Source organism: Zingiber officinale, chromosome 6B (assembly GCF_018446385.1).
Source record: "Zingiber officinale cultivar Zhangliang chromosome 6B, Zo_v1.1, whole genome shotgun sequence".
In the NCBI taxonomy this organism is placed as follows: Eukaryota; Viridiplantae; Streptophyta; class Magnoliopsida; order Zingiberales; family Zingiberaceae; genus Zingiber; species Zingiber officinale.
In genome coordinates this window covers 54,459,767-54,531,855 of record NC_055996.1, presented here as the reverse complement: position 1 = coordinate 54,531,855, position 72,089 = coordinate 54,459,767, and the positions used below count along the sequence as shown (strand labels likewise).

The 72,089-nt window shown below is 36.6% G+C and overlaps 2 protein-coding genes across 2 annotated transcripts; both read left to right on the top strand.

Moving 5' to 3' along the window:
* The first annotated feature begins 53,333 nt into the window (after positions 1-53,333).
* LOC121990186 (uncharacterized protein At1g66480-like) lies at positions 53,334-56,704 on the top strand. The gene is made up of 2 exons (XM_042544385.1): positions 53,334-53,858; positions 56,473-56,704. Exons 1-2 carry the CDS (start codon positions 53,364-53,366, stop codon positions 56,512-56,514), a joined length of 537 nt encoding a protein of 178 aa, XP_042400319.1. The 5' UTR covers positions 53,334-53,363; the 3' UTR covers positions 56,515-56,704.
* A 1,823-nt stretch (positions 56,705-58,527) lies between these two features.
* Positions 58,528-64,707, top strand: LOC121992453 (microtubule-associated protein 70-1-like). The gene is made up of 11 exons (XM_042546838.1): positions 58,528-59,045; positions 59,158-59,243; positions 59,866-59,931; positions 60,013-60,183; positions 60,769-60,939; positions 61,048-61,203; positions 61,292-61,438; positions 61,598-61,669; positions 61,793-62,314; positions 62,402-62,589; positions 64,331-64,707. Exons 1-11 carry the CDS (start codon positions 58,799-58,801, stop codon positions 64,365-64,367), a joined length of 1,863 nt encoding a protein of 620 aa, XP_042402772.1. The 5' UTR covers positions 58,528-58,798; the 3' UTR covers positions 64,368-64,707.
* Positions 64,708-72,089: the final 7,382 nt, after the last annotated feature.

The window sequence follows — 72,089 nt, the reverse complement described above, 5'->3', positions numbered from 1 at the left end:
AGTCTTCATTCTTATTTTTAAATCCTCGTATATATTCTTAATTAGTTTAATATATACTACGTTAACACATCTCTTTTCTAGAATTATCCATATAATTTCTCTTGGCACTCTATCATAAGATTTTTCGAGGTCAACAAATATCATGTGTAGATCTTGTTTTTGTTCCCAATACTTTTTAATTATTTGCATGAAAAGATGTATAATTCCATTATCGATCTTCTAGGAATAAATCTAAATTGATTTTCGATCACCATGGTCCCCTTTCTTAATCTTTTTTCTAGTACTCATTATCTAAAGTTTCATGATATGACTCATTAGTTTAATACCCCTATAGTTTGTACAATGTTATACGTTTCCTTTGTTTTTATATAAGGTAATTAGAGTACTTACCCTCCATTAATCATATTTTTTTTATTTTCAATATCAAGTTAAATAACTTTATATGTCATTCAATATTTTATCTCCATAGGTACTTCTATACCCTCTATTAGAATATCACTTAGTTCAACTATTTTTTTCATTTTATATCACATTTAATAATTGTTCTATGTCTGAAGTTTCTATGATAAAAATTTAAATTTCTATACTCATTTAACATATTTAAATTCCTTAAGTTAAGTTAGTCACTTAAACATTTATTAAAAAATTGATAAAAATATCTCTTCCACCGCTCTTTTATTTCATCATCATTTACTAGTATCTTATTACATTTATCTTTAATACATCTTATATGTATAAAATCTCTTGTCTTTTGTTGTCGAAACCGCAGGTGCACGGTCAAGTCGTGAAGTAATAAAAATATCGATCCACAGGGATTATTGATCAAATACTAGTTAAGTCTGTAAAATAAGTTATCTAAAAAATCGAAGTCTTATGAAAGCTCACAAAACTAGAGATTCAGAGAGAGAGAGAGAGAGAGAGAGATCCAATTAGAGCACATAATCGATGAGTGAGCGATTGATTCGGGGAAGTGATCTAAGGATTTCAGTTTCGTCATGATACTAGTTGATGTCTATTAATTATTTATCACCTTACCTTCATGTTTCTGCTCTTATAGTGATTCTAACCAAATTACCGGCACAAACCAATAAAGATTTCACCAGAGTGTTTACCCCGTTGACCCTATTGAGTTTTAATGCTATTAAGTAAAGAGCTAACATAGAAAGTCCAATTAAAAGGACACCCCCTGTCATTAAGGGCCTTCAATCATACAGTCTAGATTAAACAAGTTACTTCCTAACATTAATTTAGGAAAAACTCATTAAACTCTAATTAGCTAATCTCTTATAGAGAATTGACCTCTATTTTAAGGTGATACTCTAGAGAGTTCGGTTAAAAGGATTCCCTCTTTCATTAAAGGTCCCCTAGTCATATGATCTAAAGCATCTCCCTACATGATGACTAATTGATGTATGTAGATTATGTATGTTTATAAGCATTGATTGTCATATATTTACTTGCATTTAATGAGCATGATTTATATTATCATACCCTATTTCTATGTGATTTCGTTATTTTTACTCTTTTAGTTCGAAGAACTACTCTTTACTTATTTTTATTGATAGGATGTGAATTAGGAATTAAAATGGAGTATAGACCCCTTAGAATGTGTAGTTGGAGCAAGGCGTTAGAGTGTATACTAAAAGTCTAGCTTTTTGTAAATATTTATTTTGAAATAAAGAATCACATTGGTCAAATGTCTACATTTATATGCTAAGTGTAGTTGTTCAATTAATTTATATTGTAGATAACATGGTGTGTGGTGTCACACACAGAAGATCATGTTATCGGTTCCTTATAAATTATAAATAGTAGCTCACGACTAAGATGGATAGGAACAAACCATTGGAATAGTCGTAGTGTAATTTGGTATTAGTTTATCTTAACTATAAAGTTACACTAGTACACTCTGAGTGTATGGAGCAGGATCATTTGAGGTAGTATCTTTTTATACTGACTATATAAAAGAACAATACCTCTATTATTATGGAAGTGTGTACTCTTAATCATGATATAATAACAAGCACGTATACTTAATATTTATTTCTTTAATTTATCAAAGGGTGTGATTTAATTCGATAAATCAATAGGCCCGATAAGTTGGGAAATGATATTATTTATATGGTGTGTTGTTGATTATAGAATGAAACTGTGTTCTAGTAATCTAGGTTGATGATGTCCCCTTGAGGAGCTCATAAGGATTGTCATGTAAACCCTGCAGGTGGACTTAGTCCGACATGACGATAAGGTTGAGTGGTACTACTCTTGGAGCTAGATATTAATTAAGTGAGTTGTTAGTAACTCATTTAATTAGTGGCAATTCAATATCTTAAACACAGGGGGACTAACACACTCATGATAAGGAGCCCAAAATGTAATTTGGGATTGCTGTGGTAGTTCAATAATAGCTCTTTAGTGGTATAAGTTATTATTGATGAACTTTAGTTGGGTGTTCGGGGCGAACACGGGAAGCTCAAGTTCATTGGGATACCATAACCAATTCCTCCTCTCGGTCCCTATTGTAGCCTCTTATATATAGCCTTATATCCACCCAAAGCCTAGCCTCTTAGCCCATGCTAGGGGTCGGCCCCTATCCTTGCTTAGAGCCCAAGCAAGGGGTTGGTCAAGCCAAGCTTGGAGCTAAGGCTAGGGCCCAGCCAATCCTTGCTTGGTGCCCAAGCAAGGGGCCGACCAAGTATGAAAAGAGAAGAGGACTTTTATTAAAAATAAAATTTTGATAAAATATTTCCTTTTATGTTTTCATCCACATGGTTTTAAAAGAGAGTTTTAAATTTTAAAATCTTTCCTTTTATAGATTTTCTACAAAGGATTAAAAGAGAGATTAGATATCTTTCCTTATTTGTAATTATCTATAATGTGAAAGAAAGATTTTAATTTTTTTTGACAAAACTTTCCTTTTTGTAACCATGGTATAAAAGGAGTTTTATTTTTAAATCTTATCTTTTATAGATATTCATAAAAGGATTTAAAAGAGAGAAATTTTAAATTATAAAACATTCCTTTTATAGTCAACCACAAAAGGGATTTATAAAAGAGAGATTTTAATTTTTGTTTAAAATCTTTCCTTGTTTGATTAAACAAGGTGTGGCCGGCCATAGAGAGGAATAAAAGGAAGTTTTATTTTTGTTATAAAACTTTCCTTTTTTGGATTCACCAAGGAATATAAAACAGGGAGAGAGGGTGCCTTCATGAGACACACAACTTATTCTATTGTTCCTCTCCTCCATCCTTGGTGGTTGGCCCTACCTCTTCTCTTTCTCTTCTTCATTGTGGCCAGCGGCATCATCTCTTGTGGAGCTCTTGATGGCCGGTAGCTTGGAGTTGAAGAAGTAGAGAAAGGAGGCATTGTTTTCTAGCATCCCTTGGAGCATTGTGGTGGTGGCCGAAACTTAGAAGCAAGGAAGGCTTTGGTGGTTTTCTTCTTGGTAGATTGTCGCCCATATGACGTCCAAGAAAAAAAGAGAAATACAATAGAAGATCAAGAGGTTATTGCTTACAAAGAAAGGTATAACTAGTAGTTTTATTCCGCATCATACTAGTTTTCTTTGTATGGATTTTGAAATACCAAGCACAAGAGGCTAACAATTCTAGGTTTCGAATTAATGATTCGAGTTTGTGTTTCTTTTATTTTTCGATCTTGTGATTCGATTGTTCTTAATGGTTAAACCTAGTGTTACTATAAGGAGATTAAATATTGAATTTCGTTGAAAAGCTTTATCTAGGAAGTGGTGGATGATCCCATACCCAAGAAGGCCTAGTGCCTCGCCATGTTTAACCTGGAAGTCGATCTCTGAAATAAATATTTAAATAAATTTATAGCATAGGTTGATTTAGATTAATAATGTTAAGCATCGTTTGCGATCCAAGTCTAAATCTTGAGGAACATATAAGTTGAATTTGGAATCAATAATGTTAAGTTCTGTTTGCGATTCCAAATTTAATTTCTAAAGAACACAATAAGTTGTTAGGAAAGGTTCAGGACTTGTACAAAATTTTTGTACAGGGGAACTAGTACGATATTCCGAGTAGCAACTAACATAAGGAGCATGCTCTGGCCGTGTCCCATGACACATGCATGCTCCTATGGCCAAGAAAGATAAAGAATGGAGCTGGAAAAGGTCAACACAGGCTAGTCATGCCTCATCATCAAGCCTCATTATCGAGCCGAGCACATGAATCATACAAGAAGAAAAAGGCTTTCAAAAGACTTTTAAAATAAGTGTTAATCAAGGAACGCGCTCCAACCTTGTCCCATGACACCAGTGTATTCATATGGAAGAAATCGAGCACAAAACAGTGCTAAAATGGAGCCAACAGCTTCCACCACAACTCAGTTGTGCCGACGGGCATGACTATGTCAATTTTGGCCATTTTCCAGTGTTAATCACGATCGGCCGTGTGCTAGCAGCCATGGCTGTCTTGGCATCATGGACTACACTTCAGAAAAAATTTTGAACAGTCATAACTTTTAGTTTAGTTCGAACCACGGGTCATACGACCTATCAAAAGTTAGATAATTTCAAGATCTACAACTTTCATTCAAAGTTCAACACAAGAAAACCAAGTTTAAGGGTCGGAAAGCATGTTTTGGTGGAGTCCAACAAATCTACAGATTTGGATGGCTTAGGGGAGATATAAAAGGGTGAAGGAAACCCTTCTATAGATCATCTCCGACCAGGGGGCTCCACCCTTTTCCTTGGGAAAGGGTTTTTCCTCTTGGGAAAACTCTAGAGAAATCATCTTAATCCATATTGATGATCCGTCTATCTCTAGAGTAAGAATTTCATCTCAAAAGACCAGTAACACATTGATAAGCATTCTATTCCCTCTATCTTGTGTATTAAGTTATAGATTATTATTTTCTTTGTCTCTTAGTTGTATTTCCTTCTCCATGGAGTAGATCTCCATATTCTATGATTTGGGATTAGCCCTTTTTATATGTCAACACTATTTTATTAAATCTATTGAGTTTGCATATTTCTTATTCAATGACATGTGTGTTCGTGGTTCAGGCCTATTATGTACACACGACCTTGATGCCAAAAGCACAAGATTCGTATCCCATGAGGTGCAAGGATGAATCGAAAGAAGAACTCAATCATCTGACTCGTAGAAACTCAAGATGTGGAGAGTCGCCTGTGAAAGTAGATTGGTTGCCACGAGTAGCAATGATTATCATAGATCTTAATGGATCGGTTCAAATTCGTCATGATGCAGTAGGAGAAGGTAACTTGGGAATTGTGAGATCATATGACAGGGATCTCCTTAAGAAATCAATCCCTAAGCATTGTCACTATGAAAGTAGATGATAAATTAGAACAGATATGTCGGTGTAGTTCTAAAAGTTTACATCAGATACCATAGAATAGTTTACCTACATAAATAATCATTGAAGATAATAAACTAAATATACATTAGGTGTTTATAATCATTGTGGTGAAATCAAAATCTTAGAATCATTGCCGAATCCAAATTCTCCCTTTGATTGATTGTCTTCCCTTGACCTTCTCTGCTCTCAACCCTCTCTAAAACCTCTCTCTTACTTTCTTGACTCTCACTCTCTCCGTTTCTCTCTTGTTCCCGTGACCACATGCAAACTCAACATTTTAGATAACTTACTTTTTGAACTCAACTAGTACTTAATCAATAGTCCCTGTAGATTAATATTTTATTATTTTATTACATAACCATGCACTTGCAATTATAACACATCAAGTTTTTAGCGTTATTGTCAAGGACTGCTTCGATTAAAATTAGTTGATTGGAAATTTAATTAATCTAGATTTCTTTCTATATTTCTTTATTACGATATCTTTTATCTTTCTTCTAAAGTTTTGTTATCCTTTTTGACCTCTCTGTTTCAAGTAGACAGGTTTTCTTTATAAGCAAGATGGATGCTAAAACTCAAATGTTCGACCAATTAGATGTTATGGATCTTTCTGACTCTTACTGTGTGCTCTGTGGTACAATATGACATATGATTGATAATTGTCCACTATTAATTGACCCTATATATAGAGTAGGTGGACAAAAATAAGGTATCTTTCCTGACTATATTGATTGGCTAAGGATTGTCTTGGGTGGATAATGTCCCATTGAGGAGCTCATAAAGATTGTCATGTAAACCCTGCAGGTGGACTTAATCCGACATGACAATAAGGTTGAGTGGTACTACTCTTGTAGCTAGATATTAATTAAGTGAATTGTCAGTAACTCATTTAATTAGTGGGCATTCGATATCTTAAACACAGGGAGACTAACACACTCATGATAAGAAGGAGCCCATATTCTAATATGATATTGGTGCGGTAGTGCAATAATAACTCTTTAGGGGAATGAGATATTATTAATGAACTTGAGTTGGGTGTTCGGGGCGAACACGGGAAGCTCAAGCTCATCGAGAGACCAAAACCAATTCCTCCTCTCGGTCCCTGTTGTAGCCTCTTATTTATAAAGCCTTATATCCACTTAGAGCCAAGCTTCTTACCCATCTTGTTGTGGTCGGCCAAGCCATGCTTGGAGCCCAAGCTAGGGTCAGCCAAGCCAAAGGATGGAGCCATGTTTATGGCCGGCCAAGCTTGGAGCCCAAGCTAGGTGGCCGGCCACATTAAAATAAAAAGGGTGTTTTAATTTTAAAAATCTTTCTTTTTGTGGAAGTCATGGTTTTAAAAGAAAGTTTTTAAATTTTAAATCTTTCCTTTTATAGCTTTCTACAAAGGATTAAGAGAAAGGTTTGATATCTTTCCTTATTTATAGTTAAAAGAAAGATTTTAATTTTTGATAAAACTTTCCTTTTTGGTAACCATCCACATGTTTTAAAAGGGAGATTTTAATTTATAAAATTTCCATTTTATAACCAACAAGGGATTTAAAAGAGGAATTTTTCTATTAAAATTTCTTACCGGAAACAAATAAGGAAGTTTTAATTTTGTGTTTAAAACTTTCCTTGTTTGGAGCACAAGTAGGTGGCCGGCCATGACAAGCATTAAAGGAAGTTTTAATTTTTGTTTTTAAAACTTTCCTTTTTAGTCATTGGCAAGGAATATAAGGAAGTTTTAATTATGTTTAAAACTTTCTTTTTTTGCCAAGACTAAGGATTATAAAAGAGATGGAGGGGTGCCTCATGAAGAACACGTCTTCTATTCCTCTCTTCCAATCCTTGGTGGCCGGCCCTTGTCCTTCTCTCTTATCCTTTTGTTTTCTCTCTTGGTGGCCAGCAGCATCTTGTGTGGAGATCTATTGGTGGTCGGTTGCTTGAAGGAGAAGAAGAAGAGAAGGAAGCGCTCTTGTCTAGCATCCCTTGGAGGTTAGTTGGTGGTCGGATCTTGGAAGCCTTGGAAGAAGCTTGAGTGGATTTCATCTTGGAAGATTGTCATCCACACGACGTCCAAGAGAAGGAGGGGAATACAGCAGAAGATCAAGAGGTCTATAAGCTGCAAAAGGTATAACTAGTTATTAGTTTTCGCATCATAACTAGTTCATTTTTTGTATAGATCTTGAAAAACCAAACACAAGAGGTTATCGGTTTTAAGTTATCATTTTTGTTATTGATTTTATTGTTCGATTTCATGTTTCGATATTGTGTTTCTATTGAGGTCTCTATAGTTAAACCTAGTTTACTGTAAGAAGTTAAATATCTGATTTCTTTGTGAAGCTTTGTCTAGGAAGTGGTGGATGATCCCATACCCAAGAAGGCCTAGTGCCTCACCATGTTTAACCTGGAAGTCGATCTTTGAAATAGATATTTGATTAACTTTTGTAATATGGTTTAACTTAGGAAGATCACATCGGTTAAACTTGGAGTAAAAATGTTAAGTATTATTTCCAATCCAAGTTTAACTTCTGAAGGACAATTTAGATTAATAATGTTAAGCATCGTTTGCAATCCAAATTTAACTTCAATAGAGCACATGGGTAGCTAGGATAGTTTTATACTTGTACAAATTTTTATACAGGGGAACTAGGATGGTATTCCGAGTAGCAACCAATAATTGGTATCAGAGCTAGGTTTTAGCCTATATGTGTTTGGTTTTTAGTTTAATTATGCACATGTCATACATAATTTAGGCATGATAATAGTAGGATGTGCAAATAGATTAACTCTGTGGTTGTAGACATCCTAGATCCAACGATTATGGCCATGTTGTGATTGTGTGTGATTGGACCCTCAGACATGTCGAGGGCATTTTATGTGTGTGCATGATTGTAATATTAAATATAGCAGGAGCTATATTAGTTATTAGGATTTTACATTTTGCTCGATCTAGATTATATGTACATTCCTTCATGGAATATAGGTTCGGTAAATGTAAAATTTTATTTTTGTCGTAGATCGTATCCTTGCGAGGCGTGGGACTATTTGAGGACCAGAGGCGCAGCTGAAAAAGAAGCAAGATAGATGCAACGATTAGACCCGATGGCGGTGGCTAAAAATGGCAGCAGCTAGGGTTGATGGCACACGAAGGACAGCAATGGATAAAGGTCATAATAGTTGGAAAATTATTTTTTTATTTATTGTCTTTTATGCTGTGTGTGCTTGTGTGCATGTTAAAATTCCTCGTTCTAAATAACTAAGTGGAAGAGGAATTTAATTAAATTCCACGGTCTCCATTACTAGTTTGTAAGTGATGCATTCAAACTTGCGCGTTGGCTCTGAGTGCCTTCCTCCACATCGGATGAGTTTGTTTGCGGATCACTAGATCAAACTTCCTTAATGGATGATTATAGGAAATTATTTAGGATGTGTGTGATCTTCTCCATCTGAAGGGCACAATTCTATTCAGTGGACTTAGTATCAAGTAATGGTATACACTTATGCACATTTAATAGTATCCTCTCCATCGGAGTCACTCCTATTATTTGTGTGACCGAAGAAAAATCAACTATTAATTTGTCATAAAGCTAGGTAAAACCCCCTCTTACAAATTATTGAATTTGTATACGTCCACACTATCGTGGCATACAAAATTCATGGTGTTTAAGGTAATTTTATTTGTCATAAAGTTAGGTTGACAAAATAAAATTAATGGGTGAAACCTTCTCTTACAAATGATTGAATTTGTATACGTCACACTATCGTGGCATACAAAATTCAAGGTGTTTGAGGTAATTTTAGGTTGACAAGATAATTAATGGGTAAGACCCTCCTCTTACAAATGTTTGAATTTGTATACGTCCACACTATCATGGCATATAAAATTCACGATGTTTGAGGTGTTGGTGAATTTAAATGATATTGTTTTGAGGAATCAATATTATTTTAAATTCTAAAGTTTTGACCAAATATTTGATCGAAGACAGACCAACTATTAATTTTATTTGTCATAAAGTTAGATTGACAAGATAATAAAATTAATGGATAAAATCTCCTCTTACAAATGTCTAAATTTGTATACGTCTACACTAACGTGGCATACAAAATTCACAGGGATTTTAAGGTATTGGTCTTGACCAAATATTTTTTGATTCTTAGGATTTCAAATGGTTTTTAATTCCCTAGTTGAGAATACACTTACAAGTCCCAATTATAATGATTGGAAACAAAACTTGGACACTAAGGTGGACTGTCCTCTTAGAAATGAGAACAATAAAGGTGTATCTTATTCATTAGTTGTTGAAACATGTTTAATGGTGTTATCTACCGGTACTTGATGTGTAGATACGGAACCACTGATCATGTCTGCAATTCATTGTAGGGGTGACAGGAAACCCGACGACTACATGAAGGAGAAATCACCGTTTACATGGGCAATGCTACGAAAGTGGTGGTTGTTGTAGTGGGAGATGTTTATTTATCCTTTGATAGGAATAAAACATTGATTTTGAGAAATTACCTTTATGTACCAAGTTTTAGAAAGAATTTGATTTCAGTTTCTAAACTATTTGAGGATGGATATTCTGTTTCTTTTGATGACAAAGTGGTTGTCAAGAAAAATAGAGTGGTTATCTGTTCTGGTATATTAGTTGGCAATTTGTATCCAATAACTCCCACGATGCAACAAATGGAAATTAATAGCACATCTTCTAATTCTAATAAGAGAAAGCAACCTTCAGAAATGAACCAAACATATCTTTGGCATCTAAGGCTAGGTCATATTAACTTGAGTAGGATTCAAAGGTTAATAGCTGATGGACTTTTTGGTTCATTGGTGGTGGAAAACTTTCCAACCTGCGAGTCTTGCTTGGAAGAAAAAATAACCAAGAGACCTTTTAAGGCCAAGGGGTATAGAGCCAAAGATTTATTGGAATTGGTTCATTCTGATTTATGTGGACCTATGACTATCTGGGCAAGAGGTGGTTTCGAATATTTCGTCTCTTTTATAGATGACTATTTGAGATATTGATACATTTATTTGATACGCCGTAAGTCTGAGTGCTTTGATAAGTTCAAAGAGTACAAGGCTGATGTGGAGAAACGTCATAGTAAAAGTATCAAGACACTACGGGGTGATCGTAGTGGTGAGTACTGTAGGACCGTTAGATTCGATAGAGGGGGGGGTGAATATTGATTCGAAAAACAAGAGTTTAAACGCAGCGGAAAAGTAAAATAGACACAATGGTTTTACTTCGTTCGGAGCCTGTGACGACTCCTACTCGAAGGCCCGTGGTCCTTGACCACTTTCGTTGGGCAATCACTAACAAGTCGAAATATGATTACAGAATAAGTACAGGAAATGCTAGTGAAAATAACGCAATACCGACAAGGAAATTAAATAAAAACCGAAAGAGCACTTTGTCGGAGCGTTGTTGGCGTCGCACTGAACGTCGAGCAGCAAGACCAGCAGTAGACGAGTTCTCAGTTTGATTCCTTCTAAAGCTCCTGTCTGGGGCTTCTTTTATATGTTGTTCCGGGCGCCTGGATCCCTTCCGGGCGCCTGGAATGGGACGTAGCTGCTCAACCCGAGATGCTCCACGTGGCGATGCGCAATCAGGATAAAGTTTGCCTCCCGGACGCCCGGATCCCTTCCGGGCGCCCGGACCTCCGAGCGCCCGGACCTCCGGGCGCCTGGACCCCTCTTCTCTAGAAAGTCCTTCTCCTGCAAGAAAAGGTTAGTCCGAGGCAAATGTACCCTGCAGCAAAGATTGTTAGCACAGTTTTATAGATAAGCAAAGTATGACTTAGATTCCGTCTTTCCGAGACCGGAATCTAGTCACGATCTCGACTTAGACATCTGAAATGGATCTAAGTCGGATCGACGCCTAATGTTCCCTTCCCGGGAACGCGTCCTCACAGTCACTCCCTTTCAGTGACTTACCTTACTTACCTGCCAGACGTCCGGTCAGCCCGTCGACCCGTCTGGACTTCTCGCCAAGCGTCCGGTCAGCCCGTCGACCCGCTTGGACTTCTCGCCAGCTATCCGGTCAGCCCGTCGACCTAGCTGGACTTCTCGCCAAGCGTCCGGTCAGCCCGTCGACCCGCTTGGACTTCTCGCCAGCTATCCGGTCAGCCCGTCGACCTAGCTAGACTTCGTGCCAGACATCCAGTCAGCCCGTCGACCTGTCTGGACTTCTCCTGCACACTCGATCAAAGTGTCAGACAACAACAAAACTAACTTAACCTATTTGTCATTCATCAAAACCTGGGTTAAATCGTTAGTGCTAACCGCACCAACAAGTACCTCTTAGGAGAGTTTAGGAGTTACTTATCAGAGGTTGGGATTTAATCCCAACTGTATGCACTTGGTACACCCCAACAGAATGGTGTGGCAGAATGAAGGTATAGGACTCTTATGGAAATGGTTAGATCAATGATGAGTTATTCAAAATTACCAAATTTGTTTTGGGGATATACTCTAGAAACGGCAGTGAACATAGTACCTTCTAAGTCAGAACCCTCTACTCCCATTGAATTGCAGAATGAGCGTAAGCTTAGTCTGAAGCATATTTGGATTTGGGGTAGTCCAACACATGTGCTGAAGGGAGACACTGATAAGTTGGAATTACGATCAGGAGTTCACTTATTTATGGGTTATCCTAGAGAAACGAAAACAGGTTTATTTTATAGTCATAAAAATCAGAAGGTCATTGTTAGCACCAATGCCCGATTTTTAGAAGAGGACTATGTAATGAACTACAAGCTCATGAGTAAAATTATTTTTAAGGAAATTAGAGAAGACACGTTTAAACTAGTACCAACTGTACAAGATGAGATACCACTAGAAATTGCAACACGTGTCACAAATGATGCACAATTACAAGCAATGTCACGTCGTAGTGGGAGGGTTGTTCGGCAACCTGGTAGATTCATGTTTTGGGACAGTCTTGGACTTGATGCCTGGTGAACATGAACCTGATTCTTGCACATATGATGAAGCACTCCAAGATAAAGATGTAGCATCTTGGCAAAGTGCAATGAACTCTGAAATAGAATCTATGTAGGTCTTGAAGCTTGCAGAACTAACAAATGGTGTAAAACCCATTAGGTGTAAATGAGTCTACAAAAGAAAAAGAGGGGCAGACGGGAAGGTGGAAACTTTCAAAGCAAGGCTTGTTGCAAAAGGATATACTCAGAAAGAGAGAATCAATTATGAGGAAACCTTTTCACAGGTAGCTATGCTTAAGTCTATCCGTATACTTTTATCTATTGCTGCTCATATGGATTATGAGGTTTGGCAAATGGATGTCAAGATAGCTTTCCTTAATGGAAGTCTTGAAAAAAATATCCATATGAAGCAACCAGAGGGGTTTATTGTAAAGGGCAAAGAGCATCTTGTATGTAAGCTCAATCAGTCTATTTATGGACTGAAGCAAGCTTCAAGATCTTGGAATATCCGGTTTAATGAAGTAATCCAGTCTTATGGATTTATTCAGTGTCTAGATGAGTCTTGTGTATACAAGAAGTGTGATGGAAACGTGGTGGTATTTCTTGTACTATACGTAGATGACATTTTGTTAGTTGGCAACAATATCAAAGTATTATCAGAAGTAAGGGTATGGTTGTCCAAGCAATTCGATATGAAGGACTTGGGAGAATGCGCACATATTCTCGGGATCAAAGTGATAAGGGATCGCAAGAAAAGAATGTTGTGTTTATCCCAAGCTTCATATATCGATACTATCCTACCTCGTTTTAGCATACAAGACTCCAAGAAAGGTTTTCTACCTTTTCGGCATGGAGTATCTTTATATAAAGAGATGTCTCTGAAGACATCAAAAGAGATAGAAGAAATGAAGGCAGTTCCTTATGCTTCAGCTGTAGGAAGCCTTATGTATGCTATGTTATGCATGAGACCGGATATCTGTTTTACCATGGGCATGGTTAGAAGATATCAAAGTAATCCAGGACAGGGACATTGGACTGCCGTAAAGCATATATTAAAGTACCTGAGAAGGACTAGTGATTATATGCTGGTTTACCAAGCAGATGATTTACTCCCTATGGGTTACACGGATTCTGACTTTCAATCAGATAGGGACAATAGTAAGTCTACATCAGGCTATGTGTTTACTTTAGGAGGTGGAGCCATAGCATGGAGGAGTGTTAAGCATAAATGCATTTCAGACTCAACCATGGAAGCTGAGTATGTGGCAGCCTCTAAGGCAGCCAAAGAAGCTGTATGGCTCAAGAACTTTTTGATGGACTTAGATGTGATTCCTGGTTTGCCCAAAATCATCACAATTTATTGTGATAATAGCAGTGCAGTAGCAAACTCGAAGGAACCATGAGCCCATAAGGCGAGTAAACACATTGAGCGTAAGTACCACCTGATACGAGACATCGTAAAGCGAGGAGAAGTTATTGTTGCCAAGATTGCATCAGCAGATAACTTGGCAGATCCTTTCACTAAGGTCCTTCCGGTGAAAGCTCTTGATCGACATGTTAAGGGGATAGGGATCAGATGTATGGCAGCGTTTATGGCAGCATAGTCTTTTAATATAAGTGGGGGATTGTTAGAGTGTATACTAAAAGTCTAGCTTTTTATATAAACATTTATTTTAAAATAAAAATCACATTGGTGAAATGTCTATATTTATATGCTAAGTGTAGTTGTTCATTTAATTTATATTGAAGATAACATGGTGTGTAGTGTCACACAGAAGATCATGTTATCAGTTCCTTATAAATTATAAATAGTTGCTCACAACCAAAATGGAATGGGGCAAACCATTGGAATGGTTGTAGTATAATTTGGTATTTGTTTATCTTGACTATAAAATTACACTAGTATACTCTGAGTGTATTGAGCAGGACCATTTGAGGTTGTTCTTTTTATACTGACTGCTTAAAACAACAAGACCTCTGTTATTATGGAAGTGTGTACTGTTAATCATGATATAATAACAAGCATGTATACTTAATATTTATTTCTTTAATTTATCAAAGGGTGCGATTTAGTTCGTTAAATCAGTAGGTCCGATAAGTTGAGAAATGATATTATTTATAAGGTGTGTTGTTGATTATAGAATAAAACTGTGTCCTAGTAATCTAGGTTGATAATGTCCCCTTGAGGAGCTCATAAGTATTGTCATGTAAACTCTGCAGGTAGACTTAGTCTGACATGACAATAAGGTTGAGTGGTACTACTCTTGGAGCTAGATATTAATTAAGTGAGTTGTCAGTAACTCGTTTAATTAGTGGGCATTCAATATCTTAAACACAGGGAGACTAACACACTCATGATAAGAAAGAGCCTATATTGTAATATGGTATTGGTGCGGTAGTGGAATAATAACTCTTTATTGGAATGAGATATTATTGATGAACTTGAGTTGGGTGTTCAGGGCGAACACGGGAAGCTCAAGCTCATCGAGAGACCAAAACCAATTTCTCCTCTCGGTCCCTGTTGTAGCCTCTTATTTATAAAGCCTTATATCCACTTAGAGCCAAGCTTCTTACCCATCTTGTTGTGGCCGGCCAAGCCATGCTTGGAGCCCAAGCTAGGGCCGGCCAAGCCAAAGGATGGAGCAATGTTTATCGTCGGCCAAGCTTGGAGCCCAAGCTAGGTGGCCGGCCACATTAAAATAAAAAGGGTGTTTTAATTTTAAAAATCTTTCCTTTTGTGGAAGCCATGGTTTTAAAAGAGAGTTTTTAAATTTTAAATCTTTCCTTTTATAGCTGTCTACAAAGGATTAAGAGAAAGGTTTGATATCTTTCCTTATTTATAGTTAAAAGAAAGATTTTAATTTTTGATAAAACTTTTCTTTTTGGTAACCATCCACATGTTTTAAAAGAGAGATTTTAATTTATAAAATTTTCCTTTTATAACCAATAAGGGATTTAAAAGAGAAATTTATCTATTAAAATTTCTTACCGGAAACAAATAAGGAAGTTTTAATTTTGTGTTTAAAACTTTCCTTGTTTGGAGCACAAGTAGGTGGCTGACCATGACAAGCATTAAAGGAAGTTTTAATTTTTATTTTTAAAACTTTCCTTTTTTAGTCATTAGCAAGGAATATAAGGAAGTTTTAATTATGTTTAAAACTTTCCTTTTTTGTCAAGACCAAGGATTATAAAAGAGATGGAGGGGTGCCTCATGAAATAACACATCTTCTATTCCTCTATTCCAATCCTTGGTGGTCGGCCCTTGTCCTTCTCTCTTTTCCTTTTGTTTTCTCTCTTGGTGGTCGGCGACATCTTGTGTGGAGATCTCTAGGTGGCCGATTGCTTGAAGGAGAAGAAGAAGAGAAGGAAGCGCTCTTGTCTAGCATCCCTTGGAGGTTAGTTGGTGGCCGAATCTTGGAAGCCTTGGAAGAAGCTTGAGTGGATTTCATCTTGGAAGATCGTCGTCCACACGACATCCAAGAGAAGGAGGGGAATACAGCAGAAGATCAAGAGGTCTATAAGCTACAAAAGGTATAACTAGTTATTAGTTTTCGCATCATAACTAGTTCATCTTTTGTATAGATCTTGAAAAAACAAACACAAGAGGTTATTGGTTCTAAGTTATCGATTTTATTGTTCGATTTCATGTTTCGATATTGTGTTTCTATTGAGGTCTCTATAGTTAAACCTAGTTTACTGTAAGAAGTTAAATATCCAATTTCTTTGTGAGGCTTTGTCTAGAAAGTGGTGGATGATCCCATACCCAAGAAGATATAGTGCCTCGCCATGTTTAACCTGGAAGCCGATCTTTGAAATAGATATTTGATAACTTTTGTAATATGGTTTAACTTAGGAAGATCACATCGGTTAAACTTAGAGTAAAAATGTTAAGTATCGTTTCCAATCCAAGTTTAACTTCTGAAGGACAATTTGGATTAATAATGTTAAGTATCGTTTGCAATCCAAATTTAACTTCAGTACAGCACAAGGGTTGCTAGGATAGTTCTATGCTTGTAAAAATTTTTGTACAAGGGAACTAGGACGGTATTCCGAGTAGCAACCAACACTTTTTATGTGCTCTGTGGTACAATATGACATATGATTGATAATTGTCCACTATTAATTGACCCTATATATAGAGTAGGTGGACAAAAATAAGGTATCTTTCCCGACTATATTGATTGGCTACAAAAAGAACAATATTTTGAGTCTTGTAAAGAAACAGGGCATACAATCGAAAATTACAGCTAGTTGGAAATTATGATGAAAATTTTTTTTCTGTAACTCAAAACAACCAAGATGAAGATGATGATGGTACTGAGGCATCAATTGAAGAAAAAGATTTAGTTATGTCTATTAATGTTGTTGATACTCTTGCTGTTGACATTGATATATTCTGTCCTACCTATGATGATATTGTTGATGGAAGTGTAGGAATTTATTCTATGGAAGTAATACCCCAAGAATCACTTCCTTTGGTTGCACAATCACTTGACACTATAGATGTTGCAAGATTTAAATTTTTTTATGTTGAAAGTGTAGGGACTTGTGCAATGGATGCAAAGCCCCAAAAATCACCTCTTTTAGTGGCACCACCACCAGAGCAAAATCCTTTCCTATCGACATCTAAAACTATGTTCAATGATTTACTCTCTTTGGTGATGGGTAATTGTAAGATTTTGTTTGATATATATAAAGGTATTAACTAACCTTTTTCGAACATGTTGGTGCCAGGATGTATTTTACATAACAATCAAATAAACAACCTTGTGATAACCCTTTGAATGAGAGCATATTTGATGGAAAACCAAGAACTCTTGGCAAGAAAATCTGGAGGTATCATACTCTGGCAAGAGCGAGATTCAGAAGAAACTTCATTAAGAAGGGGTGAAGCTTATGATCATAAACAAGCACTTCTTAGGAGGTAACTCAACTTTTTTCTTATTTAAGTTTTAACTTTTTATTTTGCTAAATTCCAGGGCAATGAGCATGATTTAGGAGAGCATCTCTTGTTTATTTTCTTTGATATGATGTTAAGGGAAGTGAAAACAGAGTTCAAGGATCACTTCCCAAGCACATTTTAGCTTCCACGGCCATGGCCATCCTAGGATGGTCGTGTCCAACATTTCAGAACTCACAACTTACACCATGAGAGGCCATGTCGGCAGGCATGACCGTGTCTGAGTTCCAGAATTTCCACAGCTTGCGCCACAAGTAGGTCATGTCAACTGGCATAGCTTGATCGACAGTAGTCATAGCACCTAACATGGCAGGCTATGCCAATGGGCACAACTATATTGGGCACCTAAAAAAAAGAGAAATGAATCTTTCATGCCAAATTTCACTAAGAGCAAGCCCGGTTCATGCTTCCTTTCATCTCCCTTCTTTTCTTTTTCCTAACCCTAACCCCCTTTACCTTCTTTGCTCTTAGTCCTCTCTTAAACCTCTCTCTTGCTCTCTGAGACTCTCTCTCTCTATTTCTCTCTTGTTCTCGTGGCCACACACAAACTCAACTTTCTAGATAACTCGCTTTGCAAATTCAACTAATACTTAATCAACAATCTCTATGGATCGATATTGTATTACTTTACGATATAACCATACACTTGCAGTTATGACACTTCACAAATCCTTCACATCCATTTAATCAAACAATGCATACAACTACTCCATAACACGTGCATCTAATCAAACAAGAATAAGGCACAATTGTGTAATAGAATAAGGAAATAGACAAATCCATAGTTAATACATCAGCATTACATCATCATTACTCTTTACCTTCTAGAATCCATAGATCTACTCCATAAAAAGGAAACTACAATGCAAAGATAATGAAAGAATCATTTTTACCCAAATGAGAGAACAGAGAGGAAGAAATGCTTAGTGAGATGTACCTGATGTCTTAGGATGAAATACTTTCTTAGATGGTGGATAAATCGATGAAATCTACTTTGGATCATAAATGGATCGTTGAAAATTCCTCGAAATAGACCTTGAGGGTACCCTTGAAGAGAAATCCCTCTCTCCCTTCAAAAGGGGATCTTATTTCCCTTTTATATGTGGCACATGGCCCTGTGACATGTCACACGATCGTGTTAAATGACATGGCCATGGCATGAAAGCCACTGAGAGCAAGGCACAGTCATATCTTTTAGGCACAACTTGCCCATGGGAATCTGTTATAGAGGAGGCACGTCCTTCCCGTGGAACACTCTATGGGAAAGGCATGGTCGTGTAGCTAACTAAGACTCTGAGAGACACGATCGTGTGCCTATGAGGCATGGTCGTGTTTGCTGCTTTTTCTCTAAGCTCGCTTCAACATTTGATTTACTCCATTTTTGCTCAAAAATGTATCTTGTCAATAAAAACACGAAAAGAGCATATCCTCAAACAAAAAGAGTAAAAGTGTTGATATCATAATGAAATAGAGAGTGATAATGTAGAACATGCTCATGAAATACAAATAAATGTGCGACAAATAATGCCTAGAAACATTTATAATCTATGTATATCACACTCCCAAACTTGAACATTTACTTGTCCTTAAGCAAAAAACTTACAATCTAGATTCATGTGATGAAATGATGCATCATCATCCCTAGTGAATCAGAGTAATCCTATCATGTAGTTTCATTAACGAACATAATACAAAATTTATTTAAGTATGATCTAAGTATAAGTTCTCTGTGCTCAGTGCAATAAGTAACCTAACTTTTTCAAGTATCAACTTACAAACCTAGTCAAGTCATCATCTAACCGTGTTCCTTATGTTTCTGATAATGACCACTTACCTACCACTCGTATGGTTTATTCCTCTCAAAATCTACACAAGGTTTCAAAGGATTGCTCGAAATCAAGAGAAACATAATAGTTATTTCTCTAATAACCTAACTCGGTCTCAAAGGGTTAACTTATTGATTTCTACTCATGACAACTAATTTTTATCCCTTATTATCATTTTTTCGCTAAGTGCTTGCAAAGTGCAACGCTTGAACAAATCTTTTTTATTATTAGGGATTTTAATTTTTCTAAATGAGTTAGGGTGATACGAGTTTATCTAATAACCAAAATATAGTTGAGAGATCCCCTTAAAAGAACAAGTACTAGTCTAGTTCTATGAATTATGACTATTTTTGAAATTATCTACCATCAAAGTCAAGTATAATATGAAAAGATTCTTAAACTAGGCTAACATTCAAACTCTCACAGTAAAATATTGCTCACTTTATGCTACTATGGATAAAAAAATAGATCAATAGGTATTCTAGCATTATAAATCACAATAATATGAAAATATAGAACAAGTGTGTTGGCATTTTTGCAATAAGAACAAAACTAGCAATAATGTTATGACTAATGCAACTGATATGCTACAAATGAAACATGACTAAATCAAAACAAACTAATCACACTAAGCAAATGAACTAAAAATGAAACAAGCACTAAAATAAGATTATGTACATATGTACAACCCCCCAAACTTGAACATTTCATTGTCCCAATGAAAAAAAATCAATAAGATGGATGTGGATGATTGGGTGGAGGATGGGGAAGACAGGGACCAAGAGGAAATCTAGGTATACAGAGTAGCTTGCCGAGATGCTAATGATATTGGTAAAGAATGGTGACCTGCTGCCTTATCAAATCCATAGAATGTTGAATTCCTCCTCTCTCGTCCACTCCCAATGCTGATTACCAACAAAATTAGAAATAATATCCCAAAACTCCTCCATTCTTCTAAATGACATGTACCTCTTGGAACTATTCTTGAGACAAAACAACTTATCCCTCCAACAAATATTGGTGGGTAACATACTTCTCATGAAGGGCATCCAAAGAGGCACGGAAGTCAGAAAAGTCATATATAGATGACTTGAATCACCATAATCAAAAATATGTCTAGACGACTCAGTCTAGAGGAAGACGGTTTCTGTTGATCCTCAGGGTGGAGACATGTTTGGGCACTAAGTCTCTAATGATCCAATTAGAAGGATCTTGAATTGAAGTACATTCGGGATTAGATAGGAGAAGGGGGAATCCAAATTTCTAATAAAGCTAAACTCTTTCTCCTCTCGACAAACATCTTCATTACTAAATAAGTATCAATATCAATCTTAGAGTTTCCATATAAAATGTATAAACCAAATACCTCACACCCTAAGTTTATAGCGATGTGTATAATTAACCGGCCAAACACAATGGTACCTAAAGATGCCTTACTAGATCTTGCTAGGTTATGAAGAAAATGGAACCAATCAAATTCAACATCATTCAATATTGTCGAGAAGCAATAGAACTCTATTTTCCGCACCACCCTGTCACTCTCACCATGACCAAAAATGGTCTTGCTCATGATGCAATGAAGGTAGCAGAAAACTAGATTCTGAAGGGATGAGGTTTTAGAGCCAGAAGGGTCATAGGGTTCATCCATGTGTTACTGCTAAAATATGTTACTGCTAAAAGAATCATCAAACCTACGAGACCCCTACACGGCAAGCCAAAATAATTATTAAAGTCATACAAAGACCACTCGTAGTCATTAATCTAAAACTATTTTTTCCTAAATCATCATTATCAGAAGAAAAATATGTCTTTATTGAGCTTAGGAATTCAAGGGTAATTATCGGATAGGTTGACTCATTAAATCATTCCGACCCATGTTACTAATCAACCAATCTATATCATCCCTTATTCCTAAAATTTTCATGGTATAATAATCTACATAACGAGTACATACTAATTTGCGAGTAACAAGAGTATCAAATCTATCTTTTCGCTCATCATTGCAAAAAAAAATAATACCATAAGAATCTTGTTACTTTCATCGCAAACACAACGTTTTCCCTTATTGGGTGCTTTTCCCTTTCCTTTGTTGGAGTCATCTCCTCCACTAGATCCACCCATCTTTCAAAGTCATTTCATTATTTTGTATGGTCATAAGTCAAAAAAAGGTGATTAGTTGGATGGGGAGGAAGAGAAAATAAGGGGAGAGGTTCCTTACTTGAGAACTTGGAGGAAGAAGGGAGATCTTGGATCCAATTCAGATCAAGATTAAGAAGAAGTTCTTGAGGGATTGGGAGATAAAGAAGAGCTTACTTGAAGAGTTTTAAGAAGAAGGAAAGAAGAGATCTTGCCTTGGAAGAGTTGAGGAAGGCAGAAGAAGGGTTGAAGAAGTGTGTTGTCTTGCCTTGGAAAGGAGATCTAAAAAAATGTAGATCCGCTATATTAATAGCTCTTCTAGTGTCGGCCCCACAGATATAGAGGGAGATAAATGTTGGTACATAGACATTAGGCGTATGGAGGGGTAAACCCCTAGGTTGTCAGTTCTTGAGAATTGACCTATGGCCATTACACTAGAGATGTCATGTGCCCATCGTTTGTGCTATGCCCTAGGGGATTGGAAAGGAAATCTAAAGAAAAGAGAAGAGGTTGAAGAAGGAAGGAGAGTCATGGCCGTGTCTAAATGAGATAGCTTTGGGATTTAGGGATTTTATCTTGAGGTTCAACACCACACGGTCATGTCTTTCAACACGACCTTAATGTGAAACCTTATGTTAACACGGCACAGTCATGAAACATCCTGTTAGAGATGCACGATCGTGTCTTTTGACACGGTCAGGTTGTGAAAATTACTATGGCAAATTTTTTCTATATATATATATTTTTATTTATTTTCTTTTCTTTTCTTATTTTTTTGAAGACACAGTCGTGTCAAAAATAACATGATCGTGTTGGGGCTACAATCTGTCTTTTTCAAGGATAAACATGCTCGTGTCTTTTGGCATGACCCTGCCATGAAACCTATTGAGTGGCAGGCACAGCCGTGTCTTTCAACACAACCTCGGCATGAAACACGTTGTGTGCTTGGCACGATCATGTCAAAAGACACCCCCTTACCAGGGAAAAACTTTGGAGTTTCTTCAAGGATGGCACAGTCATGCCTCAAGGGCATGGCCATGCCGTGAAAGCTTCTGCATGGGAAGCATGGTCATGTCAAAGACACGATAGTGCCATGAACTACTATGCCCTAGTCCTGATAAAGCACAACCTACCTTCAATAGTTCTTCAAAAATTATTCCACACCCATGGTAAACTCCATGACTAGCTTGTGTAGGATGACAACCCTGAAAAAATACAAAAAGAAGACTCAAATAAGAATTAAAATAAGAAACTAAAAACAAAAACTCTCACCTTTTCTTCATCCGGGCCCTTGCCAGGATGATATATTTATCTTTTTTCATCTTGGGCTTCTTATCTTCACTCACTGAACTCGGTGCTACATCTGACAGTCGTTCTTTTAAGTGATGTTCTTTCTTCTCTAGTTGGACTTCATCCAACCTGACAGTAGATTCGATTTCAAAATTGTTGGCCTCAATAGAAGGTATGTGATTTTAGACCTTAAGCCCATTGCATATGGTGTTGTATAGCCCTTCAAAGGTTTGTTTATTGTGGTAGACTATGTTTACTCTTCTTCTAATTGTCTTTATTCATTTCTTCTTTTTTTGAATATTTTTACTATCTCAAGATTAATAGGGAAAAGATTTCCTACAATATTAGACTTTCACATGCAAGAAAACAAATCCAAATCCCCTTCAATCAGAATTCTAAATCAGAATTATTACAAATAAGAAAATGCAAAATTTTATAAGAAAGAAAATTAAATTGCAAAACTATTCTCAAACAAGTAAATAACAAAAAGAAAAGTTCCTAGAGTAACTAAATTTCTTATCAACTAACCTTAATCTAAAATAGTCTCCTGTAATAGCACCAATAGCTTGTTGTTGAAATTGCAAGTGCATGATTAAGTCATCAAGTAATAAAAATATTGATCCACAGGGATTGTTGATCATGTTGGGACATTTCAAAGCAATGGTGCCTTTATATCTGTGCTTTTTAGGGCTCCCAATCGATTGTCACGTCAGATCCACATGATCCCAACTATCCAAATCTCACAACATGTGCAACGATCATATCCGAATCGATTGACCAATCAATTGGGGAGGCTTTGATTGATCGACCAATTGATTCAGAGTGTCTATGTGCTCTCGTAGATTTTCCTAGAATCGATAACCAATCAATTCTGCCTGCCTCGGACCTTTGCAAGAAAATCTTCCCCAATTGATTGACTAATCAATTGGAGTATTCCAATTGATCGGTTGATCGATTGGAAACCCTTTGTACATTTTATGATAACCTTCCAATTGATAGATCGATCAATTGGACTTGGGCCAATCGATCAACTGATCGATTGTCTAACCCTATTTCGCCAAACACAAGTCTAGGGTTCCACTTCCAACATCCAATTAATTATGACATGTTGGAACTCCTCATTGCCAAGCATCTGGTTAACCTTGATCTGCTGGGACTTCGTCACCAAGTGGCTGATCAATCTTTTGACCCACTTGGACTTTTTCCTACGTATCAAGTGTCCGATCCTTCATGACCCACTTGGACTTCCAAAACACTAAGTGTTCAATCAACCTTGACTCACATGGATTTTCATATGTCTAGCTTCAGTCACCAGGACTTCCTCATTACCTAGCTTCACTCACTAGGACTTTTCACTTGGCTTCACTTACTAGGATTTTCATCTACTTAGGTTCACTCACTAGGGCTTTTCACCTGACTTTACTCACCAAGATTTTCATATGCCAAGCTTTACTCACTAGGATTTTCACCTGGCTTCACTCACCAGAATTTTCTTCTATCTAGATTTACTCACTAGGGCTTTCACCTGGCTTCACTCACAAAGACTTCCATATTAAGTGTCCAGTCAATACTGACATACTTGGATTTTCATCTTCTGTCAATTTTCTCATTGGATTTGCCCTTACCAAACCTCCAATCAGAACTTCTCAGTCAAGTATTCGGTCAATCTTGACCTACTTGACTTCTCCCTCTTATATTATTAAACATCAAAACCCTAAATATCATAATTAAGCTTGAGTCAACTCAAGCTTAATCAACCTGATCAACCTTGACCAAGGGGAAATTGCACCAACAAATCAAGCACTAGTTAAGTCTGTAAAATAAGTTATCTAAACAATCAAAGTCTTGTGAAAGCTCGAGAACTAGAGATTGAGAGAGAGAGAGAGAGGGATATCCAATTAGATCAAGTAATCAATGAGTGAGGAATTGGTTTAGGGAAACAATCCTCGGATTTTGGTTTCATCATTATATTAGTTGATATCTATCAATTATTCATCTCCTTACTTCCATATTTATGCTCTTTTAGGGATTCTAGCCAAAGTACCGGTGCAAACCTGTAAAGAATTCACTGGAGTGTTTACCCCATTGAGTTTCAATGTTATTAAGTAAAGAGATAATATAGAAAGTCTAGTTAAAGGGATACTCTTTGTCACTAAGGGTTCTCCGGTCATACAGTCTAAATTACAAAAGTTATTTCCTAACATTAAATTAGGAAAAACTTATTAAACTTTAATTTGCTAATCCCTTGTAAAGAATTGGCCTCCATTAAAGGTAATACTCTAGAAAATCCGGTTACAGATATTCCCTCTGTCACTAATAACCCTAGGTCATATTATCTAAAGTAGCTTCCCTACATGGTGACCAATCCTTCATATCCATTTAAACAAACAATGCATACAACTAATCATTTATCACACATGCATTTAATCAAACAAGAACAAGACACAATCATGCCATAGAATAAGGAAATGGGTAAATTCATAATTAATACATCAAGATCACATCATAATTATTCCATGCATCCTAGAATCTGGAAATCTACTCCATAATAGGGAAACTACAACCCAAAGATAATGAAAGAATCATTCTTACAATCTAAATGAAAGAATAGAGAGGAAGAAATGCTTAGCAAAATATACCTGATGTCTTGGGATGAAATCCTTACTTGGATGGTGGACGAATCGATAAAATCTGCTTCAAATCATGGATCGATCATCGAAACCTCCTTGGATATAGACCTTGAGGGTACCGTGAAGGGAAATCCCTCTCCCCTTCAAAAGGAGATCTTACTTCCCTTTTATATGTGGCACATGACCCTATAATAATGCCACACAGTCATGCCAAAAGACACGACCGTGGAGTAAAAGCCACTGAGAGCAAGGCATGACTGTGCCTTTTTAGCATGGCCTACCTGTGGGAATTCACTTCGGAGGAGTCACGGAGGCACGACCGTGCCTGGGAGGCATGGCCTTCCCATGGAACACTTTATGGGCAAGGAATGGCCATGTAGTTGGCTAAGACTCTAAGAGACACGATCATGTGCCTGTGAAGCACGACCATGTTTGCTACTTTTTCTCTAAGCTAGTTCCAACATTTGATTTACTTAATGTTTGCTCCAAAATATGTCCTTTCATAAAAAAATGCAAAAAGAGCATATATCCAAACCAAAAGAGTAAAAATCCTGCTATCATAATGAAATAGGATGTGATAATGTAAATCATGCTCATGAAATGTAAATAAATATGTAACAAACAACGTCTAGAAACATGCATAATCTACAAACGTCATCTTCCTCTCTGTTGCTTTAGTTATTTTATAAATATTTCTTTCTCCTTCTTTTGCATCTAATTTTCAATACAAGTATTCAAAAAAATTATTTTTAGTTTTATTCACTGCTTTCTTAGTCTTTTTCTTTGCTACTATGTATTTTTTAAAGTTTTTCTCATTTTTATAAGTATGTAATGTCTTATATAGGTTGTTCACTTTTTCTTGTATGTAATTTTTCATTCCACTACTAAGATTCTTTACTTGGTGGTTCACGTCCTTTGATTCACCAAGTATATTCTTAGCTACTATTTTTAACTTTGATATCATCTTATCTCATATCATATTTGAGTCGTCTTATATTGCTCCAAATACTTGTACTCTTACTCTCTCCTTAAATATATTTTTCTTTTCATCCTTTAATTTTCACCACTTTTCTTCTATTTATGTTATGCTTGATGTGTATATCCAATACTACTAACCTATGTTAGGTAGTTAAGTTTCTTCTAGGGATGATCTTCTCTTATAAATCTTTCTATCTTTCTTCCTAACCATAAAAAAGTTAATTTATAATTTATTATTCCCACTTTTAAAATAACCAAGTGATCTTCTCTTTTCTTAAAAATGTATTAGTTAGTATAATGTCATATACTATCATAAAATTTAATATAGTTTTTCCTCCTTCATTTTTTATTCGAAATCCGTAACACTCATGCACTTTATCATATTGCTCATTTTTCATTCTGACATACTTATTTAGATCTCCTTATATCAAAATCATTTCGTTTGGTAGATATTTTGTAATACCTCATCTATGTCATCTCAAAATTTAGATTTGGTGTATTTACATAATCCATAATCCTACTTGAGTTGCATATATGCTAATTACATTAATAATTTCTTTTGTGGCTACCCAAGTTTCATTTAGAGATTGTACATCCTTTTGCATAAAGTCAGTGATAAGATTTCTCATATGGACAGTCTTGCTAGGTAGAAAAAAATTTTCTAAGAACAATTGTTCACATTGCTCCCAAGTAGTGATATTGTTGGTAGGCAACAAGATGAGCCAAGTGTTAGCTCTATCCCTCAATGAAAAATGTAACCAAATAAGAGTAATCTGATAACCTCTGTTAAAACATCATTCATCTTCATGGCTCCATAAATCTCATAAAAAATTTCTAAATGTTGGTTGGGGTTTTCATTAGGTCCTCCCCCAAATTGATTTTACTGGACTATAGAAATTACAAAATGTTTGATTTCAAAATTGTTGGCCTCAATAGAAGGTTTAGTGATGTTAGACCTTAGGTCCCTTGCATATGGTGCATCATAGTCCTTCAAAGGTTTGTTTGTCATGGTAAACTGTGTTTGCTCTTCTTCTATTTGTCTTTATAGATTTCTTGTTCTTCTGAATGTTTTGTCAATCTCATGATTAATAGGCAAAAGATTTCCTACAATATTTGACCTTTGCATGCAAGAGAACAAATTCAAATCCCTTTCAAACATAATTCTAAATTAGAATTATTTCAAATAAGATGTAGAATTTTAGGAGAAAGAAAATTGAATTGTAAAAGTATTCTCAACAAGTAAATGCAAAATTTTATTAACAAAAAGAAAAATGTCTAGAATAGTTAAACTATTATCAACTAATGTTAATCTGAAATAGTCCCTGACAATGGCATTAAAAATTTATTGTCAAAACTGCAAGTTCACGATTAAGTCATCAAGTAATACACATATCGATCTATAAGGGTTGTTGATCAAGTACAAGTTAAGTACATAAAGCAAGTAATCTAAACAATCAAAGTCTTGTGACAGCTTGAGAACTAGAATTTGAACCTGGGGTTTACCCCGCCATGCGTCTATGGCCTGTGTACCTGCATGAACCTCCCTCCATATCCGTGGGGCCGACACTAGGGGGGTCGCTAAGGTAGCGGATCTACCTTTTTTGAGAACTAAAATTTGAGAGAGAGAGAGAGAGAGATACAATTAGATCAAGTAATCGACGAGTGAGGAATTATTTTGGGGAAGCAATCCTAGAATTTCAGTTTCATCATGATGCTAGTTGATGTTTATGAATTATTCATCTTCTTACCTCCATGTTTATTCTCTTGTAGGGATTCTAACCAAAGTATCGATGCAAATCTATAAAGATTTCACTAGAGTGTTTACCTCGTTGAGTTTCAATGCTCTTAAATAAAGAGGTAAAGTAGAAAGTCTGATTAAGGGATACCCTCTATCACTAAGGGATCCCTGATTATACAGTCTAGAATTTATAAGTTACTTCCTAACATTAAATTAGAAAAAAAAATCATTAAACTATAATTAGTTAATCCCTTATAGATAATTGACCTCCATTTCATGGCTATACTATAGAAAGTTTGGTTAAAAGGATTTCCTTTGTTGCTAAGGACCCCCTGGTCATACGATGTAAAACATCTCCCCTACATGATGTCCAATCCTTCACATCTATTCAATCAAACAACACATACAACTAATCATTCATTACATGCACATTTAATCAAATAAAAACAAGACACAATCATGTCATAGAATAAGGAAATGGGCAAATTCATAGTTAATATATCAACATCACATCATAATTACTCTTTAGATCATAGAATCTAGAGATCTACTTTAGAACAGGGAAACTACAACCCAAAATAATGAAAGAATCATTCTTATAACCCAAATGAGAGAATAGAGAGGAAGAAATGCTTAGTGACATGCAGCTAATGTCTTGGGATGAATCTTTGCTTGGATGGTGGATGAATCGATGGAATTTGCTTCGGAGCGTCGATGGACCATTGAAAACTGCTCAAAAATATGTTGGGATATGCCCGATGTTGTGTGTACTAAAACACATTTCGTAAACATGCGCAGCGGAAAATAAAATAATAATAATTCTAAAATTATTACATCATACGCACCACACACATACAAGGATACAATATGTCAAACATGATCACATAATTAAATTTTTACAAAAAGTAAATTTACGTTAGGTATACCTTACGGATGACCTGCAATGAGAAGGGCATCAACCGTAGCGACGTTGTCGAACCTCGCATCTATTCGTATCTACACCGAGCTCCTCAAGATAACTCCTTAAATACAAGCCTCTCCTTCGGAAGTTACTAGCTACGAGTGAAGAAGAGGGATCAAGAGGAAGAGGAAGAGAAGCACACAAGGAAGAGATTTCTTCCTTGTGGTGGTCACGGCAACAAGGGGAAGGGCTTCCCCTTGTTGGCGGAGGCAAAGAGAGAGGGGAGAAGGAGAGGAGAAGAGAAATTGGGTTAAGGTTTTCCAAAAACCTTACAAGTCAATTAATAATCTCATGTGTATAATTTCTCTCAACCATATCAATATATAGCCCTCATTAATGAGTTGGATTAGAAAGACCAAATCCAACTCATTATCCCTTAACAAAAAATTAGCCCATTAACCCCTTGGTTTGGTTCACAGCTAAACCAAGTTGGTTTATGACTAATTCATGATTAAACCAAATATGGTCCAACTCTTTCATAAGAGATGTGGCACATTCGCGCTTCCATTGCGACAAATATTTTTATATTTGTCTTATGTATGGTCCAACCAAACATTTATTTCTTGATCTAAGAATCATATTCTTTAACTTATTTTATGTCTTTAAGAGACTTGTTAGTACGTGTGACCCAATAGATTCTCGGTTTATCTTGGTCATCCATAATTAACTACTTAATTATAGAACGAACATGAGTGGCACCTAGTAGTACATCATGATCCCTAATTAGTTGAAAAATCATAGTTGATCTTAGAATTAATTCTAAACTCTTCAGCAGTTACAGTGAGTCATGCCTCATTCTTTTCACTCGTCTTATACCTACTTGGTTCAGGACATGGTATGTGTTTTATCCCCACTAGGTTGACTACGTCACACCTAGCCCAAGTAATACTTCTTCGTTCTATGGATTCAAATTACTCATACATGTGTACAAGAGTCTTGCACTCTTAACATGTGATGCTTTGGTCAAAGACTTTGAATAATAATCCTAAGAGTGGTCATAGGATATACGTCTTCTCGCAAGGAGCGGTGAATCCTCTGTGGGCTATCCAAACACCTTCGGGCACTTCAACTTATACCCAATCATCTCGGATCCACACCTCAATGAGATGCTTAATTAAGATGTCAAAGTATAAGTTTTCATGACCAAGATGACTTGTATACCTCAAGTCGAAAGTGTTGGGATGCATACTATAAGCCTAGCTTTTGTATGAACATCCGTTTTTGAAATGAGAATCACTTTGGTCAAATATCTATATTTTATATTTATATATATGTCGATGCAGTTATCCATTTAATTTATATTGTAGATAACATGGTGTGTGGTTCCACACAGAATATCATATTATCGGTTCCTTATAAATTATAAATAGTAGCTCGCAACCAAGATGGATAGCGACAAACCATTGGAACGGTTGTAGTGTAATTTGGTATTAGTTTTTCTTCATGTAAACTCTGCAAGTGGACTTAGTCTGACATGATAATAAAGTTGAGTGGTATTACTCTTGGAGTCAGATATTAATTAAGTGAGTTGTCAGTAACTCATTTAATTAATAGACATACGATATCTTAAACACAGGGAGATTAATGGCACTACAAGAAAAACCCTCATAGACATCGGTGGAACAACAACGGTTTTAAGCAAAAACCGATGTCTTTGAGTATTTTACACCAGTTTTTCCAAAATCGGTGTCTATGAGCACAGATTTTCGCTCATAGACATCGGTTTTTTAGGCGATGTCTATGAGCGCCTTTTTTCGTTAATAGACACCAATTTTAACAGCGGTTTTTAAAACCCGGTGTTAATGAACCAAAATAAAATATTTTAATTTTCCCACCAGCCAAAATTTACAACACTGTGAAGTTCCCTCTAAACCTAAACCTATATCGCGCCCCTTCCTCTGACCATCTCTCTCAGCCTAAACCTAAACCTAAACCTCCGACCATCTCTCTCAGCCTCATCTCCCTCTTCCTCTTCCTAGATCGACGCCCCTTCCTCTCCCGATCAGGATCAACACACGATGCCCTTGCTTCTCCGTCTAACCACACCGCATCTCCTCCAACTCCTCCCTTTGGGTAAGAAGAGGAGCCCTTCTTTGCATTCCGATAGTTTTTCCTTCATCCATCTCCGATCCAGCATTCACTGCGTTCACTACCAGGATTTGTATGTTAGGCTTCTTAGACGCGCTACATATACAACTTAAAGGCTTTAATGGAGACTCACACCCTTGCCGCCTCGTATTCTCTCAGATCCGGCGTCCGCCCCTCCTCCTCCGTACCACTTCCCTGCAAACAACGCCACAGAGTGGGTTTCCTCCTATATTCCTTTCGTGACTCGTGTCTACCGGCCGACTGTAGACCTGGATCGTCGGTGGCTTCGTTCCTAGGGTCGCAGGCGAGGTGTGTGATGGAAGGCCGAGCCTAGGGGGAGGGGAAGGAGGACGAGGAAGAGGAGGGAAGAGAGTTTTAAGATAGTCTCAGGCACATATGACCAGCCCATCCTTGCCCGTGAAAGATTTTCATCATTTGCTGTGCCGGCTGGAGCATTGCTTGCTGTCAGTTTTGGTATGTGGATTGTTTTCCTGATTCAAGAGATTGGATTACAAACAGACTTTAGGTTCTACATAAATGACTTGTTTCTCTTTATTGATTTCTTCAACTTTGTGGAACATTGATTGATCTACGAGTATATGCATGTAGGCGAGAATTCCTCAAAATGGAAATTGAACCATACCAATGCATGTGGTTTTAAAACCTTGTTCTTATTTTCTTCCTCTGGAAAAAATCTAGGATTGCAAGTTAAACTTGATGTGGCAAACAAGTATGTGCATAAATGTATTAAATACACATAATTTTTTTTAGAGGTACATGGAAGCAGAAATTTCGAGGCCTCTAAGTGGGTTTAACCAAGAATATTTATATGTTTGGTCCTCATCTTGTTTAAAACCTTCATCATGCTACACTTTATGAGACATTCAAAGGTACCGTTTACATTTCTCTTAAATAGTGTGCATCTTATAATGTTCTATCTGGTATGATGGATGGTCCATGACGTCCTACATTGAGAAAGGCACATTGAGAAGACAAATCTGTTGGGTTACTCTACAAGTCTTTGTTGTCATTGCTAGTCTTTTGACATCCTTTGGTATTCATGCTAGCCTCTTGGTTCATCTTCAAGTCAGATGTATATGAATGCTTACGCTGTGATGCTAAAATTTGACTGTCTTGGTAATCATGCTAAAAGAATATAGCTTTGTTGAACTCCATTTTGCTTCATCATGCTTTAGTTATTCAGATGGTACGGCTAATTTACTCCTTCAGCACACAGTTTTATAGAAGGTAGCTGGAAAACTAATCATGCCAAAACCAAAGGGCTCAACATCTGAGATTAAAAAAGCTCCGTCATCTGGACTTAAGTGGTCCTTTTCTCCTGGGACTAACCTGCTATCAGGTGGTGCTGCAAAATTTGAAAATGAGTCTAGGCAAAAACTAAATGAGTTTTCCAAGGAACTTAGAACATTCAGAAGTGTTGACTTGTCAGGTTAGCACACGGAACTTGTTAGAATGTATCTACAGCAAGTGATTACAGTTGTTCACTCTATAACTGATTATTTCTAAATCTAATATCTGGTAATGAATATGTTGAGATAACTTTTTCAGGGGATTAAACATACATTTACTTTACCAAGGTAATGGAATACTTGTAGATATTTAACAAATTCATGATTCTGTTAGGTCGTAACTTTGGTGATGATGGTCTGTTTTTTCTTGCTAAAAGCCTTGGTTACAACAGGTTAGTTCTTTTCCTTCCTTTTCCATAACCTTACTTTTTTTCTTGTTCCTACTTGTAAACTATTGCTGAACCAGACTCTTAAAGGTATGACATTACTAAAGCAAGACATTTAAGCATAACTTTTTTTAGTGTCGTTTAGCATCTCATTAGTTTTTTTCCAAGTCTCAGGCAGCAGAGGAAGTTGATTTTTCTGGCAATGGGATTACAGCAGTTGGCCTAAAGGCACTTGATGGTGTTCTTCAGACGAATACCATGCTTAAAACTCTGAACCTATCAGGAAATAATATTGGCGATGAGGAGCTAAGGTAAGTCCATTTTTTAATTTTAATTTTACTAATTTTTATGTTTGCGCCTATTCATCTGGAAATAAGCAATTTGATTCTGCTGGAAGTACAATAGTGTATTGGAATACAAGAAAAATTAAAGTTCATTATCACCATTAATTGGTAATTTGATATTAAATGATTTCTTTGACAGTAAATGACAAAATCCTTTAATGGTATTAGATAAATTTACAGTAGTTGATATAGTAGGAATTCACACAAAGTAATTAGCATACAAGCATCCTAATTGTAGTTGCTAAATGCAAATACCCTACTATGTTTAGCTAGTTCATTTGACTATATTTATCTTAGTTTGTTTAGGTCAGTTTTATGGGGTTTTCATGGGGTAGTGAATTTTTTTTAATATATTTGTGTTCTAGCAGTGATGAGATAATTATTTGCTTGCCATGAAATTTATCTTTGCTTGGCTGATTTATTTCAGTTTTAAATAACTATAGTTTTTACATGATTCTTGCTTTGTAAAAATATATATATATATTTTTCGTTTTTAGATTTCCTTCTTGGATGATGATGCAGTTCTCCAATTTGTTGTTATTTTTTATTCATTTCAATATTTACCTAGTTGCATCACTCTTAACCATGTTTCTTTATAGCCCAGTTGTGCATGCAATAGTGATTAGCATATCATGTCACATGAGAGATATACCTCATGTTATGATATTTTTTGTTGTCAAACTTTTTGTGAATGATTGGTATAGTGCATGATGATATCTCTCTATTTAAGTCACCTTGACTTATACCAATTGAATATTTGGTCCTTAAAAGACATTTGAGCTTCTATCAGCATTTTTTGGATGTAATTACTAAATCCACTACCTCCAACAGCTGAATCATTACTTCATGTCAACATTTTTTCCATGTACATTAGGGACTTAACTCTTTTGGTGACCATAAAATTGACCAAGTATATGTTCATGAACCTGATATATCAACTTAAGCTCACTAATGCCAGTCCCAAGCCTAGATGAAAAGGGTGAGCGTTGCGCATTAGGTTGTCAATCAACTTTGACTTTGGCAAATGTTAATGAATAGATCCATAATCTGATATATCAATTTCATAACAACATTTTTCTTATCTAGAAATCTCATTACTTTTTTGCCTGTATAACTACTTACCATTGTGTCCTATAACAACCAGTGAATTACTACTACTTTAGTTTTCATTTCTTATGAAATTTGCATTAAGTTACCTTGTTTATTTTTTTGGATTTGTTTACTAGTTTAGGTGCTGGATTGAGGCACAGAATTTCAATATTTAGTTTCTTATTTCTTTTGGCAAATTTGAATCAGGATAGGATACAAATTGCTAGTTCTTTAATACTCATGAAATTCAATGCATGGCTACATTGTTTATTGTTGAATCTCACTGTCCCAGAATTATCACTTAGTATTAGTCACTTTGTTAAGATTAAGAGAATTATAATTTTCAAGTAACATTTATTTCTTCTTTGTCATCTATTACCAGCATATTTTTTGTTTTTATAACTTTTGTCAAAATGAGTAATTTAACATTTTTTGGGTATTGATTTTTTTTTTCTTTATGTGCTTATTTCTTAATAATTTTTCTCATTGACCAAGAAGTTTTTGGACATGTTATTTTACTTGACATTATTCCTATTTCTTTTCATTAGATGTTGAGATTGTGGAAATTTCCTATGCAGTGTCTTTCGGATATTTTGAAGGTGAATGGATGTATTCAGAAACTCCAGCTAAACAGTTCAAGTATTGGAGATGAGGTTATTTAATTTTACTTATTACAAGTTCCGGTTGTTTGTTTATTGAGGAAGAAAATGATTCTTGATTCTGGTAAAGTCTGAATGCTAAATATGTTATGTAGGGTGAAAGGGTTATTGTAGATATGCTGAAAGAAAATCAAACTTTATGTGTACTGGAACTTAACAATAATATGATTGAATATTCTGTATGACCTTATTCTTGGGCAATCTTTCATGTTTTTTTATAAAATTCCTAGATCTTTTACACTTTGTTTCTGGTGTCCTTACTCCTTACACCTTATTTCCATGTGAAATTTTATAGGGTTTTGCAAGTCTTGCTGGAGCACTAGTTGAGAATAAGGCAATTTGATCTATACATCTCAAGCTAATAAGACTTACACACACTTAGATTTTCTATCCATGCAGTTCTTTCTTGCAGATTTAATTTCTTCATCAGATCTGTTAGCTTTCCAGTATTTATTGATTGTACTACTTCTCAGCAATTATGTAAAACTATATTTCTTCTTGTTTAGGAAAAATAGCACTTCTAGATATTGGCAACAATGGGATTGGTCCCAAAGGCGCCTTTAGCATCGCTGAGTTTGTTAAGAAAACTAAGTCCTTGCTATGGCTGAATCTTTACATGAATGACATTGGCGATGAGGTGTGGTTATTGACTATTGTTGTTTTATGCTCTGTTGCTTCACTTCTGAAACATAAATTATCATCTAAGGTGCATATATATATCTCATTGGAAATCATATAAATGAATTGATGTTACTCATCTTTATTGCTGCTGAGGAATTTATTTACTTTCCATGTACTCTTAGTGATAAAAGTGAATTTATTATTTGCAAACTAAAAGTGAATTTATTTACTTTCCATGTACTCTTAGTGGTAAACAGTTATGTCATTTGGGTCGACTACTAATGAATTGAATTTGAAAGATTAAATTATTGTTTATGTAGTTAGATTAAAATTTTTAGTTTGGATTATATTAAGTTCTCAGTAATGATAGATCTATCACTATATGATGTAGTTGAGATAAATGATGAATGTTTTTCTTTTTAAGCATTCCAATTAGTCATCTTGTTACCTGGTGCTCTTACTACTTTTTCAACTATGATTTTTAGTCTTGGTTTACTAATATATTATTTATGTGTTTTTACATTTTACAAATCTCAAGTACTCCAGAGTTGAAATTGATGAAGTGCGGTTCGAGTGGGTTGAATGCATGCTAGATTACATTTGAGTAGATTATTTATGTATTTTAAATACATAAAAAAAACCACATGAAGATTATTTATGGATACTGTTGTAAGAAGATTATTTATTTAATTTGTGAATATTTGTGTATTTTATGGATACTGTTGAATGAAGAATATTTGTGTAATTTGTGAATATTTGTGTATTTTTTTTGGTTATTTTTGGTTTTTCATTATTTCGGAAATCAAATTTGTGCGGTTAAAAAATACTGATATTACATCGGTTTTCCACCGCTGCAAAACCGGTGTTATTAACTAATATTATATCGGTCATATACCGCTGCCAAAACTGGTGTTATTAACATATAATATTACATCGATTTTACACCGTTGATGAAACGGTGTCGTTAAGTGATACTACACCGGTTAATAACCGATTCGAACACCGGTGTCATTAAGTGATACTACACCGATTTTAACCCGATGTCTAAAATGGCAGACCTTTTACATCGCCTTCATAGACATCGGTCGAAAATGTAATAGACACCGGTGGAAAATCGATGTCTATGAGGGTTTTTGTTGTAGTGTGCACTTATCATATGTAGGAGCTCATATTGTAATATGGGATTGGTGCGGTAGTTCAATAATAACTCTTTAGTGGTATGAGTTATTAATGATGAACTTGAATTGGGGTGTTCGGGTCGAACACAGGAAACTCAAGCTCATCAGGAGGTCAAAATCAATTCCTCCTCTCGATCCCTATTATAGTCTCTATAAAGCCTCGTATTCACCCGTTTTATTTTTACTTCCTACCCAAGAAAGGGGACGGCCATATCCTTGCTTGGATCCCAAGCAAGGGGTCATCCAAGCCTTGCTTGGCTTTCAAGATGAGGGTCCGTAAGCCTTGCTTGGTGCCCAAGCAAGGGGATGACCATAATAGTAATAAAAGGAAGATTTTATTTAAAATAGAATTTTGTTAAAAACTATTTCCTTTTATAACTATTTACAATGGTTTAAAAGAGAGATTTTAATTTTGTTAAAATCTTTCCTTTTTGTAACCATCCATAATAGGAATAAAAAAAGGAAATTTTATTTAAAAAAAGAATTCTGTTAGAATCTTTCCTTTTTAGCCGCTAACAAAGATTATAAAAGAACAATAGGAGATGCTCCCTATAACATAACCTAATCTCTAATCTCTCCTCTACAATATTCTCCTCAATCCCTCTAGGGCCAGCGGCACCTAGTTGTTTTTGCTAGGGCTGGCGGCAATTCTAGCCTCCACATCTTTTGTTGCTGGCGGTAAGAAGACAAGAGGAAGAGAAGAGAGAAATGAGAAGAGGCAGCATCCACCTTCAACCCATAGGGCCGGCGGCAATCCTTGCTTCCACCTTGGTGGCCGATGATTTTAAGAAGAAGGAGGCACCCCTTTTGCTTTGCATTCTTTGGTGGTAGGCGGCTTGGAAAGGAAAAAGAGGTTCGGGTGTTTTGTCTTGGTAGATCGTCACCCACATGACGTCCAAGAAGAGGAGAGGAATACGGCAGAAGATCAAGAGGTCTTTAGCTACGAAGAAAGGTACAACTAGTTCTTTAATTCCGCTGCGTAATTGGTTTGATTTCTTCGTGTCGATTTTGGATATCGATTTTGAATACCAACATAAGAGGCCAGCGATCTTGTGCTTCGATCAAGGTGCACTTTTATCAATCAAGAATTTGCTTGATTGATCAAACACATGTTTGATCGAGCATGTGGGTTGCTAGGAAAGATTCTGTGCTCATACAAATTTTTGTACAGGGGATTTACACAGAACAAAATTTCCAACGCTAACAATTGGTATCAGAACAAGTTTTCTGCCTCTGTGTAATTGATTTTCAGTTAAATTATGCACTGTTCATATATAATTTAGGCAGGATAATAGTAGGATATGCAAGATAGATTAATTCTGTGGTTGCAGACATCCTAGTTCCAACTATTATGGCCTATTGTGTTTGTATATGATTTGAACCCTCGGGCATGGCGAGGGTATTTTGTGTGTGCATGATTGTAATTATTAAATACAGCCGGAGCTATATTAGTTTATTTTACATTTTGTTCGATCTAAATTACATGTACATTCCTTAGTGGAATATAGGATCGATAAATGTAATTTTTTTTAATTTCTTATTGTTGCGGCTTGCTATGCATGGTGCTACCTTGAGGGTCGGAGGCGTGATGAAGAAGGAACCAAGATAGACACGACGACATAAACCCTAGGGTCGACGGCTAGGTTTTCTCCTCCTCACCTAGAGAGGGTTAGCGGCGGCTAGGGTTGGTGGCATACGGAGGATAGCGATGGATAAGGCCATAATAGTTGGAAATTTATTTTCATATTTATTGCCTTTATATGCTGTGTTTGTGTGCTTGTGTGCATGTGTGATGTGTGTGCATGTTAAAATTCCTCGATTTTAAATAACTAAGTGGGAGAGGAATTATTTAAATAAATTTCACAGTCTCCATTACTGGTTTGTAAGTGATGCATTCAAACTTGCGCGTTGGCTTTAAGTGCCTTCCTCCACATCGGATGAGCTTGTTTGCGGATCACTAGATCAAACTTCCTCAATGGATGATTATAGGAAATTATTTAGGTTTGTATGATCTTCTCCATCTGAAGGGGCACAATTCTAATTAATGGACTAAGTATCAAGTAATGGAATACACTTAGGCGCATTTAATAGTATCCTCTCCATCGGAGTCACTACTATTATTTGTGTGACCGAAGACAAACCAACTATTAATTTTATTTGTCATAAAGTTAGATTGACAAGATAATAAAATTAATAGGTAAAATCCCCTCTTACAAATGTTTGAATTAGTATACGTCCACACTATCGTGGCAGAAATTCATGGTATTTTGAGATGTTGGTGAATTTAAATTATATTGTTCAAGGAATCAATATTATTTTAAATTCTAAAGTTTTGACCAAAATATTTTATTTTGTGATTCTCATGATTTCAAAATGGCTTTCAATCCTCTTCTTGTTTTTTTAAAAGAAAACAAACTTACCGGTCCCAATTATATTGATTGGAAATGAAACTTGGGCATCATCTTAACTGCTGAATGATACAAGTTTGTACTTTTTGAGGTATGTCCTAATGTGCCTGATAACGATTCTAGTGAAGAGGAGATTGACAGACATAGAAAATGGGTCAAGGTAGATGAGATGGCGCAGTGTTACATTTTGGCTTCTATGTCAAATGTGTTGCAACATCAGCATCAGGTCATGCCTACTGCCTATGACATGATATACAATCTCAAAGAACTCTTCGGACACTAGAATCGGGCTGCCAAGCAGGAGGCTATGAGAAACCTGATGACAACCACCATGACTAAGGGGACACCCATGAGGGATCATATCCTCAAAATGATGGCTCACTTGAACGAGATACAAATCCTTGGAGCTGAAATCGATGGGAAACCCTAGGTCGATATCATTCTCCAAACGCTACCCAATAGTTTTGAGCAGTTCCGTCTAAACTATAACATGAACAAAAGGACTTATTCATTGGCGGAACTTCTGACAGAACTCCAAGCAGCAGAAGGGTTATTTCATCAAAGTTCTCAAATTCACATTGCTGAAAACGTTTTTTCTTTTAAGCCGAAAGGCAGGAAGAAGAAAAAGAAACAAATTGGTTTAGCAAAGAAAGTGATTAGACCTCAAGGGACTGGACCACAAGCAGGTGTGAAGAAGTCGAAGGGCAAGTGCTTCACGTGCAAGCAGTCTGGACATTGGAAGGTGAGTTGTCCTCGCAGAAAGGAGAATAATAAAGGTATATCTCATTCATTAGTTATTGAAACATATTTAGCGGTGTTATCTACCAATACCTGGTGTGTAGATATGAGAGCTACTGATCATGTCTGCAATTCATTGCAGAGGTTCCAGGAAACTTGATGACTACATGAAGGGGAGATCACCGTCTACATGGGCAATGCTATAAAAGTGACGGTTGTTGTAGTGAGAGATGTTTATTTATCTTTTGATAGGAATAAAATATTGATTTTGAGAAATTGTCTTTATGTACCATGTTTTAGAAAGAACTTGATTTCAGTTTCTAAATTATTTGTGGATGGATATTTTGTTTCTTTTGATAACAAAGTGGTTGTCAAAAAAAATAGAGTGGTTATCTGTTCTGGTACGTTGGTTGACAATTTGTACACTCTTAATCCAATAACTCTTATGATGCAACAAATGGAAATTAATAACACATCTTCTAATTCTAATAAGAGAAAGCAGCCTTCAAAAATAAATCAAACATATCTTTGGCATCTAAAGCTAGGTCATATTAACTTGAGTAGGATTCAAAGGTTAATAGCCGATGGACCTTTGCGTTCATTGGTGGTGGAAAACTTTCCAACCTGCGAATCTTGCTTGAAAAAATGACCAAGAGACCTTTTAAGTCACAGGGGCATAGAGCCAAAGAAGTGTTGGAATTGGTTCATTCTGATTTGTGTGGACCTATGACTTTCCAGGCGAGAGGTGGTTTCGAATATTTTGTCTCTTTCATAGACGACTATTCGAGATATGGGTGCATTTACTTGATGCGTCATAAGTCTGAGTGCTTTGATAAGTTCAAAGAGTACAAGGCTGATGTGGAGAAACGTCATGGTAAAAGTATCAAGACACTACTGTCTGATCGTGGTGGAGAGTACCTCTTAAGAGAGTTTAGGAGTTACTTATCAGAGGTCAGGATTCAATCCCAATTGTCTGCACCTGGTACACCCCAACAGAATGGTGTGGCGGAACGAAGGAATAAGACTCTTATAGAAATGGTTAGATCAATGATGAGTTATTCAGAATTACCAAATTCGTTTTAGGGATATGCTCTGGAAACAGCGATGTACATTCTGAACTTGGTACCTTCTAAGTTAGTACCCTCTACTCCCACAGAATTATGGAATGGGCGTAAGCCTAGTTTAAAAAATATTCAGATTTGGGATAGTCCAGCACATGTGCTGAAAGGAGATACTGATAAGTTGGAATCACGTACAGAAGTTTGCTTGTTTGTGGGTTATCCTAAAGGAACGAAAGGTGGTTTATTTTATAGTCCTAAAGATCAAAAGGTCATTGTTAGCACCAATGCCCGATTTTAGAAAAGGACTATATAATGAGCCACAAGCCCATGAGTAAAATTATTCTTAAGGAAATAAGAGAGGACACGTCTAATTTAGTACCAACGGTACAAGATGAGATACCACAAGAAATTACACCAGGTGTCACAAATGATGCACAATTACATGTAGTGCCTCGTCGTAGTGGAAGGGTTGTTCGGCAACCAGATAGATTCATGTTTTTGGGAGAGTCTTTGGATTTGATCCCTGGTGAACATGAACTTGATCTCTAGACATATGATGAAGCATTCCAAGATAAAGATGCAGCATCTTGGCAAAGTGCAATGGACTCTTAAATAGAATCTATGTATTCTAATCAAGTCTGAGAGCTTATAGACCCACCAAATGGTGTATAAGTCATTGGATGTAAATGGATCTACAAAAGGAAAAGAGGGGCAGATAGGAAGGTGGAAACCTTTAAAGCGAGGCTTGTTGCGAAGGGGTATACTAAGAAAGAGAGAATCGATTATGAGGAAACCTTTTCACCGGTAGTCATGCTCAAGTCTATCCGGATTCTTTTATCTATTGATGCTCATATGAATTATGAGGTTTGGTAAATGAATGTCAAGACAGCTTTCCTTAACGGAAGTCTTAAAGAAAATATCTATATGAAGCAACCAGGGGGGGTTCATTGCAAAGGACAAAGAGTATCTTGTTTATAAGTTCAATTAGTCCATTTATGGACTGAAGCAAGCTTCGAGATCTTGGAACATCCAGTTTGATGAAGTAATCCAGTCTTATGGATTCATTCAGTGTCCGGATGAGTCTTATGTATATATGAAAAGTGACGGAAACGTTGTGGTATTTCTTGTACTATACGTAGATGACATTTTGCTCATTGGCAACAATGTCAAAGTGTAGTCAGACGTAAGATTATGGTTGTCCAAGCAGTTTGATATGAAGGACTTGGGAGAATGTGGACATATTATTGGGATCAAAGTAATAAGGGACCATAAGAAAAGGATGTTGTGTTTATCCCAAGCTTCATACATCGATACTATCCTAGCTCGTTTTAGCATGCAAAAAATCTAAGAAAGGTTTTCTACCTTTTCGGCATGGAGTACCTTTATCTAAAGAGATGTTTCCTAAAACATCAAAAGAGATAGATGAGATAAAAGCAGTTCCTTATGCTTCGGCTGTAGGAAGCCTAATGTATATGATGCTATGTACGAGACCAGATATCTGTTTTACCGTGGACATGGTTAGCAGATATCAAAGTAACACAGGGTCGGGACATTGGACTGTCGTAAAGCATATATTAAAGTACCTGAGAAGGACTAGAGATTATATGCTGCTTTACTAGGCAGATGATTTGCTCCCTGTAGGTTACACGGATTCGGATTTCCAATCAGATAGGGACAATAGTAAATCAACCTCAGGGTATGTATTTACTTTGGGAGGTGGAGCTATAACATGGAGGAGTGTTAAACAGAAATATATTTCGGACTCCACCATGGAAGCTGAGTATGTGGCAGCCTCTAAGGTAGCCAAAGAAGTTGTATGGCTCAGAAACTTCTTGATGGACTTAGATGTGATTCCTGGTTTGTCCAAAGTTATCATAATTTATTGTGACAATAGTGGTGCAGTAGCAAACTCAAAGGAACCACGAGCCCAAAAGGCAAGTAAACACATTGAGCGCAAGTACCACCTGATACGAGACATCATAAAGCGAGAAGAAGTTTTTGTCGCCAAGATTGCATCAGCAGATAACCTGGCAGATCCTTTCACTAAGGCCCTTCCGGTGAGAACTTTTGATGGGCATGTTGAGGGGATGGGAATCAGATGTATAGTAGCATAGTCTTTTAGTATAAGTGGGAGATTGTTGGGATGTATGTTATAAGCCTAGCTTTTGTATGAACATCTTTTTTTGAAATGAGAATCACTTTGGTTAAATGTCTACATTTTATATTTATATATATGTTGATGCAGTTATCTATTTAATTTATATTATAGATAACATGATGTGTGGTGTCACACAGAAGATTATGTTATCGGCTCCTTATAAATTATAAATAGTGGCTCACAACCAAGATGGATAGGGACAAACCATTGGAACGGTTGTAGTGTAATTTGGTATTAGTTTATCTTAACTATATAATTATACTAGTACACTATGTGTGTATTGAGCAAGACCATTTGAGGTTGTTCGATTTATACTGACTATATAAAAGAACATAACCTCTATTATTATGGATGTGTATACTCTTAATCTTGATATAATAACAAACACATATACTTAGTATTTATTTCTTTAACTTATCAATGGGTGAGATTTATTCGTTAAATCAATAGTCCTGATAAGTTGGGAGATAGTACCATTTATATGGTGTGTTGTTGATTATAAAAGAAACTGTGTCCTATTTATTTAGGTTGATGATGTCCCCTTGAGGAGCTCATAAGGATAACCTTGCAGGTGGACTTAGTCTGACATGATAATAAAGTTGAGTGATACTACTCTTGGAGTCAGATGTTAATTAAGTGAGTTGTCAGTAACTCATTTAATTAACGAACATACGATATCTTAAATACAGAGAGATTAACGCACTCATGATATGCAGGAGCTCATATTGTAATATGGAATTGGTGCGGTAGTTCAATAATAACTCTTTAGTGGTATTAGTTATTATTGATGAACTTGAGTTGGGTGTTCGGGTCGAACACAGGAAGCTCAAGCTCATCAGGAGGCCAAAACCAATTCCTCCTCTCGATCCCTGTTGTAACCTCTGTAAAGCCTCATATTCACCCATTTTATTTTTACTTCCTACCCAAGAAAGGGGTCGGCCACATCCTTGCTTGGGCCCCAAGAAAGGGGTCGGCCAAGCCTTGCTTGGTGCCCAAGCAAGGGGCCGACCATAATAGTAATAAAAGGAAGATTTTATTTAAAACATAATTTTGTTAAAAATTATTTCTTTTTATAACTATTTACAATGGTTTAAAAGAGAGATTTTAATTTTGTTAAAATCTTTCCTTTTTGTAACCATCCATAATAGGAATAAAAAAAGGAAATTTTATTTTAAAAATAGAATTCTGTTAGAATCTTTCGTTTTTAGCCGCCAGCAAAGATTATAAAAGAACAGTAGGAGGCACTCCCTATAACATAACCTAATCTCTAATCTCTCCTCTACACAATTCTCCTCAATCCCTCTAGGGTCGGCGGCACCTAGTTGTTTTTGCTAGGGCCAGCGGTAATTCTAGCCTCCACATCTTTTGTGGTCGGCGGCAAGAAGACAAGAGGAAGAGAAGAAAGAAAGGAGAAGAGGCAGCGTCCACCTTCAACCCATAGCGTCGGCGGCAATCCTTGCTTCCACCTTGGTGGCTGGCGATTTTAAGAAGAAGGAGGCACCTCTTTTGCTTTGTATTCTTTGGTGGTAGGTGGCTTGGAAAGGAAGAAGAGGTTTGGGTGTTTTATCTTGGTAGATCATCGCCCACACGACGTCCAAGAAGAGGAGAGGAATACGGCAGAAGATCAAGAGGTCTTTAGCTACGAAGAAAGGTACAACTAGTTCTTTAATTCCGCTGCATAATTGGTTTTGATTTCTTCATGTTGATTTTGGATATCGATTTTGAATACCAACACAAGATGCCAGAAATCTTGTGCTTCGATCAAGGTGTGTTTTAATCAATCAAGAATTCGCTTGATTGATCAAACACATGTCTGATTGAGCATGTGGGTTGCTAGGAAAGGTTATGTGCTCGTATAAATTTTTGTACAGAGGATTTACACAGAACGGAATTCCCAGCACCAACAGAAAGAAACTTGCACTCGTGCTACAGTAAGAACTTCACAATCATATCTATATATATGTAGAAAATCATATGAAGTCTTACAGCGAGTCACTCCAATGAACTAGTTACCATAACTAGCATCCACGTTTAACTCTCGACATCCCAATATCTCCAGCCAGTGAGAAAATAACTGCTTGGCCGAACCAAGGAGTATAACTCATGCTAGTCTTACAGAATTGATGGTGTTTGAATATATCAATTCGACGACTAGGAAAATTTCAATATATTCATAATTGCACATGTAGAGATAATCACTAGTTGAGATCCAATCACAAATTCTCTCATGCTATGAATTATATTACGGACATTCAACAAATGAGTTTAAGACAATCAAACATATAATATGAGTAGCTATAACCTCCTATTATGAGACTTCAGACTTGTGTTTCATTAGATACACATACTCATAACGAGAGTGATCATCAATGGAAGTAATGAAGTAGTTATAACCTCCTAATGCATGATTTGTCATTGGTCCACATACATCAGTATGTACGAGCCCAACTAACTCATCAACTTGTTCAACCTTTTGATAAAAAGGTAACTTTGTCATCTTGTCTTTTAAACATGAATCACATGTATCAAATGTATCTAATTTAAATGATTCGAGAACTGCAATCTCTTACAATTCGAACATGTGTTTCTTGCTTATATGGCCAAGGCAACAATGTTACGAGTAAGAGGTTAATTGATTATCTATTCGGGCGCGTTTATTGTTCTTTTTGATAGTGAGTACATCACTAGATATATCTAACACATAGATGCAATTGCATAATGTTCCATTGTCAAAAAGAACACCATTTAAGGTTATATAACAACAATTGTTACTTAAAGTTAAATGGAAACCTTTTCTATTTAAGCAAGAAATAGAAATAATGTTCTTTATTAATACTGGAATAAAATAATAATTATCTAGTTTTCAGACAAGTATACTAGGAAGCTTTAACAAATATGTTCTGATGGCAATTGCAGCAACCTTTGCTCCATTTCTAACTCGCAAACTTGTTTCTCCCTTGACGAGTCTTCTGCTATTCCTTAGCTCCTGTATATCATTACATATATGTGAGTCACACCCAATATCCAATATCCATGTGACTGAGGAAATAGCATGACAATCAATAACGAAAATACCTAAACAGGATGGGGTATCGGATGCCTTATTCTTCTTTACGGACTCAAGATAGATCTTGTAGTTTCTTTGCAAGTGCCCCATCTTGCCACAATAATGGCATGGGCCCTTTTGTGCTGGTTCTACTGTCTTGGCCTTTTTGCTCTTCCCTTTAGCCTGATGTTTTGGCTTCCTCTTAGAACCTTTCTTGGAAGAGTCTACTAACATCACAGTTTTCTGTTCACCCTTAACAAAAGGCTCCACAGTCTTGAGCATATTTATCATCTCGGGGATGGTTGATTCTAAATTGTTCATCCGATAGTTCATCACAAATTATGAATGACTTTTCGGTAAACTATGTAGAATTAAGTCAATACTTAACTCATGATCCATCATAAAATCGAGTGATGCTAAATGCTCTATATAGTCATTCATCTTTAATATGTATTGTACTACAGACGAATCCTCCTACATCTTTGAGCAAAAGAGAAGCTTGGAGACCTCGAACCTTTCAGATCTAGCTTGCTCATCAAATAGCTCATGATGATGATAGACAATATCATAAGCATCCAAATGCTCATGTTATTTCTATAATTCAGGAGGCATAGCAGCTAGCATGATGCAACTAGCAAGTACAGAATTATCCTTATATTTCTGAAGGGCCAACAGTTGGTCCGCAGTTGCATCAACATCAAGACTGGTGGGAAGAGGCTGATCAAGGACATAAGCTAGCTTCTCAACTTTGAGAACAATTCTGAAATTTTGAAATCAGTTCAAGAAGTTCGGTTCAGTTAGTTTGTTCGAGTCCAAAATCAAATGCAGATTAACAGAAGTCATAATTAAATGATTAACCTAGAAATACAAAAACGGGAATGTATAAGAGACATAATTTTATTTATGTAAATAATTTACATAAAAGCCCACTTATTTATCAAATTCAAATACCCTTATTTTGAATTCGGGAGATGGTAGGTTTTCTCCAAGTGAGTTGATATCCACCATAGATAAGAATAACCTTAACTTTGGCTAACAAGTCATTCTTAGCTATAGTAGTAGATAACATATTTACCGATTGCATATCACTTATATGCAACTATCACATTATGCTAGCAACTAATTGATCTTCACATAAACATTGGGTTGTTAACACATTAACAAGTATACATCAAATGCACATCATCCAACTTCACCTCTATCCACATTGATCATGGCTTTGGCACAACAAATCAACTCTCCAAGTTTAAAACCAACCTGTTAATCATAAGATTGCATCTCTATGATTTGAACATGTTTAATTTTGAGTTGAGCTTGACTTTGGCTAACAACTCAAACAAGAACTTAAGCTCTGGTTCTTACCATATTAACGGAAGGTGTAGGTTTTAATATTGAGTAAGGGATTTAGGTCTCATCTACATCATGTAAAATTCTATCTACATGACATTACACGCATGACATAAATAATGACATGACACATCGCACACATGGCATAAATGATGACATGACACATGACACGCATGGCATAGCATGACACAGCATACATATGGTAAGATCTAATCACATCACACGCATGGTAAAATTTAATCATGTCATAATTAATACATATACATGGCATACAATATGGTATGTTCATGGCATAAATTTACATATATTATAATTCTATTTTGGAATTAAAAATATATTATAAATTTGATTTTAATAAATCAAGATTTATCTAATTAAATTAGGAAATCAATTTTCAAATTTAATTAACATATGCTATCTAAAATCTTTCTATCAATCAAGAATCTTTAATTATTTTGGAAATAAATTTCTAAATTAATTTCCTAACCATTTAAGAAATAAATAATTAATATTTCTTAATTTATTATAAAATAATTCAAATCTATATTTTTTATGATTTTTCAAATCTTTCCAAATTTGATGGAAACTTTTCAAAAAATAGAATATTTTAATAAATCCAAAAATTCCAGAAAATATTAATTCTATAATTTAGAATATCTCAAATCTAGATTTTTTATGATTTTTTAAATGTTTCTAAATTTGATATTTCCTAACAATTTAGGAAATTTTCTAAAAATAGAATATTTTAATAAATCTAAAAATTATAGAAAAGATTAATTCTATAATTTAATTTAGAATATCTCAGATCTAGATTTTTTTTAAAAAAAAATCAGAATCTTTCCATATTTGTTATTTCCTAACAAATTAGGAAATTTTTAAAAATAGAATATTTCTTAAAATTTTAGAAAATTACATAAATGATAATTTCTAAATTAACAAAATATTTCTAAATTTAATTTTTCGAAAGTATATCAAAAACTTTCCAAAATGGAATTTCCTAACAATTTATGAAACTTTCCAAAAATGGAAAAATCTTAATAATTCAAGAAAAATTCTAAAATTAATTATAACATAAATTATGAACCGTAAAATAATTTTATGATCATGTCAAAGCACGATCAGTCTCTAATACCATTGTTGAGATATGCTCGATGCAATGTGTGTTAAAACACGTTTCGTAAACATGCGCAGCAAAAAATAAAACAATAATAATTTCTAAATTATTACATCACACATATCACACGCATACAAGGATATAACATGCCAAATATGATCACATAATTAAATTTTTATGGAAAGTAAAGCTATGCTAAGTGTACCTTACGGATGACTTGTAACGAGAAGGACATCAACCGTAGCGACGTTATCGAACCTCGCCTCTATTCATATCCACGCCGAGCTCCTCAAGATAACTCCTTGAGTATAAGCCTCTCCTTCGTAAGTTACTAGGCACGATCGAAGAAGAGGGATCAAGAGGAAGAGGAAGAGAAGCATACAAGGAAGAGATTTCTTCCTTATGGTGGTCACGACAACAAGGGGAAGGGCTTCCCCTTGTTGGCGGTGGCAAAGAGAGAGGGGAGAGGGAGAGGAGAAGAGAAATTAGGTTAAGGTTTTCCGAAAACCTTACAAGCCAATAAATAATCTCATGTGTATAATTTTCTCGCAGCCATATCAATATATAGCCCTCATTAATGAGTTAAATTAGAAAGCTCAAATCCAACCCATTATCCCTTAACCAAAAATTAGTCCATTAACCCCTTAGTTTAGTTCACAACTAAACTAAGTTGGTTCATGACTAATTCATGATTAAATTAAATATGGTCCAACTCTTTCATACGAGATGTGGCTCATTCGCACTTCCATTGTGATAAATATTTCCATATTTGTCCTATTTATGGCCCAACCAAACATTTATCTCTTGATCTAAGAATTCTATTCTAAACTTATTTTACGTCTTTTAGCGACTCGTTAGTGCGTGTGACCCAATCAGTTCCTGGTTTATCTTGGCAGTCTATAATTAACTACTTAATCATATAATGATCATGAGTGGCACCTAGTAGTACATCATGATCCCCAATTAGCTAAAAAATTATAGTTGATCTTAGAATTAATTCTAACCCCTTTAGCAGCTATAGTGAGTTGTGTCTCGTTCCTTTCACTCATCTTAGACTCACTTAGTTCAGGACATGGTCTATGTGTCTTGTACCCACTAGGCTGACTACGTCACACCTAGCCCAAGTAATACTTCCTCGTTCTACGGATTCAAATTACTTGTATATGTATACAAGAGTCTCACACTCTTAACATGTGATGCTTTGGCGAAAGACTTTGAGTAATAATCCTAACGAGTGGTCATAGGGTATACATATCCTCACAAGGAGCGGTGAATCCTCTATGGGCCATCCAAACACCTTCGGGCACTTCAACTTATACTCAATCATCCCAGTATAAGTCTCCAAGACCAAGATGACTTGTATACCTCAAGTCATATATATATATATATATATATATATATATAGAGAGAGAGAGAGAGAGAGAGAGAGAATCATATGAAGTCTTACAGCAAGTCACTCTAATGAACTAGTTACCATAATCAGCATCCACGTTTAACTCTTGGCATCCCAATATCTCCAACCAGTGAGAAAACAGCTGCTTAGCCAAACCAAGGAGTATAACCCGTGCTAGTCTTACAGAATTGATGGTGCCTAAATACATCAATCCGACGACAAGGGAAATTTCAATATATTCATAATTGCACATGTAGAGATAATCACTAGTTGTGATCCACAAATTCTCTCATGCTATGAATTATATTATGGTCATTCAGTAAATGAGTTTAAGACAATCAAATATATAATATGCAATCAAATAGTGAATTTATATTTATTAAATAAATAAAAAAATGTAAGATGATTGCCTCAGGACATCTCTCAAATTCTAACAAAATAAACCTTAAGGGTACCCTTGAAGGGAAACCCTTCTTCCCCTTCAAAAGGGGATCTTACTTCCATTTTATATATGGCGCACGACCTTGTGGCAATGCCACAAAACCATATCAAAAGACACGGTTATGGTGTGCAAGCCACTAACAGCAAGGCACGACCTACTTGCGGAACACTCTATGGGTAAGGCATGGCCGAGCAGCTAGTTGAGACTCTGAGAGACACGGTCGTGTGCCTGTAAGGCACAGTCGTGTTTGCTACTTTTTCTCCAAGCTCGGTCCAATGTCTGATTTACTCTATTTTTGCTCCTAAATGCATCTTGTAAATAAAAATATGGGAAGACTAGATCATTAAACCAAAAGAGTAAACGTGTTGATATTATAATGAAATAGGGTGTGATAATGTAGATCATGCTCATGAAATGCAAATAAATGTGGGATAAACAACGCCTAGAAACATGCATAATCTACGTACATAATCTTTCTCTCTTTCACTTTAGTCATTCTGTCAATGTCTCATTCCTCTTCTTTTGTATCTAATTTTCAATACAAATATTCAAAAATTTTATTTTTAGTTTTATTCACTGTCTTCTTAGTCTTTTACTTTGCCGCCGTATATTTTTTATAGTTTTTCTCATTCTTATAAGTATATAATGTCTTATATAGGCTGTTTGTTTTTCTTTCACTTTCTCTTGTATGCACTTTCTCATTCCATTACTAAGATTTTTTACTTGGTGGTGCATGTTTCTTTGATTCACCAATTATATTCTTAGCTACTATTTTCAACTTTGATATCATCTTATCTCATGTCGTATTCAAGTCATCTTATATTTTTCCTAATACTTGTACTCTTACTCTCTCCTTAAATATATTTTACTTTCCATCCTTTAACTTTCATTACTTAATTTAGTAGTTGTGCATATTTTCTTCTATCTTATTATGCTTGATGCATATATCAACACTATTAATCTATGTTAGGTAATTAAGTTTTCTTCAAGGATGATCTTCCAAACTTTACAAATCTTTATATCTTTCTTTCTAACCATAAAATAGTCAATTTATAATTTTACTATTTTTTACTTTTGAACGTAACCAAGTGTTTTTCTCTTTTCTTAAAAAATGTATTAGTTAGTATAAGGTCATATGCTATCATAAAATTTAATATAGTTTTTCCTTCTTCATTTCTTATTCTAAACCCATAACCTTCATGCACTTTATCATATTCCTCATTTTTCACTCTGACATACTCATTTAGATCTTCTTATATTAAAATCATTTCATTTGATAGACATTTTGTAATACCTCATCTAGGTCATCCAAAAATTTAAATTTGGTGTCTTTACATAATCCTACTTGAGTTGCATGTATACTAATTACATTAATAGTTTCTTTCATGGCTACTATCTGAAAAGTTATAATCTTATCCTTTTTCTAACTATTTTTACAACTTCATCTATTCTTTAACAAACTATCTATAATAATATCTACTTCATTTCTTATTTTACTACTTTTTATATATCATAACTTAAAATTCGAATCATTTTTGCCTTTTCTCTTATCCATTTTATCTTTTGTACATACAAAATACTAATTCTTTTCTTAATCATTATATCTATTACCTCCATTATTTTATAGTGAATGTTTTTATGTTTCATTTTCCAAATCTTATATTATTAATTTTTCTATAATATTTATTCTTATCAAATATACGATGTGATAACTCTTGCATATTTAACATTATACTCAAGTTCTCATAGAGATATAGTGGTCCTTGTTGATACATTACAGTCAAACCCTGCAATACGAATTCTTGCATATCTAACAGACACTTAAGTTCTCACGGAGATGTCGCAGTTCTTACTTACAGTCAAACACTACAATTTGAATTGTTGTATATTCAACACTACACTTGAGTTCTCATTGAAATGTAGTGGTTCTTACCAAGACGTTACAGTCGAACCCTATAATACGTTCTTTTTGGAAAATAATATAGTATTAACACAATAGTAATAGATCCAATCATTGAACATTTGCCTAAATTACTGGCAACATAACGCAATCCTTGTCATTTCTCATCCGGACTTGAGATCGACCATTGTGGACTTTTATTTTCATATAATACTAAGTAAAATTATTTTTTTTTATTTTTTATAGTTTTTATTAAAATTATTTCCATAAGATAAATATTTTATTATTGTTATATATTGTTGAAAAATAATATTTATTCTTATTTTATTTAATATTATACTCAAGTTTTAATAGAGATGTAGCGGTCCTTATAGTCAGGCCCTACAATATGAATTCTTGTATATTTAATACTACACTTAAGTTCTCACGGAGATATAGCAGTTATTGCTTACAATTAAATCCAAATTTTTATGGAAATGTAACGATTCTTACCAAGGCGTTACAGTCGTACCTTGTAACACATTCTTTTCAAGGAACAACTTAACATTAATATAATAATTTAATAGATCCAATTATTAAATATATGCCTAAATTACTGACAACCTAATGTAATCCTCACTATTTTTTATCCGGATTTGAGATCGGCTATGATGGACTTTTATTTTCATATGCTAATACTAAGTAAAATTATTATTTTTTATTGTTTATAGTTTTTAGTAAAATTATTTACATAAGATAAATATTTTATTATTGCTATATATTGTTGAAAAATAATAAAGTTAAATTCTTTCTAGAAGAATTATGGTAGATGTGAATTGGAATTCTAAATAGCATCTTATTGAAAATGACAAGGCCTACTTGTCTCTCCTGTGAAGATTAAGTATACCTTCAAATCTCCTGATCCATAATTCACAAACATGTCAACCTTCATTGTTTCGTTCTTGACGACACGCCTAATGAAATTAAACAAGATAAGCTCCAAAGACGTATATTCCATGGTTGAACCATTCAAAAAGTAAAACTAAATTTATTAATTACGACAAGTAAACGCCTCTATGGCCACTTGCCACTCGCTCGATCACTTACAAACCATTAAGAACAACATATATACTACTAAATCTTCTCTTTGACGTGATTCATTAATTAATTATATTGACTCATCTTAATTTGAGCTAGCCCTTAATAATTATAGAGATGGAGAGAAAAATAATTATAGGGTTTAATGGGGAATTTAATGGGCTGTGTGATGAGGAAGAGGAAGGAGAGATCAGCCAAAGTGATGATGATCGATGGCAGAGTCATCCGGCCGGATCCCCAGGCCACTGCCGCAGACGTGCTCCGTGACCACCCGGGCTACTCCCTCCTCGAGGCCGGCGGCGACCAACGACCGCTCCACTTCAGCCACCTGCTCGAGCCGGGGAAGCTCTACTTCCTGTTGGAGCTTCCCAGGCCCCCCATGCTCCGGCGTGAGCTCCGGCGGGGCGCCGTGGAGAGGTTGGAGAGCCTCAAGCTCTCCCGGCTCTGGCGGATGGATGCGTCAGCTATCGAGCGGCGGAATAAGGTCCGAGATGATTCGGCCAGAGTTCGCGCCGGCGGCGGGGGTATGGACGACTTCTTAGTTCGGATACGGCTGCCGAAGGCTCAGGTGGCGAAGCTGGTGGCTGAGAGCGAGGGCAAGGCTGAGGTGGCAGAGAAGATCGTGGCACTTTACTTAGCCGAGAAAGTGGAGCCGGCAACGACCTCAATGAGTTCGCCGGCGGTGGCGAGGAAAGAGGTGAGCTTATTAATCTTCGGATCACATCACATCACATAGCGTTGAAAGGATTATTCTCAATTAATAATTTAAGATAAGAATAATAGAATTAAATTATATTAATTAATGGTCGAAGGATTAAGATAAGAACAAAATTAATTAGTTTTAGGCATATATCGAATGCCGTGGTTATTTAGAATATTATTAAAAGAGATTTAGTTTACTTATTCACACTATCAACAAAAGTTATTAACCGTCCTTATTATCGGTCCCATATATATGGAAAACAGTAAATATAAATACACAAACATTAAGCTTAAGATGGATAAACTCCATATCATTAGTTTTTGAAAATTGACTTCTGATTATTACACCATAATATCATGCATCCACTCTCTACATTACGTCTTGAGAGTAACAAATAAACAAAACTTATTAAGGACCTAGGTAAGATTGAGTCTCGACGGATAATATTCCTCTATGACAAGTGAAAAAAATTTATAAAATTAGGTCAATCATCTCTAAAATTAAATGACATAACCTAGATATATGCAATTAAAAAAAACTTATCAAGATAAAAAACAGAAAAGCTCTCTCCACCTATCATTATTTGTTTTTTAAAAATATTATCATATAATTATTTTATAATTATATTTAATTTAGTAAAAATTGATATATAATTATTTTAACTCATTCGGTCACTTTAATTTTTTTTAAAAAAAAACAAACTACATCGACTTTAATAACTAATAATGAAATTATATAATGATAGTGATTAAATATACTTAACTATCACTGATACGTCGCGTCGTAAGTAGTCCCAAAGATAATATGGAGGTCAATAGTCAAGTTAATATGGCAAGTCAAAGTTAAGATAAGGTGGTAGTCAAAGTTAGAGTATAAATAGTTGAACGAACTACCTTCAACGGACTTATGGGGTTTAGTTCCGCACTTTTTATGGGTAAGAATCCCAGTATAAACCCAAGTGGCCCTAGAGTCAGCCGGACATACGGAACTCAACTCCTCACTTTTACTATACACGACTCTCAACATACAGCCAGTCGGACCTTTGGAGCTTAGCTCCTCACTCTCCTATACAAGTTCTCAGCATACAGCCGGTTGGACCCAGAGTCAGTCAGACCTTTGAGATTTAGCTCCCCACTTCTCTTGTGCAAGTCTCTCAGCATACAACCGGTTGGACGCATAACTGGTTGGACTTTTAGGGCTTAGCTCCCCATTCTCCTGTGCAAGTCCCTCAGCATACAATCAGTCGAAGCCATAGCCGGTCGGACCTTCAGGGCATAGCTCTCTACTTCTCCTATGAAGTCTCTCAACATACAATCGGTCGAACCTAGAGCCGATCGGACCTTCAGGAGTTAGTTCCCCACTGCTCCTATGCACATCTCTAAGTATACATCCAGTCAGACCTAGAGCCAGTCGCACTTTCAGGACTTAGCTCTCCACTTCTCATGTGTAAGTCTCTCAGCATACATCCAGTTAGACCCGGAGCTGGTCAGACCTTCGGGACTTAGTTCACCACTTCTCCTATGCAAATCTCTTAGCATACATCTGTCCAGTCTCAGAGCCGGCCGGACATCCGGACGCAGTTCCTCTTCTCTCCTGGGCACGACTCTTAGCCTACATCTGCTCGACCCCAGAGCTAGTCGAACCTCCAGATTTAGTTCCTCATCTCTCTAGGGCATGTCTCCCAGTCTACATTCGCCCGATCCTAGAGCCAGTCGAACCTCTAGACTCAGTTCCTCATCTCTCCTGAGTGTAGCTCCCAGTTACATCCATCCGGTCTCAGAGTCAATCAGATTTCCTCTAAGAGACAACATTGTCAAGGAATTGTAACAACTTGTTAAAAAATAATAGCTACTTACCGGAGAATATCTCCTTATTCTGTACACACAATGGAACCTTCCTCTTCCTAGAGGAAGACTGCTATACATACTTTATCACCTGACATATTCGACACCAGACATTTTCTGACGTCTCATTATTATAGAGGTTATGAGAGTTAGTATAAAAAAGGGTCTTCTCCGTTGGTCAAGGACGCTTACATAGTCATACTCACGCCTATGCATGCCTACACATCCACATTTACTATTCTACTGTTCATGTTCTTCTCTATTTGACTCGGCTACTGTTCCGATTTTAAGTGTCAGAGTGTCTATGACAGGGACCCCTCCTTGGTCCGGTAACTAACGCTTTCTCCTCCAAAGTTCCTATTTTGTTGCGCAGGTTAGTCCCTATCACTAGGATCTTTATCTTCTCACAGTTGATATTGGAGTCACTTAACCAACGTACCATCTTCCTCACTTTCGATATTGGAGCCATTGACGATGCACATTCTTTTTTTTTTTTTTTGCTTGTCTACTTAGAACAGACGCATTAATTTCATATAACAAAGTAGTATTAAATGTGTGTGCAATTGCATTAGATAAATAAGCAAGTTTAGATATCTTAATCGACGAAGTATTACAATCTCAGGTTGTATATAGTTTCACTGATAATAAACAGAGATTTTCACGCAGAAATAAACCAAAACTAGGTACACATGAACTGTTCTGCTATGTTACTTCTCTCGATCGAGTTGTTTGTTTAATTACTACCAACTTGATTAATGTTTCAGAGAAGACGATTGCTACCTGTTGTTGAAGAAACACTGCAGTGAAATTAACAAAGCATACTTGAGTAACTTATGGAATGCTTTCCCTTATCTTTTATTGAGTGTTTTAGGAGAGATGATCTTTGTAGTTATAGTAGTTGTTGTATGTAAATGTGATTTCTTTTGTATATGGTAATTAATGTTGTATATTCGTCAAGATTAGTTACTAATTATGGTTTGGGGTTTGAGTTCACAAATGTAAAGAATTTTTAAGAGTGTTCAAGTATTTTAAAACTTTAGGAGCATTGTAAAAAAAACACTAATGCTATAATCTCACATGTTTGTATAACACCTGCACATTCCAACTCTGCACTTTGATTAGTCAACTAGACTCACAAACCAATGCTTTCAAACAAAAAAATTATTAGAAAAAGACATTCAAAAACTTTGGATACCCTTTTAACCTTTTTGTCTTAGATTCTGTGGAGTAAACAGTAGTACTGCACCAAACGTGTTTTTGATCACACTTCAAGTTTTGTTTGTAGTTGTGAGCATGTGTAGTATCTTGTTTGGCTTCAAAGGGAGGTAAAGCTGCCAAAGGACCCCTGCACGAAAGCCAATTGAAGTCCCTAATAACATTAGATGACAACCAGAAAGTACCCTTCATTTAAGAGCAATACATGTATTCACCATAGGAAAGGTAGAAGAAAATTTCATTTTCCATCATTTAGTGATCTCACAGCCATTAAACCATCCATAAAACGGCAGAAAATATCTCTAGTTCCGTGCCAATTCACCTCTCTAAGTTCAAGCAAAAACAAAAAACAAAAACAAAAAAATAAAGAAGGAAAAGGTAGTAATGTTCAATGTTTGTAAAAACTAAGACGTGATTCATTTGTCCCTAGTATCTCTGTTAATCCGTGATCAATATAAAGGAGGTAAATCATGGATGATTACTAATTATTAGTGCAGATGGTAATGCATGGGGAAGATATGTTCGGATACGCTGAGTTTTTGATCTTAAAACTTCATATGACAACACTCCATACTTTAATTATCGCAACGTGATCAATATAAAGGAGGTAAATCATGGATGATTACTAATTATTAGTACAGATGGTAATGCATGGGGAAGATATGTTCGGATACGCTGAGTTTTTGATCCTAAAACTTCATATGATAACACTCCATACTTTAATTATCGCACTACCCTGAGAATACTATGTTGGTAAATGGTAAAGATATTGTTCCTTTGGGTAGTGAGTGAATTATAATGATTAAAGGAAGAGAAAGCAATGGAGTGGAGAGTACTGATAGATGCCTTCCTCACATTCACAAACTTACTTTTGGGGTCTGAAGTGGCCAGTGATTCTCTCATCTTATATCTTTTGGGTTCAACACCCATGGTGCAAAAGCAGAGGAGTTTTGATATCCCATCATCCCCTTGCCCTCCCTTCCCTCTCTTTGGAGCCATATCGAGAACATGCAATGGCATCCCACGGGCAAAACCCAATTGGTATTCAAATCTCCTGTTACTGTCAACTGTAGTCGTACATAACAATACTTGCTTGCTTGCCTAATAAAATGCTCCTTCGTTTCGTTTGCAATGGAAGGGATAGTCGAATGTATTTTTTTAAAAAATAATTTTATATTAATTATTAAATTTTACATTAATTGGATTTGTAAAATTTATAAGATCACCGCATGCTGCCTCCAGGTCAGCCATCCTAAGAGCGACACGTCAAACGTAAGGCAGCACCTCAGTACGAGTCGGCGAAACCTTCAACAGGGAGCTGTCTGCTGTTGCGTACCCGTCAGCCCATCAGCTTTCGACACGGTCGAGATGAATATGCGCTCCGTCGTGCGATACGCTCACCGCCATTTTCGAAAATTAAATCGACGGGCCATTTGCAGATCCGGTCGCGAAGGCGGTCGTGGCCGTTGGATCAGATGGTAGACCGGTCGAGATCGTTTGTCGCACGGTCAAACGGATGCGGGGTGGCGTACGACGCCGCTTGTTTTTTGTAATATCTCCTGGCACGCGTAAAACCTATAAGACCAGCGCCCTGCTTCACTGGAGTAACACTTGTTTAATTGTTTCCCATCTCACATTACTTGCGGCGCGGGCGATCGGGGAAGACGCGGGCAAGAGTCGAATCTAGGGTTCGTGTGCCGACTGATCGACTATTTGGAACACCCGGAGGGAGGATCTCTCAATCGCGTTCAAGGAGGAAGAAACCCTACTGCGCAGCTGAAATTTGCATTTAGATTTGTTTGCTTGTTTGTTGCCCTTCCTCGTTTCGATTGGGTTGTTCCCTTGGCCTCGATGTGAGCGTGCGCCAGATCTAGGATGGCAGATCCAGGTGATTGCGGCGTGGAGGGCTTCGGGTGTGAGTCGGCAGGGTGGAATGCTATGCCGCCGACGCAGCCAGTGCAGACGGTATCTGCGTCGTTCAAGGGCGATGGGAAATCGGCTTCGTCTCAGAGACGGAGGGCCTCGACGAAGCCCAACTTGGAGGCGGAGGAGTTCATTAATCTGCTCCACGGATCTGATCCCGTGAAAGTGGAACTCAATAGGCTCGAGAATGAAGTTAGAGGTGAGAATTCCGCGATTTTCATTACTTTCTTCCCCGTCTATTTGAGATTACATAGTTGTTTTTTTTTTTAGTTTTCAAGTATTTAGTCAATAAATACATTGGGGTTATGCAGACAAAGATCGAGAATTGTCGGAGGCGCATGCTGAGATCAAGGCCCTGCGGCTGTCTGAGCGTGCAAGAGAGAAGGCACTCGAAGAGGTGAGGATATCATTTATTTACTGCTCATCTTGTTCTCTCCTTGATAGCTGATTCTTTCCCTGATTTGTTTTGACATTTTAGATGCTTGTTTGATCCCTGATTTCTATTGGTCTTTTCTCCATAATTTGTGCCCTGAAAAAAAGTTGGATCTCAATGTTTTAATTCATTTTTATTTTCCTTCTAAAAGACTAAAACAAGCTATTAATGGTACTTTATTTTGAAAAAAATTCCTTATCTCGACAATAATTGATATTATATGTTCTTTCGAAATCAACATATATATTTTTATTTTACAATCAATGTTAAGAACATAAGGTTAGTTCAACTCATTGTCCGTAGTTTGGTGAATTGAATATATGCTAAAGGTTGAATCCAAAAACGTGTATGCATAAAAGTTTTTCATGAAATCATCTAAATGAGGTCTAAGAAAGCCAACTGAATCACGTAGATAGTTTTTGGTTCATTCTTACATTATTGTTTCTTTGACTTCGAATTGATTGGTTAGTTCCACTGTTAAACCCTCAATTAGTTATTTCTGTTCTTTTACTAGAATTTCACTTCACCTTTTACATTTTTTAAATTAATCTATGTAAACCTAAGCCATGATCTGAATGCATATCAGCTAACAGATGAATTGACAAAGTTGGATGGGAAGCTTAAGCTCACTGAATCACTATTGGAAAGCAGGGTAATCATTATATTTCCTTCATCTAGTTTTTATTGATATTTGTTTTGTGAATTAATGGTTGATGGGTGAGAAACTTTGCAGAATCTTGAAATTAAGAAGATAAATGATGAGAAGAAAGCAGCCATGGCTGCTCAATTTGCAGCAGAGGCAACACTTCGAAGAGTTCATGCAGCTCAAAAAGATGATGACACGCCTCCAATTGAAGCCATTCTTGCACCTCTTGAAGCAGAGTTGAAGTTAGCACGGCAAGAGGTATCTGGTTGAATTATTCAGCTAATATTTCTTGGAGAAAACATCTCAATTTTGTGTTTCACATCTATTCCTGTCATTATCCAACTACCTTGAATCAAAGAACAACTTAATTTCTGTACGAGATATATGGATCTATTTTTCATGTTTTATCTTTGCTGATTACTTATTTCATAGGAAATAAATACTTATGATTTTGAATGATTACCTATTCACCGCAGCTAGTTTTGAAATATATTTTCATCTTTTGTGGACTATTATGAGGATGGCAAGTCACAATTATCCAACTTAAATATCAAGGAAACTTTTCAACTGCACAACATGATGTTCAAATTTGTCATATTGGGAGGTAGTTTTACTGTCCTGAACACAGCTATTCTGAAGCTGTGTATATGCATTGCAGCTACATTATGGTCATTCGGATACATTTCTATGCAATGCCTTATATGATCTGATATCATTTGAACAGACAGTTCCATGTTATTCAAACTTCAGGCCTTAGTCTTTCCTGTTCAGATTTAAAACTTGTTCTGTTGAAGATATTCCATCCTTTTTGGCAGGTTAAAATTTCTTCTATTTTTTGTGCAGATTGCAAAGCTACAGGATGACAACAGGGCTTTGGATCGGCTTACTAAATCAAAGGAAGCAGCACTACTGGAAGCAGAACGAACTGTGCAGATTGCTTTAGTGAAGGCTTCTATGGTAGATGACCTACAAAATAAGAACCAGGGACTGATGAAGCAGATCGAAATCTGCCAGGTATAATATGAAGATATTGAATGGAATTCTTGTTGTATGCTAATGAACTGGCTACAAAGTTATACGTGGTTTGTGCTATTTTAACTACGTCCACACCTGCTTCCTTAGGAGGAGAACAAGATATTAGATAAGATGCATAGGCAAAAAGTTGCAGAAGTTGAAAAGCTAAGCCAGACTGTGCGAGAACTAGAAGAGGCTGTTCTTGCTGGTGGTGCAGCTGCAAATGCTGTTAGGGATTACCAGAGAAAAGTTCAGGAGATGAGTGTAATATATTGAACTTTACTGTGATTTCTTGAAGAAGAATAATTATTTTCCTTTGAGTTACTTTTAATTGTGTCATTTATTGGCTCAGGAAGAGATGAAAACTCTTGACCGTGAACTTTCTCGAGCAAAAGTGTCAGCTAATAGGGTTGCTGTGGTAGTGGCCAATGAATGGAAAGATGCTAATGACAAAGTCATGCCTGTTAAACAGTGGCTTGAGGAACGCAGGTTCATGCAGGTTAGCAGTCAATTTTTGATGGCCTACTTGGATAATCTACAAGGCGATATAATATTTTTGAGGATTAATTTCCTGCCCAAATTATACCATCCTATAGAATTTTAATTGATTTTTTTTTTCACATGGTGGATATTGTCATTAGTTTGCATTTGTTTGCAGGGTGAGATGCAACAACTTAGAGATAAGCTTGCTATCACAGAGCGTGCTGCAAGATCTGAAGCTCAACTGAAAGTAAGAATATTTGTCTTCATCTCTTTTAGAAGTTATGCTCCATATGCTTTTCTCTCTTGGCAGATTCTTATTTTTTTAAAAAGTTAAAGTTGAATGAGTTAACATTTTTTTGTGAACATTTAGGAGAAATTTCATTTGCGTCTCAAAGTTTTAGAAGAGGGTTTGAGAATGTCAACAAGCAGTACTAACTGTAGCAATGTAGAGGGGAAGAGTTCAAGCAATGGTCCTTCACGTCGCCAATCTCTTGGTGGAGCTGACAACATTCCAAAGAGTGTTAATGGTTTCCTATCAAGAAGACCATCTTTTCAGATGAGATCTTCTATTTCTAGTAGTGCAATACTGAAACATGCCAAAGGAGCATCCAAGTCATTTGATGGTGGCACTAGATCATTAGATCGAAGTAAAATCATTGTGAATGGAACAGGTTTATTACTGAACAAATCTTCAGATTCAACTGGTGATAATGCATCACACAACACTTGGAAGGAGAATCCAGATGAGAAAATCAGTGAGTTCCGTGCAGTTGAAACAGATGATTGTGTCTCTGGATTATTATATGATATCCTGCAGAAGGAGGTAGTTACACTTAGAAAAGCATGCCATGAAAAGGATCAAAGCTTACAAGATAAGGATGATGCAATTGAGGTAAATGTGCTTGAAGAATCTTTTGTTACAAGAAACCCTTGTCCTTTCCAAACTCATGTAGGGTTTTATATGGATCTTCTAAAATAGATGCTGGCTAAAAAAGTTGATACATTGACTAAAGCAATGGAAGTGGAGGCAAAAAAGATGAGAAGGGAAGTAGCTGCAATGGAGAAGGAAGTGGCTGCTATGAGAGTAGATAAAGAACAGGACAACAAATCTAAGCGGCTTGGTGGTTCTAAAGCTCCAGCAACTAATTCTCATTTACTGCCTGGAAGGTGAGAAAATCCAATTTGAACATATCTGATTTCCTAAGCTTTCTGAATGCAGGACACTTATAAGTGATATTGATGTAAATATCCTTATGTTGAGGTTTGCTATCAGATAGATATTCTGAATTGATTTTATATTAAACACTATCAACTAGCTTATGCAGAATAATCATCATCAAGACATGTAGGAATTATCTATTTTGAATCTTCTACATTGTATTTAAGCCTCTTTATCACTTTTAATTACATTAACTAGAATGTTATTTGGGTCTTCCTCTACTCCATGCCTTTCAACTCGATTTGATTCAATTTGTTTGTGTAACTTGTTCATATCATCATAATTTATTTTTTTAATATCTTTTCATTGGAGCAACACCAAATTGCTCTGGATAGTAACTTAGGTAGAAAATGACTGTTATATGCCCTTTGGATGGTGCTTGAACTATAGTGAGAGGTAGGTGATGAATATTTTATTGATTAAACACGATCATTCATACTATACATAATGTGCACTATGTAAATCCTAAATGTTGGTTAGTTGTGCTTAATGCAAGCAATAATATGTGATAGCACTGGTTTTCTTACTTCACTCCTCCATCAATTAATAATTTTCCACTTGTCTGATTTTCTTATTTTGACCTTTTGAAAAAAAAGGAATTAGTATCACAATTTGTTTGCTTCGTGTCTTAGCCATTTCCTGACTATTTGGCCCCTTGTTCTTTCTGTATGTTCTACTTTAGCATTTAAGACGTTCAAATAAGAAATCTCAGTTCCTACACAGGGCAATCTCTTATCAATTTTATACACATTTGCTTTACTAGTTTCATCTTTCAATCTTCGTAACTTTTAAGGTTTGTCTTTGAAAAATTCTACCTGTGTAGTTAAATTATGAATGGATGTTCAGTTGCATATGAACAGGATTGTAGTTGATCTTGTAGATTATTACCGTGGATCTTAAGCTCTATAGGAGTGAATTTTCTGAGAGGATTAATCAATATTTGCTGTGAATCTCCAGCTGTATAGGAAAGGATTTTGCTGTGAGGATTAAAAAACTTGACTGTTATTGTTATAGTGAAGCTTGGCCTATACTACCAATCATTTATTTACTAGGAGTCGCCTTGTCAAAGATCCTACTTTTTACTGGCACATGGCAATCTGTGATTGCTGACCACCAATGATGTCCGATGATTGCTGGCAGTGGTTGCTGGTGATCATTGGTGGCCAGTGGCTCGTGGTGGTTGACAATTGATGATGGTGGCCCCTTTGCTCACAATCTCTGGTTTGTGGAGTGATCAATTTAGGTAGAAAGAAAAGACCAAGGGTTGTGATATCTTTCTATCCTTCCATTCACTCAAGTAAATGAGCTTGTTTATTTTTCTCCTTCATTACTTCTCTCCCTCCATTTTGAATCCCTTCCTTTCTATTAAACATAGCCTAAAACCCGACATCAATCAACAGATACCTTGAAGAGAATGAGAATGAAAACATCTAGACAACTTGATGGCTGGCTTGCTTGGTTGAATAGGAGGAAATAGGAAGAGGGGAGAGCAAAAGAAATAAAAAAGAGCATCCATGTTCTCTTTTATTCATTTTCCTCATCCTCTACACCCAGAAGTTAACAGGCATAAGTCATAAATGCATGTTAAAATATGATTTGTAATCTAGAATACTATTTATTCTAATTGTCTTCAAGAAGAAAGGGCTATTCTTTGATTACATAATTCTTTGCCTTAACCTCCAAAATCAGGACTATCCCTCGAAGTGGTTTGACGCGGAACCTATGATGAGAAGATTCAGAATTGAAGTCGTTAAGAGGAGATTGGCATCGGCTTCCCCCGCTACTTTATTAGGATCTCGTGTGGAGAATGAATGAGGTCCGATTTGTAGCTGGCACGGTAGTTTTAGCTACTGCAGGTGATGCTTGGGTTTGCTAACACGATGACCTGTTATTTTGGTAGGAACATCTCTTATTTCTTTGTATAGCTTTCTGGTGTATCCACTGTGTTGTGCCTTTTTATTTTTTATTTTTTGTTGATTTCTTTTACTTTATTTTTCCGAGGATGTGGATAGTGTAATTTCAGATTTGTGTTACACTTTCTAATTGGTTGCCTTAGATTGGTGTTACACACTCTAGTTAGCAATTGGCTATTGGCTATTATAATTACTCTGAAAATTTACAGAACTTAGTTTTGATATTATATGAAATCAAATTATTTTAAGGTTAACGTTGCACATGTTATTAATGACCATGTCTCCAAGTCAATTATAGGTTTCTTGCCAAAACATGTTCAACTCCGTCCATTTGCAGGCTTTAGCTTCTTAAGTCGACTCATTTTCTTTGACTGGTTTTAATCGGATTAAACATTCTTTTTCTCTTCCTAATTTCTCGCTTCCCTCCCTCTCTCTAGTATTTCTTATTTCCCCATCCTTCGTCCTCGTTGAATTTTGAAGAGTTGTTCCTCTTTATTCATGAATTAACGTAGGGCAGTCATTTTTTATAAAGAAGTTCTGAACTATTGTATGTTTAGAAGAGTGTTACTTAAGGATGACTGCCTAAATAGTTTGGTGTGACTCACCACTTATTTGGAAAGTTACCTAGTGCATAATTGGTGCAATATAAAGAAGTAAATCGCCAATATAAAGGACGATGGAAGCTCTCACTCAATTATTTTGGGAGTATGAAGATTTGTGAAACGAGCTCAAGATTTTAAGATTGATTTATGATCAGTCTCAAAGATCGTCCTTAGGTTAGACTTGCCAATACAAATTGTTCATGTGATCCTAGAGAAACTTGATTAATGTAATAAAAAGGTGATTCGTTTGTTTCAGTATTGTTAATTTGTTTTTAGATTAATATGAAAAAAATAAATCATGAATAACTATTAATCATTAATGTAAGTGGTCAAAATATGAGGAAAGAACTTCGAACTGGATTCATAGAGCTGGAAAGGTGAATAAATACTTGGTATCTCTTTTCTTCAATAAATTGCATGTGGATTCAGTAAATTGTCGCTTTAACATTAGAAGCCAATAATGATTTGAAATTTTCTTGTAGAAATTTTGCGAGATGTCTTCTGTTTTTTCTCTTTTATTGTTTTTTCTATCGGGAATTGACCGAGGGCACATGTAAATTTGAAATTTTCTCCAATCACTTATCATATTTTAAGAATGAACAAAGCGTACTGTTTTGCTACCCCTCTAGCTAAAGTTGATTTTTCTGTCTTTTTCTTTTCTCTCGTTTGTAGGTAATTTTCCTTTATTCTATTTTCTCCAATTTAAATTTTCGTTTCTCTCTCCTTTATATTCACATGCATGGATCTCTCATGACGAACTAATAGCTAGCGCGTAAAGTATTATCACTATAAGATTTACGGTTCGAATCTCGGTATAATCGAGATAAATGTCTCTCTCATGCCTTAGTGACTATTCCAAAGACTAGTATCCATCCGTGATTTATCACTTCTGTGTTGGATCTGGGACGAATTGACGGGGACATTGAGGGCGAGCAAATCGCCTTTTTGCCACTATGGAACAATCACTATAGGAAGACTAGGACCAACTTGGTCTTGGTTTGCTATTAGATCAAGTCTAATGTGATCATGTTTCTAAGAGACCAGACTTAAGCGTTATAACTGAAAGTTAACATAATATTGAAGTACATCTAAGGAGTCCAAAATAAGTAATGGATGACACATTTGCACGCCTTGCAACTTCGGAAGCCCACATGACCTAAAATGGATACAATCTAAGCTCTCTAGGATGACTAGTAAGTTTTGACAAAAAAAAAATTCGCTAATAAACCTAAACTATTTAGATTTCTGTAAACTTACACTCATCTGGTATGGTTAAGTAAGAAAAATGTAGATATGATGTCAAACTTTGATTCTAATCAAGAAAAATTATGAACCTTGTGTGAGGAGACCAGGCCCACTTTGGGCCTGATTTGAGAATCGATTAGCCTATTGCACTTATTTCAAGTTCTGTAAGTTTCTAAGGTTACAGGGAGTTCAAAAGTATCCTCCATTATTTTGGGCTATCCAAAGATGCTCTAGTATTATATTAACTTTTAGCTAGAACACTTGGTCTAATCTTCTAAAGACTAGGAACACGTTGGGTCTGATCTAAGAGCGTACCAAAATCAAATTGGTCTTGTCTCCCACCACCACGATGCTGATTTTTAGTACCACTGCGGTACCAGTGTAATTAAGTCATGGTGCTAGTTTTTAAAAAATAGTGTCACAGTGATTATTGTATACAAAGGAAAGTGAAAAAAGAAACGTTTAATTGGATAAAAGAGAAAAGAGAAAAGAGAAAAGTTGTACATAGAGTAGAGAGAAAAGATATTAAAAAAATAAGCTTTAGCTGGAACGGTAGAATAGGAAGATCATCCAAATCAATGCGTCCTTTGGTTATTGATCCTGCTCCAAGATTCTCTAGAAGGACTTGTCGGAGTATTTGCAAGATTACAAGAGAATTGGCATTGTCAAGTGATGTGGAGGTGAATCTCAATTAGAGAAGATAAAACAAAAATAAAAACCCTTCCCCTTTTCTTTCTTATTATAATCCTTTTATACACTTTTCCTTCAAATCTTTCACTTCCCTCATTAATGAAGCTGTGTTTATTACAAGAGAATGATGAACCAAATATTAGTTCATTAATTATAAGAGACCTTTCATCTTTTTCCAGGCTTTTAATGAGGTTATAACTGGCGAGGACATAGTAAATGTACCGGGCTATTAATTGGCCTCTTCTACCTGTTCTCCTTTCTCACATATCTATGAGCCTATAATAAACACTAAATGTAAGAGGTATTGGGCATTTAATATAGCCTAATGATGCATCAAGTTAATGTCGTAATTAAACTGATCGGTGCCTCGGTGATTTACCTCCCGGACAGTGTCCGCTCGAATTATGACATGATTTTCTCTTTAATTACCGCCCGACAGTGATAATCTGGAAAGGGCCTTTGAGCCTCGAGCGACATCTCTGTTGTAATTCCTGCTTGGTAAGGCTTTAGAAATGATAAGGGTTTTCTTGATAAATGAATTTTTCTCTCTTGACCAGCTTAACTATTACCCCAAGTGGAATGTCTCCTTTTCTTACCCTTGACTTTGACTATCATTGACTTCTTGACACCGCGTGGCATCTCATATAGACCTCCATATAAGTCTCCCCCTTTAGTTCAATCGAAGGAAATGTACAGCCGACTGATTGAAGATGGACTCGGTTAATAGCTAACCATCTCTTATCACGTGGAGAGAGAGAGATGCTATGGAGGTCCATATGAGATGTCATGCCGCCTATTAATGAGGTGTGTCATGATTGGTGACATGTCATCCTCAACGGACCAATACCTTTACGAGTCGTCATTTACCTGAATGAGGTCGCATCATGGTCACCTCAAGTGATGTGACCATTAGCAATTCCAAAGTGTTAGCACAGGCGAATATAACCTACATAGTTTTCGAAGTTTGTGCCGCATCCAATGATGTCAATTAAATCCCACCATTCTAGCAACTTTTGATTCAACGGTCGATGTCAAGGAATGAATGCCGCATTAGGGCTTTTAAATGTTTTGTCTTCTTCGCTGCCTCTGTCTAAATCTATGACATCTTCCTTCAATGTTTATAATCTCTTATTCTCGTGTAAGTCATCTCCCTTCTTTTGACCCCTCTTCGTTTATTAAATCTCTTTCTCAACAAATCTCCCATGGCTTTCAACCTAGGGTATGAGACCACGAATTCCTCTATGGTCAAGAAATTAAGGGGAGAACTCAGGCTAGGCTATGGCATTCCTCTGGATTATCTAATTCGAGTACCTAGAGGGGACCAAGTGCCCTCGATGTCGCCTCCTAGTTTTACCATATATTTTCATAGCTAGGTAGAGAGTAGCCTTCATTTTCCTATACCCGAGTTTTTTCGAGATGTGTGTGTGTATTTTGGGGTTTCTCTTCACCAACTGGCCTCGAATGTTGTTAGGATTCTATGCGGTGTAGTTGTAATTTTTCGTTTATATGCCATTCTTCTCACCCCTACTTGCTTCCATTACTTCTTTCATCCGAAGCGAGTTGAGTTAGGAGCCTTCCATTTTATGTCTTGTGTGGGATGTAAATTTTTAGAAGGTAGCCCCTCATCTCACAAAGGCTGGAAGAACATATTTTTCTATTTTAAACCTCCGACTCCCTTCAACTTTCCGACCAATTGGAGAGGAGAGCTTCTCGAACCACCTCTGCTTGGGAAGTACAAGAAAAATCCTGAGTATCAATGAATGTTGGAGATATTAGTCAGCATGTGCTTCAACTGCACCGCCATCATCCAGAATAAAGGCCTTCTCTATTGGGTGTGTTTTAGTCCTAACGCAGCTGATCTGGAGAAGTCGCACTGTAAGAGTTTCTTAGTCCTTATCTTCTGTGAAAACTAACTTATTTTTCTGGTCGTCTTATAGAGGATACAATATTGGGTGCTTCAATAAGCAAACTATTGAAGGCTAATAGAGAGGTCTTTCAAGCTCTGACGATTCCAAAGGTTTCGTCGAATGCCCCTGGTGTTGCTTCAGGCAAGACTGATTTTCTTTCCCCTTGAGAGCCCTTAGGCACGAGCACTGAAATTGCCTCCTCCAGCCGAGAGGCCCCCACCTCTGAGGCGAATTCCAGAGTAGCTCAACCGGTGGTTGAGCGAGTGGAGGAGATCGTCCGATCTGACCCTAAGTTAGCTACGGATCTAGCTCCTCAGCAGAGCAATATAGTGGCCCTTTCCCCAATCGACGAAGAGATCGAAGCACCATCTTCCCTTTGTGAATTAGAAGGGGCAAGCATCCTGAGCCTCCAAGCCGAGCGGCACCTTCACTTGAGCAATCGACCTCCCGATTGAGAACAAGCCTTACAATTAGGGAGCCGAGTGGGGAACCCTTAACTAGTTCTCTAGTCACTAGTTCTATACCCTCTACATCTGATACTACACCTATCGCTCTAGTGGGCTCAACCCGGAGTGACTTCATCCCTGAGCCAAAAACTTCCTTGAGCCTTGTTTTTCCTCAAATTCCTCATAGTCCCAGTTGATCGGAGGAAATGGTACACTAGGCCAGTATATTACAGTTATTAAAGACTAGTGATTATGCCAAGTCTCTAGAGCAAATGGATTTGCTGGAAGTTAGTTGTTGTACCAATGGTACCATGCTTAAGATACACTTTTTTACTTTTGTTGCCTTCATTTCCTTAAGTGATCAATTAAAGTAGATGGAAATCCTTCGTGTAGTTGTGGATAGTGTTGGTGCAATATTCCCTAGGTCAAGGTTGACATAGTTGACTGAGCTTGAATTGGTTCAAGCTCGAGTCTTGATGTTTGGATTTCGATGTTTGACAATACATGGAGACAAGACATGAAGATTGTAGGTGCAATTGTTTATGTGGGGAGATTGTGAAGAAGAGTCAAGTAGGTCAAAGTTGACTAGATACTTGATTGAAAAGTCTTGGTGAGTGAAGCCAGGCAGATGAAAAGTCTTGGTGAGTGAAGTCAGGCAGAAGAGGTGAAAGTCCTAGTGAGTGAAGCTAGGCAGATGAGAAGTCCTGGTGAGTGAAGTTAGGCAGATGGGAAGCCCTAGTGAGTGAAGCTAGGCAGATGAGAAGTCTCGGTGAGTGAAGCCAGGTAGTTGGAAAATCCTAGTGAGTGAAGCTAGGTGGAAGTCCTGGTGAGTGAAGCTAGGTAGATGAGAAGTCCTAGTAAATGAAGCTAGGCAGAAGGGAAGTCTTGTGAGTGAAGCGAGGCATAGGAAAATCTAGGTGGATCAAGGTTGATCGGACACCTGGTATTGGCAAGTCCAAGTGGGTCAAGGTTGACCGGACACTTGGCACGAGGAGAAAAGTCCAAGTGGGTCAAAGGGATTGACCGGACACTTGGTGAGGGAGTTCTGGTAGGTCAAGGGTGACCGGATGCTAGGCATGATGAACCAACAGGTCATGGTTGATCGGATGTTGGTTTAGGGGACTTTGGACTTGGTTTTGGGCAAAAACCATGAGCTGGATCGATCAGCCGATCGATTGGCTCATGCCCAATCTATCGGCTGATCGATTGGGTGAGTCCCCACGACAAGCCTCCTCCCAATCGATCAATGGATCAATTGGGATAAGCTCGCGATCGCACAGAATAGCTCTGGATCGATCGACCGATCGATTCAGAGCCTCCAATCGATCAGTCGATCGATTGGGAGCTGCAATTTCACGTGATAAGCCTTGGATCGATCGGCCGATCGATCCAGGCAATTCCCGAGAGCACAGAGGCGCTCTGGATCGATCGATCAATTGATCCAAAGCCTCCCCAATCGATTGGGAGCAATCCAATCGATTGGGATTCGACCGTTGGCGCAGATAAAGACGTTGGCGAGCGTTCTTCTCCACACGGCTTTCTCGGCTTTCTACCACGCGACTACAGGCGATTTCTCCACAGCTGTCTTCTCCACTCTCAAGCCAGTTCTTGAAAGATCTTGGAGGCATTTCCAAGTCAAGAGGCGGATCTACAACAAGAAGAAAAAGCTAGGGTTATGGTTTCTTGAGTAAACCGTGTAAGCTTTCCCTTGTATTTGCTTCTCTTTGTATCTTGTTGTATTGAGAGTGTTGTAGGGCTTCTCCACCTTTGGTAGTTACCGAAAAGGAGTGTTTACATAGTGGAGGGTGCGTGAGTGTGTGGATCCTTGGACTAGTCACCTCTTCTTTAGGTGGATACCAAGTAAATCCCTAGAGTTAGCGTTGTGTGTTTGTTTCTTATATTTTCGCTACACATTATCCCAAGAAACGAGCAACGACGAGCACAAGATCGCGCCGAGCTATTCACCCCCTTCTAGCTACATTTTCAGTCCCAACAGATAGAACACATGTATGTACATAGTCGCATTCTGGCGCTGGTTAAGTAGATTGGTCAATTGTTACAACAAATCACTGATCTGGAAGCGCAGATTAAAGAACTAACCTGAGCAGCTGTTGAGGCTAAAGCAAAAGTCACTCGAGCAAAAGAAGAGTGCCTCCTCTAGTGAAAATAAACTGCAGAGCTCCATGAGGAGCTCGAACTTTCCAGGGCCCAAGTATTTTCCCTCCAAGATGATCTAGATAAAGCAATTTAGAAGGGAAACTCATCACGGTCCCAAGTTGTCTCGCTGGAGGCTGGTCAGGTCAAGTTTATTGCCCTCGACTCGCCAAACAGGAGGCCGCCTCGCCACCTTGGATAAAAAGTATGCGATCTTCAAGGTTAGCTAACTCAGGCTGATGGAGAAGTGCCCACCCTTCGTGAGCCAATGGCTAATGCTATTCAGCGTGAGGCGAAGGTGATGACTTTGTTGGAGGGCGCACAATCAAAGATGGCTTCTTACAAAGCCCAAGAAGGAGAGTGCCGAGCATCCTTCAAATCAGACTTCTTAAAATTTGAGGAATATTCTGATCTACTGGTCACTCAAATTTTGAAGAGACTGAAGTAAGGTTTTGAAGGAGCTTCCCAACAATTTGTCAGAGCAGGATTGG

What these genes read in the sequence shown, in the direction of transcription:
- LOC121990186 (XM_042544385.1), top strand. Translation starts at nt 53,364, where the DNA reads ATGATGATCGATGGCAGAGTCATCCGGCCGGATCCCCAGGCCACTGCC. An exon ending in CGGCGGTGGCGAGGAAAGAG is followed by an intron (nt 53,859 to 56,472) that starts GTGAGCTTATTA and finishes TTAATGTTTCAG; the next exon opens with AGAAGACGATTGCTACCTGT.
- LOC121992453 (XM_042546838.1), top strand. Translation starts at nt 58,799, where the DNA reads ATGGCAGATCCAGGTGATTGCGGCGTGGAGGGCTTCGGGTGTGAGTCG. An exon ending in TGAAGTTAGCACGGCAAGAG is followed by an intron (nt 60,184 to 60,768) that starts GTATCTGGTTGA and finishes TTTTTTGTGCAG; the next exon opens with ATTGCAAAGCTACAGGATGA. An exon ending in AGGAACGCAGGTTCATGCAG is followed by an intron (nt 61,439 to 61,597) that starts GTTAGCAGTCAA and finishes ATTTGTTTGCAG; the next exon opens with GGTGAGATGCAACAACTTAG.